The following is a 72,089-nucleotide window of genomic DNA, read 5'->3' on the forward strand; positions in this document are numbered from 1 at the left end:
ACTAATGACAGAATCAGATTTGTGTCTTTTGCACTCATTACGTATATGTATTTTTATATTATAGAGTTTAAATCTTATTTGGTGCCTTTAGAATTTAACACATTTAAAGTTATTAATTTTACCGATATAATTTTGAGATAATTTTGGATAAAATCAAGAACAGACTTTCAGAAACTGATAGAAGTTACATTACATCTTTTTGCATTCTAAAAATGTTACCTAAAAATAAGTATGTTGTCTGTTGGAGCTATGGATTTTTCTCATATTCTGCCTCACATTATTAGGGATGCATCTTTAATAATGCTTGAAATGGCAATGCCCTTCTATTTTCTATGATGCAGATACAATGTTTCACAAGATTCAAAAACCTTTATGTTAAGAACCAGGGTCTCATTTCTGCATGCACAGGCTGAACAAGAGAACACAGAAAACCTATAGAAAAGCTTAATCAAAATTACTGCAGTGGTTTGGTAAGTTTCTGAAATATCAACATTACACACCACCATAAAATACCATGCACATAACCATAAAAAAAAATCACTTGTCTTTCATTGCAATTTAAGCTCAAAACATTCTGTATTAAGAACAGAATTTTTTAAAATGGATATTAAACTGTATTAAAATCTCTGAAGTCACATTTGTACACAGATGGTAGCTAGCAATAAGAAAACTTGGATTAGACTGTTTTTTCTTTGCCAGGTCTGTGTCATGACCACCGCTCTTCAGATGAGAAGTAACTCTCAAGTCTGGCTCTCTGAAACTGTTCTCAAAACTCTGCTAGCTTGACATGTTCCTGCTGTGAATGTGTGTATCTCCAAGAGTTTCAAAGCTGAGAATAATTTGTCAGGTTGAATTCTTGCCCTCACATCTTCCTGTTTGACTTGTATTCAGCTCTGAAAAGCTATGTGTAATACAGATTAAAATAAGAAAAAGAAACTTAAAATGTCCAATATCTGTTAGCACTGTGCATTGTGTGTTAATAATTCTGCTTTCATAATTTATATTTTAAATATTATTCTGAAAACAGAAAATTACCTGAAAAATTTTTGATTAGGTGAACAGTGAATATTGATATATTGACAAAAGAGATTTTTTTTTCAAAAGTATTCCAATCTAGTATTTTATACTATATTTCATAATGCATTGAATTTATATTTTCCTATCATAAATTTCTAATACTAAGATACTTCAGTAATTTTTCTTGTTTGTGTAGCTATTACAAGAAAGAAAAAATTCTATTGTCTTGATGAATTTTACAGTCTAACAGATTTTTTATATATTTCAATGAATCAGAAGAATTTTGATTTTCAGATTTACAAAATTACTCAGAGGTTTGTATGACATGATTATATTACCTGTTCATTTTTTATATACTTATCTGGCGTAGTAGATCAAGTTGAGGCTTTAGTTTTAACAAGAAATGGATTACTGAGAGGATTTCTAATACTTATGTATCTGGAGATGAAATAGGGATTTCAAATGTGAATCTCAGATCAGACCAGTGCAGATTATAGTATTTTGACTTTTTGATTCCTGCACAAAGATTCACAAAGAAACAGTTATTCAAATTATTGATGTCCACAGATATAATTTTCCAGCTCAGCATGAATTCATTCAGGTCAGTTTTGAGTCTGAACCAAATTCAGAAGCAAAGATAGGATATAAATTCAACTGTTATTAAAATAAGTATCTGCATCACCTGATCAAGCTTCCTTGTTTATTAAGAAATCAAATGATTCTTACAAATTTTAGTGAATTAATTTTGACTGACTGTGGTAGAGAAATTTAAAATTCAATTACATAGTCATGGTTTTCACCTTTAATCTTTTAAATTCAGAATTTGGGTTGATTTTTGTGAAAGAAAGCAAACTTTTTTCCTTTCAATCTCAGGAAAAGAAGTTGTGCTTTTTGAAAACAAATTAAAAATCAAATTTGGTTTAAATTGAAGTTATTTTTATATATACATTGAACACAAGACACACTCCCATTTCTTGGAACAAGATAAAGGAAATCAGTGGTCAGCAAAGCCATGTGCCGCTTTTACCCAGAAGGCAAACATTTAGCACTTTCATCAGTTTCCTTTTATCTGCCTCTCTCTGTCGGTACCACTCAGCTCAGCCTTCGATCTGATGAGAGGGCACTGGTGTCATGGTAGAGAATGTGAGCTAATGAAAGTGTAAAGCTTTGGTTCAACAGAGTAGAAAATTCCCATCTAGTCAGCAGAAACTGCAATCTGATACTATTGAGTTTTTAGTAGGTGTTGCTGTTAAGTCCTTAGAGGTCCAGGATGGTAAAACTTGTGATCCTCTAAACATTAAATATTTGATTAGTTTTCTTTCTCTTTATTTTTGTTGTTGTTTGTTTGTTTGTTTGTTTGTTTGTTTGTTTTGTTTTGTCACCTTGGGATTTTGGGGGTGGTTTTGTTGGTTTGCTTGGCTCGTTTTTAGTTTTAAATTTATGAAAGCTTTTAACACCAAAATCCAACATGTTAATTTTATTAGGTAACATAGTTCACTAAATTACAAATGTTCTAATTAATGACGTCAGAGAAGTGCAACAAATCTCAGTCCAGACTAAGAAGTAATCAAAACCAGAATGAGAATTCCTGAGAGTTTAATATAAGGTTCAAGTCTATATATGAAATTTGTAACAAAATTCTATCAATACAATAAACATGCTCGTGGAATGTAAAATCTAGGCACACATAAAATTCAGATTCTCATTTTCCTAATATTAGATTATCTCGCTCACAACCTACTCTCCTACCTGATCACCTCACTAAATATTTCTGAGGACAATTTGATGATGTAACCATTGAGCTCCTTATCATCTGTGCAAAAATGTAGAAAATCTAAAGAAATTGAAGAAGCTGGGCCGCAAGAAATAGAGGAATTGCCTTACTGTTAATCATAGATTTTTCCTAAAATAATTTCTTCTGTGAACACCATGGGAAGAATTGATATGACTTGACTTAGCCCCATAAAATTTAGAATTCAGTTTAATTATTCAAAGCTACTTACTTAGATTCTTGCAGAGGTATTTCATTCCTTCATCTTAGACACTATAAGTTCACAAGAAAAGCCTTTCTCTACACTGACTACTGGAAGGAAGCTCAAGTTGCCAATTTTCACTAACACTCAGGTTATGCTAAAGATCAATTAAATTAATCAAGCATCTCTATTTCTTCAAGAATTGTTCTGACTGCTCATTTTTGCTACTCTGGCATTTTGCTGCCAGCTTGGAACTCAACTTACTTTGAACACCCTGAAGAAAGAGTGAGAAGTCTCCAGTGTTCAGACACCAATATGGAGAGAGTGGTATCTCTTGATGATATACATCAACCTGAGAAACACTCAGGAGCAAGGCTGGCATTTAAAGCACCTTCAGAAAGAGGAAAAAAAGAAAAAAACTCCTGGAGGCCTCAAAAAATAAAAATACAAATTATGGAAAATTTTATATTGGTCACTCATAGTTTTCTATTTTGCCAATAAAAAGGGAACACTTAGGATAAATTATTCTCTTGGGATGTCTGCCATTCCATGCATCATTACACAGGAAATGTGGGATTTCAAAAAACATTGATATTCTTGGCGAACTTGCTACGAATGCTGGTTTTGTGTGAACTTTTGACTGTCAGCATTCATTTTGTAGTTAGGAGGTACTTGGTGGTCTTTCAGCATACAAGATCTCTTCTGAATATTTATCTTGCACTCATATTTGACAGATGCCTTATTTATAGCAGAGCTATCTTTTAAAGAAAAAAAAAGTCATTGTAGACTGTGCAATACTATTTTGTTCCAGTTTTGCATGACAACTCTCATCATAGCACTAGATTATTATCAATTAGCCTTATGGTTTCTCTTTCATTTTGATGTTTACATTTCTTTAGCAACATTGCCCTAGAAACAAGTTACTAGCTTACAAAATTAAGATATATACTTTAGCAGTTCACAGGAATTATGAATATGAAGATATGTGTTTTTATGTATATTTAAAATACTATTAACAAACATGCTGCATTTTTTTTTCCCTAGGGAAACAAGCATTCAGATACTCAGAACCTGAAAATTATATTTTAACTCTGCCATCAGTGACAATTTGTAACCACTACATTTTCTGATAACCATTCTAAGAATAAAAAATACCTGAAAATTGTCTTGATTGAAAGAGTTTCAGATATTCAAAATAACCCATGATTAATCATTTAGCATTTAAGGCAGTTTCAAGATTCAGAGAAGATTAAAATGAATCAAACAAGTTGTAGCATCTCAGTTAGGAAGATTTTTGGTAATTGTTTCAAATACTCATTTTCCTTGGTAACACAAATCTGGCAATAGGTCCAACTATTTCAGTATAAAGCTCTCCTTTGAAATTTAAAAAAAAAAAACCCACCCAAATTATAAATATAAAATATCCAAATGTGAACAACGGCAAAAAAGCCACCAATGAATTCACGCTCTAGGTTATTGCGCATCATGTGATTCAAAGAATAATACATGCAATGCTGCAGTGTCAACAATGTTGCATCCATTAACACTGATGCAAATGTATTTTGACAAGTGATAGTGCACTTGAACTCTTTGACAACATTTCCACAAATGTGCAAAAGAACCAAGCAGACAAGCAAATTCTATCCTTTTTATATTACCTTAACCTTCCTATACATTGTTTTCAACACCATATTCTTCTGATCTTTTGCTGCTAACATGAGGGACCCAACAGGGCTACATTCTCAAAAAGAACATTTTTTTTTATTATTTATCTATTCTTCTACTCTTGGTAGCTGCTTGATGTATTGCAGCTTTCTGTTGGACGACAAAAAACATCCATCTGCGTTTTTATATTTTTTTTAGTTTATTTTTTTAATGGATTACAAAAAATAAAGGCAGATAAAGTTCATTTTATGCCAGTGAAAAACTAAGTGTTCATTTCCTTACCCCTCTAATAGTGTCAACAAACTTCTGTGGGTGGATAGTCTGGACACGGACATTATCTACTTACACATTTTTCACATAGTAGTTCAGTTACAAAAGAAATAAAAAATGTAAATAAAATTATCCAAACAAACCCCAAACCTCTGAAACAGCAGTGGACAGAACAGATTTGAGCTCCAAAGGACTAGAAAGGATTTTGTCTGAGACAAGCCACAGAGAGCAGAGTAAATATTTGATGCATTTCAATTCCAGCTTGACACAGGACAGTAGACAGAAAGGTATCTCTGAAAAACTGAAAGCAAAATGTTGGGAAGTGCAGTCGTCTTGGATTTTACTGAATATTTAAGCTCCTCCTTTCCAGCTTCAGCTCAGCTAAAAGCAAGTTAGCAACTGAGGTAAATCACTGCTATGTCTTTCACTGGTGTCCTTTGAATGGATTGGTTAGGAATGATGCATTTTAAAATGTGTTTCCTCAAAATGTCATACATTTCTGTGAGTACATGCATGACCTTTAGTCTGAGACACAACTGTAATATGTTAATTTGCAAATACTTGTTAGATATACTGATGACAGCTGTTCATCGCTTACTGCAAGAGGGAGTAATAACAAGGATGTAAATACTGGGAGTAGAGTTTGTATCATGAATCATATCCCTTATACAGCCTTGTTTCCAAAGCAACTCTTCTAAAATCTGTGTAGTCACATTTGGTACTGAGGTGTTTTACTGTCACTGTGTCAAATCAGTCAATAATAATTGTGCTTTCCTCCAATTATTCAAAACAGAATACATGGTGAAAAAAAGATGTGTAATATTGCATTTGTTATGCATTGAACACTTAACACTTTCCCAAGAAAGCCCAACTTCCAATTTTAAAAAGAAAAATTATTAACAAGATTTTTACTGGGGACACTGTTAACTCCTTGTAGTTTGTTTTTTAAAAACAGAGTAGTTTCATGAGTATCATCTTCAAAATGTGTATTCTGTTTCTTCCCTTCCTACACTGCACAATATCTTACCTTAGTCCTGCTGACACTGGTGAGGGTTTCATGCAAGTAAATATTATATAGGGCATGGTTGCAGAAAGTTGTTTAAGTGTGAAAAGTGTTGTGCGGTATAATGATATGTTTTAATAGGCATTTAAACCGTCAATGTCTTTTGTGGTGTGAAATTCTATTTTATCCAGCACAAAATCCAAAGACTATTGATTCTTATCAATAAGGTACAAGCTGTGTTGTTAATTCTCTCTTTGGTGTCTGTTTGTAGCTTGTTCTGTGATTAACAGATGCTTTTAAAGTACATTAAAACTGAAATTTGTACTTCTCTGTAAAGTGTATTCAGAAAGTATTGTGGACTCTTATTTCACCACCTGTGTAATTGCTACTTAATGTAGTGAACTGCTCCTAACTGCATAAAAAAGTATTTCCATGTTTAAAAGTGACAGAATTGTTCTTCAGAATGTAAAATAACTATTTGATGTCCTTGAACCCTAAATCGGAAATATTTTAAGGAAAATTTTGCATCATTTTTAAATGTCAAAAAAAAAAAAAAGAGGTTTTAATTCAAAGCATGCATTAGTTCAGACTGACTCTAACATTCCATTCACATCTGATTTTTCTCTCAGACTTATGTGGGCACACCATAATTACTATGGTCTTGCAAATTAAGTAGAAAATATTATATACTCCATTTATGGCTGTTCTTCAAAATAAAAACTTTGACATTTGCTAGATTCTGTATGTATCTATTCTCATAGAAACAAAAGTAAACCTCAATTGTAAAATATCATCTGTGGGTTTTGTCTCTGTTCTCTTCCCTGCAAAAGTTTCTTCTGGAGTTTGTACATAATTTCTGATTCAGAGTTAATGGTTTATTTTTCCAGAACTTAAATCAAAATGGTAGGATTTTCTTGTACCTGCCTTGAAATGAAAAAGCACCTGCTATTGTAGAATATTATTCACAGTAGGTATCCCACATATTTCCACAAAAATTGCTAGAAAGGAATATAGAAATAACCAGATTATTGCAGAAAAAAAAAAAAAATCCTAAACACTGTATTTGAACATGTAGGATTTTTCCAAACGCTATTTTATGTATGTTCTTATAGATGGTTAGTCATTGAAGTACCTAATAACATTCTTTACACTGCTGAACGGGTATAAACTCAAATGCATGTGTAATTAGTGAAGTGTAGGGGGGAGGCCCTCCTACTGCCTCAAAACTCTTATGACCTGCTGACTGGTTTTGATTTGAAATGTGTTTCCCCCGGTATATCAGCAAAATTAAGGCTATAAACTTACCACTCTTCTGCCTAATAGAGCAGAACAGTGGAGCAATTAGACAAAAAGACCAGTAATGTCTCTTCTATTTTTCCACCAACTCAATAGAACTGAAAATATTTAGGAAAACTTTATGACCTAGGGTTCAAGAAGCAATAGGAATGTTTTCATTATATTCCCCCAACCTCCCCCAGAAGCACTGCTCACAATTAATCTATTTAAAAATATGAGGGAATAAATATCAACATGATAAAAATCAGTCAGTTACCACCGAATTTTCTGAAGTCTTGTAAAAATACCAAAGCTTATTTTCTTGAATACAGACACTGATTTATTGGTCATTATTGAGGTGGTATTGAGCTGCTGCTCCCTATTTGTTCTGTTTTGTCACAAATATTGTCAGAGCATGGAGATACTGTATATATATATATATATTTTTGTTACAATTGCATCAGTAAGAAAACACAGATTTTTTTCACTTAATAAATATTTTAAACAAAGTTCTTAAATGAATATGAAGACGAGGGTGCTCTTAGGTAATTTTCAAAGTTTGAACTATTTTCATGTTTCTATTTTTTTTTTTTTTTTTTTTTAAAAAAGGAAGAAATCTGAGCTTCTGGAAAAAAAGATAATTATATTTTTTCAGGAAACAGTCAGAGGTAAAATGGTCAAGTCTTAACTCTGCCACTGAGAACTTACCCTGTGTTGTGAATTTCAAGGAGATGATGTATTAAAAAAAAAAAAAAAATAATCTGTAGTTGTTGGGTGCCTGATACTCTATTCCTCTTTGGTGAACATCTACTACTACACTTAGTAATCTCTGCATCCACGGAGGATATTGAGCCATATTTAGCAAAATGGGAAACACTCGCTCTAACAAGTTTATTATGTTAAAAACTTGCCCTTTGCATGATCCACGTAACAGGACAGAGGCATTGCAGACTTCCCACTCCCAGTTCACAGCTATGTAAGTGCCAGAGAAACAGTCTGCCTCTGAATAAGCACAGTCCCTCGTCTGTGAAAGTTTCATGCATGCCTTTTCATGTTACTTAGCATCTGACACACTATAACAAAGTTATACTTCTTGTTGCATTACACTACACACTGGCATGATGTAGCAGGCCACCACACACACTGATACATAGGACAAATTCACCACCAAAGCAAGGGCCGGGAGGGTATTTTTTCTTGTAATGACATTAGTAACAAATAAAAAATTTAAGACCCTTGGGAAGTATTAAGTTCATGTTGCAACACAGTAGCCTGAATTGTGTCAAAAGGCTCTTAGAACACCCCAGCCCTAAAAAGGAAAAATGTGTCTTGTTATCTGAGCTAACAGATGCAAGTGCATTTTATTATGTCTCTTTGCATTAGGAAGCAACCATTAAATAAAAGCAAAGCTTCCCAAAGTGCCCTAGAGGGAATACACATGGAAGTGTGCTTCAAATGCCCTCTGTGCTGTAAGTATTACTGCAAAGCTTGTTTCATACACAGTAACTTTTCTGCTTTCTCTTCTCTGCAAGTGACACTGCAGTTGAAATGATTTAACGCTGAATTATTTGCTTCCGAAATAATAGACACTATCCTTGTTCCCTAATGATAACATCATTGCTTGCAACAGATTCTTTATGACATATTAAACCGCAGAAGTACCCTACACAGCTGTCAGCTACTATTTTCTGGATAGGAAACATTTATGGATTCTTAAGGTACATACAGTAGAAATAAATAACAAAGCAAGGCACTAACTAACACACACACACACACACACACACAAAAAAAAAAAAAAAAAAAAAAAGAAAAAAAAAAGAAGAAAAAAAGAAAAAAAAAGAAAAAAAAAGAAAAAAAAAAGAGGGAAAAAAAAAAAGCTGAACCCTTCTTGTATTATCTTATTTTTCAGAGTAGGTCACTGAGCACTGAAAATAAAACCTAATTACTCCCAGTTGAAAAGTTCAATGTCACTATTATGGTATGACCTACTTTCTGAAGCTCTGAAATTTTTGGCTGGGTGGATAATAGCTGAATATATTTTTCACTATATGGGCAGCCCTTTGCATCATTTTCAATATACCAAAAAAATCTGAACATTCACTTAAAAAAATTGATGCTATAATTAGAGGAATTTATGGAAAATATAGGTGAAGCATGTCAAGCAACAAAGCAGTACAATTATGTAGGGCTAGAATATGTATTTAAGATTAGAATCAGATGTAAATTCCACTGTATAAATAGCATGAAAGAGAAATAATGTCTTTAAGGAATTATTATTAAAATGAAATAAATATAGCACCCACCATTAATTTCATAATAGGTATTTATGGACTCAGCATTTTGACTTTTTTTTTCTAATGATATTATTCATTTAAATTTTGATCTGTGCATTAATATTTCCACTGCCCATTAGTTGTGTCTAGAAGTGAAGACATGTCATTTTGTGAAAAATGGAAGTTATTAGGAGTTTGTTGGACTGCTTCTGTTAGAAACTATGAAATTAAATCAAGTAACTGGCTGCTTTTCAATTTATTTTCCCCAGTATCTTGACTGAAAAAAAAAAATCTAAGTATCTTTAGTGTTTTTACACAGAGCTAGTCTTTGACCTGCTAAACTTAGCACATTATCCTCAGTGTAGATATCCTAAAGAGCTGAAATATGAGCAAATGACAGTCTGAAATGTTTTAAAAAGATGGGCTTTTGACGTGTAAGATAAGTATGACAAACTCAGTACTTATGTAAATAAATGAATGCTGAGTTGTTAAAATAGAAATACTTAAATTTGTCTGCCTGCTGTGCTGTGGAAAATAAATTTAAACTATCATGATTTGTAGCTGTGTAGAAGGGTGTGTTAATTGCTTTCAAAATCTCAGGTATCAAAAAAAGTAATCATAAATATGGCTGAAGGAAACAATTGGATGGAAGAGGCTCAGAGTATATACAGGGTATTGTTAAAACATTTTTTTGTCATAAACTATATGAATACACCTTTTTTTTAATTTTTTTTTTTAAATTGTATTTATATAAGTGAATGTCCTTTCAAATTTGATCGAACCTCCTGCTTATGCCCATAGCAGAGACTGAACATGTTCAGGAGTAAGCAATTTGAAGGAAAAAAAAAAATCCAATTGATAACTTAAAAACTTGTTTATTAATTGAGACAAAGAATCACATGGATCATACTATAAAATATTTGTAATGAATATGTAACACTTGTGTTAAAAATGTGACAGAAATCATATTCATAAAGTAAAAAAATTAATTGTGGTGACAAAAGGCTTTACTTTTTAGGTAATTATATTCTGTGTTCAATATTTTATTTCCTTTCCTAGAGGAGAACAAAATGTGCACTTGCAGCTGAGAAAGTCAATTGTATCTTATGTTGCACAAAAAAAGCATGGCCAGCAGGTCAAGGGAGGTGATTCTGCCCCTCTACTCTGATTTTATGAGACCGTGTAGAGAACTTTGCCTGCCTCTGGGGTCCCCAGTGCAAGAAGGACATGGGCCTGTTCAGGTGGATCCAGAGGGGGCCATGACAATGATCAGATGGTTTGAACATCCCTCCTATGCAGTTAGGCTGAACACCAGAACAGGTTGCCCAGAGAAGCCATGGATGTCCGTTCCTGGAAGTGTTCAAAGTCAGGTTGGATGGGGCTTTGAAAACTTGGTCTAGTGAAAAGAATCCCTGTCCATTGTACAACCATTGAGTGTTTGTACTAGATGATCTTTAAAGTTCCTCCCAACTAAGCACATTTCATGATTCTATGTTTTTTCTGCTTATGACTTGCCAGTGTTTTTTTCAGAAAATAATAAAAACAATAAGGAAGCGACACAACCGCAAAGCTATGTAAAAATCTTATCACAGGTTTGTGCTTCTCTTTGCAGGAAATATTTATAAAGGAGAAAATGAAGAATAACCAAGAAGCGATGAAAAATGTACTCCTATATTTTCTGAAAATAAAAGTTAAAAAAAAATATTTTGAATGCTTTCCCAAATGAAACTTTATTGGAAAGACTCTATAATGAATGATATAAAATATAAAAAAATATAGTCCAACAAAATAAAGACTGTGCCAAGATGATTCACTGAATTCATAAGATCATAGAATGGTTTGGACTGGAAGAAACCTTCCTTTAAAGACCATCTATTCCAAACCCCCTGTCAAGGGCAAGGACACATTTTATTTGATCAGATTATTCAATGCCCATCCCATCCGACTTTGTGTATTTCCAGTGTTATGACAAACATACTTTCTATCATTAAAAAGTTTGTAATAATCTGGAAAATTCATTTTGTCCAGGTTGAAGGACAGGGGTCATTACAAATATGCAATGTAAGGGCAAATATTTCTACTGTGCAGAGAAAAAAAAAATAGGCCTCCAAAGGATGATTTCAGTCCTATCAATTGTCATTGGTTGTAACCTAAAATTTTATTATGATTCCTAGGCTGCTTCCCATGGTCATCCAAATTGATTGTTTTTTGAAGTTATATTAGAATCAAGTGAGTAAAGAGTGTAGAAAAAAATGTCACACTGAACAATTAAGTTTCATAAGTAGACAGATTTCGCCCTTCAGATCTTATTTATCCAGTAATTTTCAGGTAATAAAATAAAAAAAAAAATCAGATTCCACCTTTCTGTATCCAAGTCTTAATACATATATTACTATAGAAATGCTACAACTATAGCTATGTAACTATAATGTAACATGACTGTTCCAGGAATGGGATGGCAGCTTCTGTCCACTGAGACTAGTAAACAAACATTCACAAATTGACGTTTACAGAAAAAAAAATTACTTTGCATCTCATTTCTGACGTTTAAGATTTTCCTTTTTCTCTTTTTTTTTCTTTTTTTTTTTTTCTTTTTTTTTTTTTTTTCTTTTTTTTTTTTTTTTTTCTTTTTTACATGTAGGTACATATTCTGTTTAGGTTTTTTCCTAGATATGGGAGAAAAAAAAAAAAGACATTCTAGCCTAATATAGACTAGCCAGATTCTCAGCAGAATTTAACAAGTCTATACAACTAAACAAAAATCCATCAAGCATTAATTCTGTGATTTGAAAATACTGTGTTATTGTATAAAAGATGAAAATTCTATTGAATATCTAATTATCTGGGGGTCTTTTACTGTTTGAAGTGAATGTGTTTATGTGCGTTGTTCCCTTTAACTGTGTTATGAGTCATGATGTTTCAGCCTGGAGCTGAAACCTGTCTTTGAATCATCTGAAATGAATCTACAGACAATCCCTTTAAACCAGAGAAATAACCAAAATAACAGCTTGAAGCTGAACTACGAGACCTGAAATGCATTTTTCATTCTCTTTGTAGAGAAAGTTGTCAATATTGCCATAATCAATAAATGACAACTTTGTACAATCAACTTTATCACAGCTACCTCTGGTGTCAGAACAAGTTGGATATACCGTTAGAGGTAAAGGACACTATACATTTGACTACTTTCATTCAAAACTTTATTAATCCTTACTTCATCTGTGTCAATTAGGCACTAAATTTTTGAAATTAGATACCTTGATTACTACATATTTTTCAGTGAAATCTATTTTAATTCACATTTTGTGTGACATAATTACGTAGAGACCAGACACATTCTGGTACCAAAATGTCCTTGACGCAGCTGAGGAATGGCAATTTAGTACCTTCAGTTTAGCATCCTCATCCCCTTGCTCCTGCCCCCCTCCCTTTCCCCTGGCGCTGTCTCAAACCAGACCCTGATTACTCCCCCTCTTCTCACTCTGGGAATGGAGTTGAGAACTGAAGGCACAAAAAGGTGAAAATTGCAGGTTGAGATAAGAACAATTTTCTTGAAACAGTCATGAGATAAGAAAACGAACAGTAACAGCAACAATTTAAATAACAAAAGTGTTCAAAGAGAGGATGATTTTCATGCAAAATTGCTCACCCACAGAGCCCAACCCAACACAGCAGGACCCTGAGATAATGAACAATGGCCGATGTTTTCTCCTCTTCTCTTCTACTTTTTAGTAGATGTTAGGTTATTTTTATAGATGTTCGCATAGTCACATACTGCTCCTGTTGTTGCAATAAATAAGCGTATGTAATCTTGTATCTTTTTTTTTTATTTTAGTGCTTCCTCAGAAAAAAATTCATATCAGAGTAATCACAATACATCAAATCAGTTTTTCTGTGAAAATTTTTCATTTAAGTTTGACTTAAATTGATATTATGTTTTTTTTTTCTAAGATAAAGTATGGTTTTTAATAAAGAAGGTAACATTAGGAAAATTAAAAGAGTCTTTGAATTGATGTTTCGATTTAAAACATTTTGATGTTGTCTAGAAAAATATTGGCTTTTAGTAGCCAGCATTTGTTATTTTGAATGCAGAAAAATGGTAGGACTAAGTGGTTTAGCACAATTCTTACCATTTCCCCTTGGATTATAGGAGGTTTATTCCTCTCTTTGTCCCTGTCTTCCAGCTCAGAGGTCTGAGAACCTGAAGATCAACTATTCTTAGTCCAGAAAACTGAGGTAAAGATGGCAAAGTACCTCAGCCTTTTCCTCGTTCTTAGTCACTATTTTTCTCCTCTGCATCCAGTAAAGGATGAAGATTGTCCTTAGCCATCCTTTGGTTGCTAATGTATGTGCAGAAGTATTTTTGATAGTCTTATGCACCAGTAGCCAGACTAAATTATTTTTGACAATTTGTTGCTTATAAAATGATACATCAAGATTGCAAATTTTTTGGAAAAATAAAAAAGTTCATACATACACCAAGCGACTAGACTTGTTTCCTGAAAGTGATAGTAGGACAAGCTGGCATGTGCAAATTCTGACCTTTTTTTTATAAGATCAGAGTGACTGTGACGAGGCTGTAGACCTGGAAAAAAAAACCGAACCAAAACCTTATTTCTTGTGGTTATAATTATTAGCCTATTTGTGTTTCTTATCTCTTCAATTCAATAGTCATTGACATATAGATAAGAACTGACTTGTGTTTTATCACAATACATAAAAATTATTTATCAAAAAATTTAACCTAGATAATTCAGAATGAGTTTTCGTTATGACCTGCTTATTTGAATTACATCAGCAATTGACAGGCCAACCAGAGAATAAATTAACTGAGATGATTATTTACTGTATAATGAATGCTTTTATATGAATATGCATTTAAAGTTAATACTACTTATAAACATATTTTCCATTCATTTTAACACTAATTTGATACATCTCTGGTCCTGACTCACCTCCATCTTGACACAAGAATCATCATAATGTGCACTGATGCTTTTGTGCTGCTAGAAATTCTGAAATGCATTTGCCACCTGCCAGTCTAGTACTGTTAATCTGACATTTCTACTGTTCTTCTCTGTTTATTTATTCTCTGTTTTTCCATAAAGAATATATTATATAATTTAAACTGAGGCCAATGTCATCAACTGTAAAAATAAAAAGATTTGTATGTTGCTACATATATTTTAGATATTGTGGATTTGTTAGCCTTTCTTGTTCTTTCATCTGTTCTGTACTTTCTTATTTAAGAACTTTAGGAATTATAACACTAGGAGAGATCAGAGAAAATGATCCTAGAATACTACCCAAATTATTACCATCTGCAATTACTAATGGAAAAAATATTCTGGCACTTAGATGATACGCAGAAAGTAAGGATCTTCAAACCTGATTTTACTGTAATATGAATGCTTCCTAAAGTGAATCATTACTCAGTGTTCATAGTACTGGAAGATCCACTTATGCTAGAGAATTTTTAATAAGATGAAAAGCAGAGATAATTATTAAAACAAAACAAAATAAAACAAAACCAAACCAAAAAAAACCCACTTCATTTTCTTCTCTAAAGAAACTGAATTTCAGGGATACATACATATATGTAACTAATAAATATTTCCTTAAAAAGTTTATTTAGTGTTTCATGTTATAGGAGATTTGAAACAGCAGAAAAATCGGAATAGCATTGTAAAAACCAGTGGGTTTCTCACCTAGAGGAAGGAAAAGGTTGTGGAAGAAAATATTTTGAACTGGTTTCTCAAAAATATGTGAATTTAGGAAGTGTTCTAATTGTATTGTTTGGGGTTTTTTTAAATAAAATTCTTCATCCCTGTAATATAGAGTTCTGCCCTTCTTCTGGAAATATTCTTATTAGTCCAGGATTTTATTAGCCTTTGATTTTAAGAAAAGTTTATAATTTTAGGAGTAGTCCAGTGCAGAATTGAAAATGAAACTATACCCACATCTCTAACAAGTTATTGAGTATGCAGCGATTGGTGTTGCAATTCAACTATGAATTTTTTTTTTGGTGAGAAATTGAAATCATGTTTTCCACTTAAGGAAACCGGAATTCTTAAAGCTCTTCTATGGTTCTTGAACAAGACACCTCAAGTCTTAAGAGATAAAGCTCCTTAGGCATCATTGGCCTCATATGTACTCATCAGTGTGATAAAATGACATTAGGAACTGGTACTCACCTGTCTACAATTTTATTTGCTAAATATATTCCCAAAATGATTCTACCATTTCTAAATTATCAAGTTCTAGAATAATACCCTTGTACAATTTGAAAATTTGCATGAATCTGGAGCCATTTCCAACAGGCATACTTTACTATACTAAGCCATTCAATTTTGGATTAGAAAAATTTTTAAACATAAAGACCAAGTCGATTCTGTGCTAGGTGTCAAGTTTAATTCATGAAAACTAATGTAGCTACCTGGACTGTTCTATGAATTTTACTGCATTTTGTAGCTACTTTTGAGCCCCTTTTTCCTTGATTATTGCAGTTCTGCTAAAGCATGGATGTCAAAATAGGATATAATTATGCATTTTTCATTTCACTAATACTATTTTGGTTAGTATTTCTCAGTGAAATGGAAAGTCAAGCAGAGAGGTGGCTCCATCGTATAGCTTCCTGCAATTATTTCCAGCCAGTGCAGTATATTGGACTCAGGTCATGTAAAGCAGTTACTGCTTTCTCACTCCGTTAAGTTCAAACTTTGTTGGTTTCGTACCGGGTACTCCATGGATTTCACTTGTTTCTTAAGTTATCACAGCATATTCTAAATTCTTTTTTCCATCATCATTGTCCAATTCCTATCCTTATCCCTTCCAGTGTTGTTTAATGTCAGTGTAATCTGTGATTTGCTCTTTGTCTTACTTCAGGGTTGCAAAGATGTGTGGGCTACAGATGCAAAAATGAGGTAATGTTTTGAAGGACTAATGAGTTTTGAAGACAGATGAGAATGGGAACATTTACTAGAAAATTATGGGTAGAAAAAGAATTATAAAAGCTCACTCCCATAAATTGAAGTCCTGACTTGATCAAAGTAAATATTAGAGCTTCCTCTGCCTTTATCAGGGCCACGATCTCACTTACCTTGTCCATTTAACATTTTCTAAAACCAAAGAGCAACCTTGAGTTCAAGCCAGCAGGAAACATGCTGACATAAATACAAATGTGGTTTTAATTAAAGCCAAGAAAATAATGGACTTTTTTTTTGTGAATAGATGAGTTGAAAATTCAGGAAAGCTTTTTATTAATTTCATTCAATTTAATTTAATTTTATTTTGATTTTCACACTGACAGTAACAAATACTTTATTTACTCTCTCTTATCTTTTATATTTTGCCTTATAAAAATATGCTTTTTAACATCAAAAGCAGTAAAACCTCTCATAAGCTGTTGAATCAAAGTTCTAACCTTTCTCAAAAATAATAAGCTTGAAAATATGGAATAAGAGGTGCTTCTAAGTTTTTGTTCTTACTGTGTAGATGAAACCTTTTATTTAGCCTTTTGTGTGTGTCTCAATGGGACATAAAGATGAGCCTGAACCATTGTACAGTTTGTAAGAGTTTCATCTTCCTTTATTCTGAGTCATAAAGCTATAGGTAAGAGAAAGAAATACCATTAATTTTATTATAAGCAGAATGTTTATACTTTCTACTCCTACCGTTTTGGGACAGCTGGCATCTGTTTGTGTATTATTTTGCTCTTTCCTCTTAACCATGAGGCATCATTGTTTTCATTTGGTATTGATTTCTCCATTACACTGTTTAAATGTTTTTTTTCTAAGGGCCTTCAATGCTTCTCATCTGCTAGAGAAAAATGTTTCTGAGGAATGTCCTTATTTACCGTACAGTCTTGTGGATCTGACATTTAAAGGTTTAGGAAGTCATCCCACATGCCACGAGAAAATCATCATACTTTAAGGTAATGGAAGTATTTTGGCTAGCTTCTTGAGGGACTTTTGTATCCAATGAGCAATTCTAGATCTCCCACAGGGTGCTTGGAGTAGGGAGAACCCTGAAGGTGTGGGCAAGGACAGAGAGGTCTCATGGCATCCTCAGGGTCAGGCACAAGGTATGACATGGCTGTTCACACTGAGCTCAGTTTCACTGACGATATTTTTATTTCATGAGAAAGCATGTGAGATAAAACAATGTAAGACAGGCAAGAATCCAAAAAGAAGCACACTTGTTGAGGGAAAGCTGACCCAAAGATAGAAGAAGAAAAGCTCTGCATTGCAAAGTTATAAAAGTCCAAGGAAAACATCATTAAAGATGGTAAATCAGAAATACCAAGGGTCAGATACTCCAAGGATCAGTGGGGGCTGATCTGTCCCCACCAGACTGAAAAGTGTTTGGCTTGCAATGACTTTTCGTATCCTGGGTCTGCGTCAGGTATGGGGAACATGTAATGTTTAATTTAGTGTACCATTTGTCCTGGCTATTGTATATATTAATGAATAAAATATTGCTTTGTATACCTAAATGGTATAAATTTTAACCCAAACCATTCTATGATTCTATGATATCACATGCATGGGGTCTAGGTCTGCATGGTAGAAGAAACTGGAACAAAAACGTCCTGATATATTCTATGTACAAAACTCTTTGCATATCATGCATGAAACTTCATTAGGATGTGACAATAACTTCTGTCCCTATTTCACTCTGAGCAACTCTGAAGGCTTGTCTCTGACATAAGATGTTGTGTGCTCTCCTTGTCAGAGAATACTTTTGGAGGATTCTGACATCTACTTTTCTAGGTAGAACTTTAAAAGTAGGTAAATGTCAATAATAAGAAGTAAAATGCAGTGATAATCAGTTCTTCTTGGTAAAAAACTTTTTGAATGGAAGATGGTGATTTCTACATGAGCAACTTTTTTGTTTCTCTTTCCTTCTCTCCTTCTTACCTCAGTCTCTCAAATGACTCATTTACCTATCAAGAATATCAGAAAAATATCAGTTCCATATCAGTCCCATCATAGCCACTGTGAACACAATGAATGTATCATTAAATTTATATGCTCCTTTTGTCTTAGACAGAATTCACAGGAAGGATTTGTCACATTAATATGAGAGAACAGATGAGAGGGTCCCCTCCTTTTTGTAGTACACAGGAATTGAACATAAATTGGTGACATCACAGATTTCTGTTGACAGCACACCTGTCCTTGTAATCCAGCTATGTTTAGCCAAGTGTTTACTTTGCACATCCAATTATCCAGGACTGTGGGCAAATTGGTCATGTTTGAAAATAGCATCTCCCTTTTTATCATGTCTAGTAGCTAAACGGACCCCTTTTATATGTAGTATCTGCTGTTCCAGAAGTAAATTTAAACAATAAAATATAACAAAATGTAAATGTAAAATATAACAAAAATATAACAAGGTTTTTTTTTTTTTTTTTAGGATTTAGTGATTAATTTCTGAAAATAGACATCTGGATTCTATGAGAGAAAAAAGTATAGGTCTTATGTTTATTGCAGTTGCAGAAATTTGAAGACAAACTGTTAAAATGGTTTCTGGCTGATATTTATCAGAAAAATTAGGTAAGAAATGTAGTTTTGAACTGCAAAAATATATGGGTGCTGCAGCAAAGAATCTTTTTTTTTTTTTTCTCTCCTTTTCTTTCTTTTCATTTTTAATCTGGCTGTGTATTTTGAGGCCTTTGGAATGCCATTGTCACTGAAAAACAATTCACTTGCAATAAATGTGTTATCAGAAAAGTCAGTTTAGAAGGTGAGCACAATCTCTAGATATGTGATAGAGACTGAAAAGAAAGCATAAAAACAGCCAATGGTTTGCCTGGTGTATTTAGTTCTCCTGAAGCCACAGTGCAGAGCTGAATCCTGTGCTTGACAGACACTATAGTGACAGTACAGATCTGATCTCTATAATGCTAGGACACATTTAACTAAGAATGTTTTTATATGGAATCACTGTGAAGAAAATACAAAAAAAATTTAAAAATGCTTATTAAATAAAAATGTTTGCTCAAGCAAAATAGATAAAAAGGTTAAGCCTTTGCTATATTAAGGGTTAACATCACCTGATGTGGGTTAATCTACTAGGTTCCTTCTGTGGCCAATAAAAGATTTACAGCACCTAAACTTTTTGTTGGAATGTGCCTCAGCAGGAACCTCTACTGACATTAAAATTAAACTCGTACTAAGATTTGAAATACCACCTCGAGTGTGTGTTTCATCTATATTTTCACTAATGTCTTCTTTGCTGAAGAGAGTTTTGAGAAAATCTAGAACACAGCCTATTAGAAATCCATACAATAAGCTGAGCTCAGCTTTTGTTTTGGTTCTATTCCAGGTTGTACGCTTTTATTCTATTGATTTTTCTTAATTAGTTTTGGCTTTATCTTATGCACATTGAAGGCCGTGTCAGTATTACTACTGAACATCTTCCAGCACTGGTGGTAGTCATTCTGTTAGTGCAGACTGGGGAGGCATGGTTGCCAATGTTCTAATTGCAGTGCACCCAAGTCCCATCTTTTTTGAGTTCAACAATGTGAGTACAGAAGTACCATCACCTACCTGTATTGTTCCTTTTGGGATGGAAAGAGCACAATGAAATTGCTGTGTTAACTCTTGTTTAATGGCGATAAAATGTGCAACTCTAAGAGTAGTGTGAGAAAGAGACTAGTTGTATTTTACAAACAAAGTGGTCAAGAAGTTGCAAACATCAATATCCCAGACTCAGAAGGCAGAAAGTACCATTAATAATCTGAAAAAAAAAAGTAACTCAATCCAGTAGAAAAGATTTTTTCAAAGGAAAGCTATGAGGAATGGAGAGTAGTTAATAATTACTGGTAGTGTGTTCTTTAATGTAGCAGCAGAACAGATAAGGGGGGTTAGGATTTTTGGTTGGATTTCTTTTGTGGACTTCTTTTTCTTTTCTTTCTTTTCCTTTCCTTTTTTCCTTTGCTTCTGTTGGTGTTAGGAAGTTCTCAAGAAAAAATGTAAGTTCTCAGTGGAGTGGTTCAATGAATGAAAGGGCAATGAAAGGATTTCTCTGGCACTGTACCTGTCAGCTAAGGGGGAAAGTGGATACCAGCTCTCAGATTTTATATATATATATATGTATAAGTAGAAAAATTTTAAATACTGTACATGTCTCATGAATTGTACTACATATAATTAAACCATGGCCAGTAAAATTAATATATCCCCCAAGATATTATTATTGGTTTTAATAGTTTGCATGTTGATAACCATGGATTAATCATTTATCTTAAAGCATTAAAGATGGTTTTACAGAAAAGTAGACCAAAATTTTCCAGTAGATTAGTATTATATGACGTGTTGAAGAAATCACTAACAGTTACAACAAAGTTATCAAAACACAATGGTAAATACATTGTAAGGTAAATTTGGTTTTCAAAATGTCTCAGGTTTTATCTGCTTATTTTATTTAAAGTACCATGAAACCACTTAATGGAAATTGTGTGGTTTGATGAAACTCCCCGGAGGTTTTTTTCCTCAGAATAATTTTAGACAAATAAAAATAGTTTAGGGAACATTGCAAGTAACATTAGAGGGCATTACTAGTATAAAAATATTTTCTTTTTGAAGCAGACCAGAACAAGATATTTTTATTGCATGTTAATTCCTGTCTCTGATTTTCTAATATTGATAAATTGTATGTAAAGCTACAGAAATGTTCATTTTACAAACATCACTACATGCTAAGCAGAATGGAAAGGATATATACAGAGATATCCCCTGAGCAAAGGATAAAGTTGGCAAGTTCAGATAAAACAAAATATTTTCGTAACTGGAAATAAAATTAGTTGTTTCTTTATAGGGGTAAGTAGCAAATTCAAAGCTATATTCCATTGCATAGCAACATGACAGTATACGGCTTTTGGATATAGAAAAATGTATAGGGATTCCGGAAAGCTTAAGAAGCAAATACCTTTATTTGCATTGCTGATAACTGTAGTGGTTCAGTAAATACTATGGATGCCATGAGCTTTACGCTGAACGAAGACAGAGGCTGTTTAGAAATGGAAACTCAGCTTTTCTGAAAGATCCAAAACTGCTGAAAAATTAGACCTGCATCTGCATATCATAAATCCTGAAGACACTTCAGAACAGTACATTTTACACATTTTTCCCTATACTCTCTGTTTACATTAAATGTACCATGGTTCCAAAGAAAAGAGAATTTATGGAATTCCATGTTAAAATAGCAAATTTCTATAAAACATATGAGAAATTAATTGCTAAAGGTTGCTGTTTAAAACACAGGTATTAATACTCTTTTACATGAAAGTCAGTGACAAGACACTGCTGACAGAGACAATACAGGCTTTATAATCCTCCTTTCCCAAATGCCATCTGGCACATGGGAGTGCTCGAGTCAGCTGTGAATGGAGACCAGCAGGGCACCGAGTTGGTTGCTGCAGAATCAGGCAGCACTGGTGCTTCACCCTGGGGGTTGGGGATGGTGTGTCCTTATGGGGGCTTGGAGTCCCCGGGAAGGTTGCTGCTGGGGAAGTTATGTTCAGTGTATGAACTTCTGTACTATGGAAAGTGAGATAGGAGCACATGGTAAACATGTTGACTCTCCAGTCAAGTAAGGCACCTGTTGGGTAGCAGAATTTATGATTTGCTTATATAAAGTAATTAGTCCTGCACTGGTATGTTACTAGATAACTTTATCTAATTGCTTTGGAGGGCAAATGTCAACATGCTAGTGGTTTCTGCTGCATGTATTTTTGGCCACCATGAGGAAGGCAAATGGCTTCTTGCTTTATACTTTTAGAAGTTTCTAAAGTGCTGTAAAATGGTGAAATCCCAAAATCACTAGTGATACTTACGTCGTCCAAATGAAAAGGAACATTTCCTTGTCACTCCCACAGAAACAATGTGCTTGCATGTGTTTAAATAAGGGCTTTGAAATGTTGACTTAACTTTTTTTCTTTTGATTTTGGTTACTTGTTATTCCTCATTGCAGTCTGAAAGAATAGAAATCATTCTTTTAAAAAATATAATTTACAAGTCAGAGAAAAGAAACTGAAGAAAAGTGTCACATAATTACCTGTGCGTAATTGGAGAATACAATAGACATACTGGTTGCAGGTGGCTGACAGTAAGATAGCTAAGACGAAGTAAACACTATTAGCAAAGTTTCAATTATTAAGTGTTGCATGCAAAATTAGTATGTGACAAAAGAATCACAAACTAAGGAATTAATATGAAGAAAAATAAAGAAAGTAACCAAGTTCTTGCTGTGTTTTATATTATCAGGGTCTACTTTGTGACAAGGCCTTCTCACGTTTGACTTGGCTGTGTAACTGATCCAGTGTAAGAGACTGTTCACCAGCCTCAGAGAGAGGCTTGCAGAGTCCAGAAGAGTCCTCTTGAGATCCAGGAAAAGCACAAAGCGGGTCAGCGTTGTTGAAATCTCACTTACACCCACCTGGAGAGTAGACATATGGTGATAGACTGTAATCTAAAATTAATGTTTTGTCTTAATGGTTCTTGAACACAGAATTGCACAAAGATGTTGACTTTGCTTTAGAATCACTTGGTGCCTTGCCCTGCTGTAATAGTCACATTATAGAGATTTACATCTTATGGAGCCTACATCTTATTCTATGGAGTTCATGAGCCTTTTGGTATCAAATAGGTCACACAGAAACCAATATTGGGAGCACCAAATTTTCAGCTGTTTGGAACAAATTTTGGCTACCAAGATTGGTTTTTTTTTTTTTTTTCTCTCTTCCAGCTGACAGACCAAGGTGGATATTTGCAAAATTCATGGCATTACGTCTTTGAGCCTGGCTAAAACACACCGTAACATAGAACCACCTCAGCTAGTTCATCTCACACTGAGATAGGAAAGGAGTAAACAGAAATCAGAGCTTAAAGACAGGAAGCTAGCAGTGGCATACAGCAACACAGCCTCCTCTGGCAGCACTTTTGCATGGACTTTGTGCCCATTACCCTGCTACGAGACCTGACCTGGAAAAGCTGAAAAGTACAGTGCCTTCCAGGATTTCTGTGTGGCCTTCTTAGAATGAGAAGGACTTACTCTGTGTTAGTCTGAGTGTTAAGTACTTCTGATCTGCACTACAGAGGACAAATGTGCCTCACAGTACCTGTCGTTTTTCAGGACCACCGTAGACATTTTCACAGTATTTGCTCTACTTGTTGATACAATGTCAGGCTGTTAGAAGAACTCACTTGACAGTCCCAGGTAAGTCACAGGGACCATTAGAAACAGACTTGTGAGACTGCAGGAGAATGTGAAGCTGACACACTGCTCTCACACCACAGTCTTGGTAACTTTCATTAATTATCGTGAGATAACACAATTCTTAGGTGCTATTGAAAGCCTCAAATTTTCTATAGAACATTATGATAGAAAAAAAGGAATTGGAATGTGCTTTCTTTTTACCACTGAGCTTATTTTCAATATCTTATTCTTTCTCCTATTAGAAGATTTTAAACAGCTATGTGATACAATTTGAATCAGCTGAAACATAACATTTGACCTAATCTCATTAAAAGCGATTATAAAAATAAATTAAAATCTCTTTCCATTATTTAGAAGGTGAAGGCTAATACCCAAAATATTTGAAAAAAGAGATAGATACCCTTACTGTGTGTATATTGTCTGACATGAGACCTACATTTGTAATTTATTTGTCTGCTTCAGGGTTTACATAAAATAGAATAGATTTTGCATAACTTATTTTAAGGTCTTCATGCATAGTGGAACATTGACAATCGCATTTGAAATTGCTATCTGCTTAGTTTGTTGTTGGGTATTTTTCAGCTAAGTTTGCAACTTTATCAGTGAAGCAATATTAAGGAAAAAGAATATTTTGAGATGAGGTATGATCGAACCTTCGGTGTCCTTGATCCTTTTTTTTCAGATTTGAGTCCTCCAAAACTTACTTTGTAGAAAAAGCTTTGAGTAAATCAAGGTATGGTCAGGCGACTGCTGAGTAAATGCTAAACTTGTTGATATTTGAGTTACTATGTAGAGAGAGCGAAGTTAACACACTTCATCCATTGGATAACATAAACCTTAAAGTGTAATAAAGAGCAACTAAAATTTTCATGTATCAGGAATGGTAGATCTCAAAGTTTTATTTTGTATGAAAAAAGGATAAAAAACCCTTTTTTTTTTCCTACAGAACAGATTTTGTCTCTTGTACTGTGAATTTAATGGGGATAATGATTAAAAAACAAGTAATATTGACCACAGAATATTCATGTTCCTAAGTGTGATACATACATTCAAGTTCCTCAATAACTTAGGAAGGTGTTTGTGGTGGTCGCGGTGTCGCAGGATCCCTCTCCTGCTCTGCCAGGCCAGCCCTGACACCAGCCACAGTACAAGGTACAGCTTGGTACCCTGGGGAACCTCACCGATCCTGTGGAGCCTTTTCCACCAGCGAGGTGTGGGCAGTGACGAGAAGGAAGGGCGGACTCCGATAAGGCGACAGCAACTGAAGTTTATTGGTACCCCCAGAGGGCAGGCCACACCTCCAGAGCGCCTGCCTCAGCAGGGCACTGAACACTCTGACACAGTAGCTTATACTGGGCGGTGGAACAAGGGGATGGTTCATTACCAGACCAGTCAGGGTTATCCAGGGACTGGCTCAGCAGGTAACAGACAGGCATGACAACAAACCCAACGGAAGTAGGAGGGGAGAGTTGGGATTCTGTCCAATCACTCGGTGCTCTCCCTGGAACTTTCTGGACACAGGGAAAGGCCCCGGAGGGATGGACAGGTTCCGGGGGATGACATAATATGTGATTGACATAGAACTGTAACTCGGGGGAAACCAAATGGGAAGGCAGGAGGGGGAACATGGAACAAACCATTTTAACAGCACAAGATCAGAAAACATTTAGAACAGGAAATCAAAACCGCACCACTACAGGTGTTGTTGGAAGAAGGCCTGAAGAAATATGTAGTCCACTCAGGGATTTACATGGAATGGCAGTTTCTGAGAACACTATTAGAATTCTTATATTTTGCTCAGTCTAAATGCAGAAATCATTGAACACTTTCATGGGGCTTTTACTGTTTTAGAAATATTAATTATTTGATTTTGTGGCTTATGTTGTCCAGTAATTACTAGTGAACACAGAAAATATTTTTCTGAAATTACTTCCACTTTATAACTTGCTTTGAATTATCACTGAGTATTTCAGCTACACTTCTTTTGTGTACCATCTCAGTACCTTGTTTGGGAGATGCTTTACCTCAAAGGGAACAGAATAGAAAAGTAATCTTCAATTCATGCACAGACTACTTATAGCTTTTTCATTTGAAGAAAATGTTCATTATTTTGATGCATCTCATTTAGTCTTCTTCTCTGGGAACTTGGATGCTAAAACACAAAGTGTTCTTAGAGGGAAAATTATTTTGAGTATGTGCTGTGACAGTTTTACATTCTGCATTTTGTGTTGGAGAGGTGGACAGCGACCTTTCCCTGCTATAAAAAGCATCCTCCAAAACTGATGGTGAGAAACAAAGGATTAGGTCCTTATGGTAGAGGATGCATCCTCCTTGTTTTAGTCCCAGGATTAATATAAGAATATATTTGTGAAACTAAGAGTTATGACTAATCTAGTGCTCATGTCTCCTGCTTATCAGCCCTCAGTACTCTTATTAGATTTTGATGAATACACTCACAGTTGCATCATACAAATACAGAAAAAGTAAAATTATATATATACACACACACACAGTATTGCAAGAAATATATGCATGTGTAGTCCTGTATATCCCTATAGATATAGAGATATTCCTTTTCTCAAAGGAATATCTGCAAAGTTCCACTTCATCTTTCTCATAGGCTCCCTCCAGGTACTAGAAGGCTGCTATTAGCTCACTCCAGACCCTTCTCCTCTCCAGGCTGAACAAACATGATTTTCGATGCCTCTCCTCATAGGAGAGGTCCTCCAGTCCTTTGATCATCTTGGTGGCCCTCCTCTGGTGTTTCTCCAACAAGTTGATGTCATTCCTGTACTGGGGAACACCAGAGCTGGATGCAACACTGCATGTGGGTCCCAGCAGAGCAGAGCAGAGGGGCAGAATCCCCTGCTGCCCACACTGCTTTGGATGCAGCCCAGGACATGTTTGGCTTTCTGGACTGTGAGTGCACATGGCCAGTTCATGTCCAGCCTCTCATTCACCAGCACCCAAAGACCTTCTTAGCAGGGCTGCTCTTGATCTGTTCATCCCCAGTGTTGCTACAGGGGAAAGCCCCAACCTAGGTACAGAACGTTGTACTTGGTCTTGTTAAATCTCATGGGATTCCCAAAGGCCCATTCCTTGAGTTTGTCCATCCAGGCCCCTCTGGATGGCATTATGTTCTTCAGGTGTGTCAACTGCACCACTCAGCTTTAGTATCATCTGCAAATTTACTGAGGGTGTTCCCAATCCCTTCATCTATATCATTAATGAAAGCAACAAATAATACTGGTCCCTGAGGGACACCACTTGCCACTGATGTCCATCAGGACTCTGAGCCATTGACCACTACCCTCTGGAGTGTAGCTGTCCAACCGCTTTCTTATTCATCTAACAGTCCCCTCATCAAATCTATCTCTCTCTAGTTTAGAGAGAAGGATGTAGGATGTAGATAACAGGAAAATATTTGGATAAGAGTCAATGAAATAAATAAAACCCAAGACTGAAAATAAGATGAGAGGAGAGAGAGATCACAGATAGAATCACAAGGGATATGGCCACTGCAGGTCTGTAGCTTATGCCCATATTAGCAGGTAGCACAGGGGATTACTTGTCAATCTGTAGAGAGAAATAAGTAGTGCTGAGGACATGACAAATACCTATCAATATGTGTTTTGTTTTGGTGTTGTTTTTTTTTTTTTTTTTTTTACTTCAGAGTACTTCTGGGCTGATGGTCAAAATTTCCTTTAGCAATTGATTTGAGCATGCTAGGCAAGGTCCCAAAATACACTTTCCAGAAGGCTTGTTGTTGAAAGGCCTCCAGGTCATATCCTCTAAGACCACACCATAATGTGAATCAAAACCCTACAGATCACACCTACATCTTCCTTCAGAGAAGGTATAAATTTGGAAAAATATTCCTCAGTTGTTTTCCCTCATTGCTCTTTGCTTCTTATTGCAGGGAAATCTTAGAAAGCAGAAAATGTATCCTTTAAGATGAAGCTAAATTGAAAAGTCCTTACAGATAGGAATTTCAGAACAGACTAGAGCTATTTCAAGGTCACTTTTTCCTGTGTTGGGTCCTCAGCAACCTATTTCACTTCATAGAATGGGTCCTGTTCCACTGTGCTCCTTGCTCTGTGTGGATGTGTAGAAGACTTGCTTTTGGCATCCACTCCTGGCTCAGGCTGAGCTGCTAATGTCAATGTATCCATAGAAAACAAAGTCTGTTTGGTTTGAATTGCAATAAATACCAACAAAATATTTTTAAAGTAACTAAAACAATCCTAGAAAAAGAAGACAGAACAGATTTTGATTCCAATACTGTCTTTGAGTTTATAGGCAGAAAATCCCACTTCTGCTGTTTGTCATCATGTCTTTTATGATTACAATAAGTCATCAAGCGTTGCTGACAGTATTACTTGCACTGGTTCTAAATATGAACTGGTTTGTAATTAGTTCAAGGACAGAATTTGACCTTGGGCTGTAGAAGAGTTGTGACTGAAGGAAATATGTCAGCAGTATGCCTAAAAATAAGAAAGAAAATAGAATACAGAATTTTCAAGTGACAATGATTGATATGTATAGATCTCTATGAAAATGAATGAGCAAGAGTTTTCTAAACACTGGCAAAACTGAATTAATAATAAATAATGAGAAAAAATAATTGATTAAATATTTGATAATGAGAAAATTTGATGTAATAATTATTTTTCAAAGGGAGGAATGTGAGACAAAAACAAAATAGCTTTGAATGGAGTCCAGAATTTGATCCAAAGCCTTTGAAGTCAGCAGGAAGCCACTGGCTTCCACACGCTTTTTGGCAGCCTCATACTATACTCTCTGTGGGAGAAATCTGGCACATCTCTCCATAACTCAGTCCCAGCCTGATAGTACTGCTTCATCAGTTCGTTCCTTTACCCATCTTCCTAAATTAATCTTATGACAATCTATTTTATAGACTCTTTCTGACCTCTCTAATCATGATGGCTCTTGTAACCTAAATGACGATTTGAATAAGATTCCCCTGTATTTGTCTTTCCACCCCAGAATAGAGAACATTTGCCAGAGTTAGCAATAAAAAAGAAAAAATTACTGGGCAAAGTGATTTTTATAATACCACAAGTGTATCAATGAATCAATTAACTTTTTTAACTAAATCTTTTGGTTATAGATTGTTGCATTTCAGTCCATCTTTCTGCTTCACACCCTCTCTGACAAGCTAAACATTTATCTGCCTTGTATTCCTACCCTTAACTAAATCATGCCCTTTGTTTTTTCCTAGGAATGTCAGGTCCTCAAGGAATACACAAACCAAAGGGAGTACTAATATCTTCAGGTCATCAGAGAATAAGCTGGAGCTGTTCAGCAGAAGTGGCAGAAGAGCCATGAGTGTTGCCACACTGTGAGATCCACAGCTGAGAGATCACGGCTCTCTGTAGCAGGATGTCCTGACAGCGCCCTCAGTTCTGCAGCCATCCTGCCAGGTGTAGCTTGTGCTCCCACAGGATCTGGGAAAAGCTGGACAGCTCTTCAGCTGGCTGGGCCTCCATCCACATTGTCATTTCTGGCTGAGACAACTATACAACCGCACAGCAATCCACATGATTTTAAAAATTCGATAATTTTAGAGCAATGGTGGCTTTGCTAAAACTGGCAGTACCAGTCTGGTGCTGGTCCATTCGTAAAACAGCAAACCTGAGTAATGTAAGAGATTCAAACCAAACCAAACAAAAATAACCCACAGAAAAACAAAACCAAAACAAAGCTACACTAAAAAAAAACTCACAAAAGAAAACGACCCCCAAATTTTTAGCCATTTTTTATCTAATATTGTTTGAAATGTTTAAGGTAAAGGAAGCTTTTCACAGTAACTCATTTGTCCCCACTATTTTTTTTAATGAAATGTTTTTATCATAAATCTTATAAAAGGAGAAACGTATATTAGAACAAAAAATGTGATTTGGATGGAAATAAGATTAATTTAATTTGCAAAAGAGGATATATTATTTTTTCATAGAATTTCAAGTGTGCAAGTTCAGTACTTCATTGGGGGGTTGCCTCCACCTGATGGTATTGTTTTTCTCTGTTCTGACTGACTTTTAGGATTAAAATAATTTTTTTCTGTTTCTTGTATTATCTTGGGATGTAACTAGTTCAATTTAAAAAAAAAGGAAAAAGAAATGACCAAAAAGAGAAAAATTGCTAGGTCTGTTAGAGGAGTTTTGGTATGTGGGGTGTTGTGTTTTTTTTGGTTTGGTTTGGTTTGGTTTTTCTGGTTGGTTTTTTTTTTTTTTTTTGACATTCATATGACAGCTCTGTATGGTTCTGTGTTCTTATAGAGTATCCTGAACACATACAAATTTAGATGTGCAAATCAATGGCTGCTAAGGGAATCATCCCATTCAAATAAGTAGTACTGGTGGACAAACACCCTAACAAAAAAAATTAGGTGAAGGGATTAGCGGATTGGATTACAAAAATGCAACTGTCACTGTTGTTAAAAATTAATTAGATACAGAGATTTCAAATTCGATAGGTGAACACATGAGCAAAATACAAGCAATCAAAATTAGAGAACAAAAGAAGTTGCAGGTACATGGCTGCATACAGGTAAAAAATCCATATGTATATCACAGAGGAGCAGTCATAAACTAATACAAACATATATGACACATAGGTAATATAAAATTTTGAAAAAAAAATTTCTTTTTAGGCTTTCCTTTTAGAGGACTGTGACATCACTACTTATATTATAATGAATATAATTTGAGATACTTTACCCTTCTTTCTCCCATTGTTCTGATTCACTCTTAACAGAAATCATACAAAACCTTAGTATTTCTTGCTTATATAAAACAAATAAAATTACATGAGTTTTCTAAATTTCTTGAAAATATAACCTCATCTTACCTTAAAATATAGTTTATACATAGAGGCAAAGTAAATAACCTTTTTTTTAAAAAAAATTTTTTTCTGTCATTTGAAAAGGAAAATCTGAATGGACTTGTGGTTTGTTGCTCACAGAGATAAATTTATTTGGACTTTCAATTGTCAGATTATTCCAAAACCAGATTTGTATTAGTTCATGTTTAGAAGCAGTCAGGCTTATAAAAACAATAAAAACTCCCTGCAGAGCTCACTGAGAATGCAAACACAAGTTATTCTAGAACTGCTCCTCTTAATTGTCTTACATGTCTTTATAACCCACAGTACAGTAAAAGAAGAACTATTTCTGAAATTTATGTTAAATTGAAACAGTTACTTGTTTTCTTTGTCAGAGCCAAAAATAAAAAACTGAGACAGGAGAAAAATGCAGTAAGATCCTGAAAACCCGTATTTCTCTTTTCTTCTAGCTGGTTCCAAGAAAGTTCCCTAAATTAATATCTGCACAGGTGATATCTAAGGTAAAATAAGCACAGAAATACAATCCCTTCCCATCCCAGCACCATCATCCCACCCCTCCCGAAAAAAAAAGGATAATATCAGTTCAATTATTGATAATTCCTCTCAATTTTTGTTACTTCGTTCTTGTAAAAAAACATGGGAGAAAGAGAACAGAATTCTAGTGTTTCAGAGGTAAAACTAGATGCACTTTGAAGCATCCTTTCTGGGAAACCGTTACCTCTCAGTGAAAAGGTGGAAAAAGCAGACTTCTGGAAACCCTACAGATCCTGAATACGATAATGGAGGAAGTTGTTTTTAAGTAAGTTTTCACTAGAAAATAGATAGTCTGGTAGCATCTAGCTGTTTAAAGAGCTAGATGAGTAATAAAGAAAATACTAATTGGAGACATTCTGCCAAATAAATGCATCAAATATATTTCAGTCTGTTTTGGGCTAAACAGTCATATGACTTGTTTGGTCAGTTACAAGTTAATTGTAGGAATGGGACATGCTATCAAATAAAATTAGTACTGGTCTGTTACCCACACCCTAATCAAAACAAAAGGACTCAATTAGTTGTCACTGTGATTTCCAACAGCATTTTTGGTCTATTTAGTATATTCTTGGGATGAAAATCAGAATTCTGATTAGATATATCCTTTAGCACATCATCAAATAATAAGACTTTTTCATATTAATATATTAAAAACTTAAAATTTTGTTTCAGGTTTTGCTCCGCTAATTGATAGTAATGGATTTTAACAAGACTTCAATAAATGAGGGATTTTCAGCATGCAGAAAAGAAAGAACTAATTCCCTGAACAAGTCCTGAAATAGACATAAAACTTGTGGAAAGGTACACAGAGTGTGAACACCATCTTACATTATTACGTATAATACTTGAATTTGATGATTTGGAAGCATTTATTATATGTTTATCATATTTGAATTTATCTCCATTTGAATTGTTCCTGCCATTGTCCTTTGCACATTTCTGGATAACATCTCTGACGAGGTTTTTCTGAGTCTGCCATTTCCATCTGCAGTTGCTGGTGCAGGTTTTGTATGTTCATTCCTTTTTTTGCCCACATGTGGGAAAAAGAAGAAGGTGGTCATACATGAAGAATGTATATAAAAGAGAATACAAGCAGACTCGTGGCTTGTGGAGTCCAAAGACTCTGTCTTATCAACACTTATGGCCTCAGTAGTAAATAGATTTAAGTAATCCTGCATGTAAATATTGGTTCACATACGTTTTGCATCTGGTAAATTGAGTGGTGAAAACCAAAAAGCATCAGAGAATTATGTATATATATTTGTACAGATAAATAATAGAAAAAATTGCTGTTCATTTTATTATTCACAATAAAATGCCCATCACTGCTTTTCTAGTTATAAAAGAGCACATGTAGAGGATCTTGTTAAAAGACTCAATTTACTAAAGATGTTGAAATCTTTCTGGGACCCAGGGCTTCCATGGATGTTCAAGATTGCTTGCCCTTGCAATTGAGATAATAATTTCCTTTCTCTTGAGTGAAGTACATTAAAGCTCTTAGCACATTTGAACTTGGGGTGTGAGTCTATGTTTTAGGTGAACAGAGAGGAACAGAGAGCTTAAAAGGAAGCAATGACCAGAAAAGTTTATGCTGAACTGCCTGAATAATTTCTTTCTCTTTTATTATTTCAGCCACACAGTTGCCACACTCCCCCATCCCCCCCCCACAAAAACAAACAAACAAACAAACAAACAAAACAAACAAAAAACCCACCAAAAAAACAACACAGAAATCCTGACATATCAAAACTAGTCCATCAAAACCAAATTCCATTTAGCTACAGAATGTACAGTGCACTGGATTGTATTTCAAATGAATAAATGACTGACAACTCACTTCAGTTTTTCATTTAATGCATGAGACTGCAATCTATGCTGGTACCTTACACTGAAGAAGTATCACTGAATTAATAGAATTGCCTGAGTGAATGCTATTCACAGCATGAATGAGGATTGTAAAATAATTTTAATCTTGTTGGAATAACCAAGTACTTCAGTCCCATCACTGAAAAACTTTCCTATATATTAATTCCTTGCTGTTTCCAACATAATTTTTTTGTATCTTACCCTTCTCTCATGTCCCCTTCTTTAAATCAGTAAGTAATACATGTAAAGGTTTAAAATAATAATGAAATTCTCATGCATAAATAGCATTTTGAATAGTTACATGATGCAGTAAATCCTTGGTCAATGACTCCTAATTATTATTTTCAATTAAATACAAGATTATTATCTTTGACAGATTTAAAATTTTGATAGTAAGATTTGGCAACTTCTCATCCTTCTGTTGATTCATTCTCCTAATTCAAAGGCCAGAAGTAACTTAATGACTCTTTTTCAAAGTCTAATAAGATACACTTTGAAGTTAATTTAATTTACTCAGTCTATAAGCAACATATCATTGCAGCTAAGCATTTTCATCAATGTACACTTAATGATTGAATGGATCACCATAGGAAATTTTATTAACTTGACTGCTGACTCCAACTCTAATCTAGTTCCTTTGTCGATTTCATCATCATTTGCATAAAATAAACCTGAAATTATTTTAAAGATAATGATGTCTGGTTAGTACAATAAGACCCCAAAAGGCAAATTCTAGATTGTTTTTTCCCTTTATTTGTTTTATTTTACCTTTTCTTACCTATTTTATAAGACTCATATAGTAGTTGGATCTTGTATTGCGTGGAGTAGCCACCACAGAGAAAAAATTTTGATAAAGACATCTTATTCAACTCTGAATACCCTCTCTGATGATATTCTCCTTGTTTTTATTTTGATGATAAGCAAAAACAAATTCACAATTATTGCTCGTCTATATTCTCATGGGAAACTTCAAAAAAAGATAAATGTTTACAAGTAATATTACCTTGTATAAATTTTATGTATTCCAAAAGTTTTGCTGTTGCTGCTGAAAATAAGTACCAACCCTCCAGAGGAAAAGGGAATAATATTTCAAAAATATATCAGTGTATGCATTTACCACACAAAGGATATCTATTTGACATTTGATAACATATTTTGATTCAAAATAGAAAAAAATATTATTCTTGATTATAAAGTTATTGTTTAGTTGTAGTTATTTACAGCCATCACAGAATCACATCATGGATGAGGTTGGAAGGGACCACAGGAAGTCAGATGGTTCGGCCTCTCTGCTCCAGCACGGTCATCCCAGAGCACAATACAAGGATGGTATCCAGACAGCTCCTGAATATCACCGGTGAGGGATACTCTCCAAAACCTCTTTGGGCAATTTGTTCCAGTGCACAGTCACACAATATAGAAGTTTTTTCTCTAATTTAGTCATATTAAGTTTGGAGATTTGTGGGGACAGTGTCATAACTGGCTGTACACACTGGAACACTGTGAAAGTTCCTTCAAACATTTTTCATGGTGTAAAGCACCTGAGTTCACAACAGTTCTTGTTCTGTTACTCTCAATCTTTTTCTGTCGATCTTCTCTATATTGAAATATATCTGTCTAAGAGAAAGTTGTAAGCAGGACACAAAAGGGAAAAAGAACAAAAGAAGTCATTTGATGTATTTGTGTCTGTCCCTTTTAATGAACAGGTATCAGTTTACTAAATATTTGGTGAAACAAACTTGAAATCGTTGTTATTCTGATCTTTCAAACTTGTCCAGTGAAAATATCAAATAGCAATATGCATTTGTAAGATCTGAGACAATATTACGTTTACAAAAAAGGCTGGGTGGAATTTTTAGCACTGTCCCTGGCTGTCCTCTCTTGAGGGTAGTAAACTCCAAAAAAAAAAAAAAAAAAAAAAGAGAGAAAAAAAAAAGTGTAACATGTGACAGCCTATAGTAGCAACCTCTAAAAATTAGTCCATTGTATGAAGTCATTAACATGTCTTTAATAAAGTTCAGGGGCCAGTGTACAGAAGGATTTAAAATGAGACGTACATATTGTTTTACTAGGCAGGAAAGTGCACTCTGCTGTTATTGGATATTGCATCACCAGCATGGAAGTGGCACTCACTTGGTCTGCCAATATTAATTTTTTTTTTTCTAAATGTCAATATTTAGTAGATCTGAAGGAGACGAAAATGGTGAAAATGCCTGCCATTGTCAAAGAAAAGTAAAGAACAGTTAAAAAAAAACCCCAAAAACAAGCAGGAAAGAAGTTGGCTGTGAGGATGAAAAAGTGAAAAGGAGAAGTAGAAAGGATAAGTTATTGGTATACTGATATCCCAAAATGGGAATAAACCTTTGTGACTTGTTCCTGAATGAGAAGAAAACAGAAAGTTTGTCTATGCCTAGAAGTGAGTGAAATTGAACCACATCAACAGGAGTACAGGACATAATGATGTCACATACACAGACTGAGGGTCCTTAATAGTTTTGTAGACATCTCTCAGTGCAGTTCCATCCTGAAATACTGGGATCACAGCTGAATGAGACAGCTCCAAAGCAAGAAGAAATCTTGCTACTTTGAACAACATCATATTTGGGCTAACTAGCAGTACTGGAAAATACTAACCCTACTCTTTTCTTGTTTTGTACATCCCTCTCCCATCTTTGCATTTCCTCTACCTCACAATAAAAAAAAAAAGGTCACAGACTTGTACCTACTCTTTGCCAGAGAAAAACTGATCTGTTAAAAAAAATAAAGGGGACAAAAAAAGAGACCAAAAGGCACTTTGTTCCTTCTCCCATTTATAACCACTCATACACTCTCACACTCACACATAGAGGCTGCCAGACTCAAAATTTTTGCAAATGTTGCAAGTCTCTTTTCTGTGGTCAAAGCTGTGAACAGATGCACAAAAGGAGAGACAGACATTGAAAGGAGTCACAAGGAAGGAATAGATACAAGGAAATTTTTAAACCTGAGATACTCCTACTGTGCAGCCAAACTCACTGCCAATAATCCACAGATGTACAGCACATGGGTGTGCAAAGCTGCGACTGTTAGAGGTGTGAAAGGAGTTCTTAGTATGTTTATTGAACAGCAAACGTACCCATCTGTTCTGCTGAAATAAGTAAGATCTGCATCTAAAATCTCATACATTTGGAAAGTTAACATTTCTGGGGAGTGACACAACAGAGGTAACAAGGTGTGCTCCCTGATACTGACGTGAGTAAACTCATTCAGTATCCATCAGTAAATATTCAGGGCTTATAAGAAGCAGTTGCACATTTTTTCTGACTTGTGTTTCTGTCATGATATTTCCTGTCTCTTCATTTTCAGCCTGTGATATCTTTATGGGGCAGAGCAGCAACATACCTGGCCAAAAACCCCTTTTAGGTATTATGGACAGTGGCAAGGAAATTGAACAACAGTCCCCATTGGAGATATTTATGGAATGGGAAGTCCAAAATGGAAAGTTCTTTAACAACTATTGGATATCCTGAGGTTTGAAGAAATAGCAAGAAATATTATGAACACACCTGTTTGGTTTAAGACCCTGAAATTTCCAATTTCCTTCACAAAACAAGATGGCACTGCAGACCACAAAAAAAAAAAAACAACAAAAAACAAAAAAACCCAAACAGACAAAAAAACCCAACCCAAAACCAAACAACCATAAAACAAAACAAAACCAAAACAACAAAATAAAAAACAAAAAACAACAACAACAACAACAAAAAAAAAAAATTGCTCTGGGCCAGGTGAAGCTGGGACTCAAAATGTTTCCATAGAGCAGCTACCTCAGTTGGCTACATCTCTGAGTATGAATCTGAGCAGGTGCATAGCTCTTATCTAAGTCTCATTGTTATCAATAAGGAAGGGAACAGATAAGTTCCCTCAAGCTCAATCACACAGATATTTCTTGAGCACAGCTCATATAGATGTATATATACATTTTATATTAAACTCTATTATAACCACAGATCTTTAATAAGATCGTAATTGTTAGAGCACTCACCAAAACCATGGATAACAGCATTAATTTGTCTCCATCATTCAACTGGAACTCTGCCCTTTCAGAAGAGGAGGCTTCAGCTGTGAAAAAACTATAACCCACATGTTTTCTAGAAGGGCTATATTTTGCTCTCCTTTTATGGTCTTAAAGTTGTCCTAGAGAACCGAAAAGAATGTATAGTATCTTCAGGGAGACCAACATGCAAAAATTATCACGGTACTAGATGAATTGGGAAGAAGCAGAGTTCTTAATCTTTCATGTCTGTGACTAGTTTCATTTATGCATTTAAAATTATTCAGTTAATTGAATTTATTAACAATAATAAGAACAAAAAACCAACAACAACAACAAATAAAAATAAAAATATCAATAATTTTTTTAAAAAATCATTTTCCCCATGTATAAATATAATTTTGGGAGAAGAATTCCCATATTTCAGTTGAATTTCCAAATCACCAGGTTAGCAAGTTGCATCTCCTGTCAGATTAATACTGTAGAGTGTACTTTCATCTCTTAGATATAACTTTCCATTTTAAAAGTGATTTTTTTTCTTTTCATTTACAATGACAAAATGAAATTAAGAAATAAGAATTCTGGAACATTTTTGAAGCCTGAATGGACCTAATCAATATATAACTGAGAAGTGCTTTCTTTCTCTATGCTTTAGGGTTATAAGCTCCCATCCCCATCCTCTTCCCCACCCCAGAATCTTTATCTTTCTCACAAAAGACTGATATCAGATGCAAAACAATATCTAGTGATTTTATCTCATAGTGATTGTAGTAATTGCACTTAGAAAAAAATCTTGACTCAGGATTTGTTTGTGCTCGTACTGATTTTCCTTACCATGTGAATTGTTCTCATTTGACAAAGTGATAGGAAATTATTTTTGTGGGTTTTTGAGGCTGCACAAAGATATCAGGCTCCTTTAAAAAGAAATAATAGAACAATAGGATCAACGTTGTGCTGTTTATCATTTTGTTAGCAATACTGAAAGGTCACAAAACAATGGGAGTTATGAACACTGTGCTCAAACCAGACATCTGGAAAATGTGGCATGAACCGGCTCTGCACAGTCTTTATTTATTCAGTGTACGGCCAGTCAAATCAGAACTTTTGATACTGCCAGGTCTCATGATTTTTTCCCAAGAAATCTTCCCCCCACATTGCAAGACTAAATCTTTGTGCTAAAGATGAGTGACTACCAGAGTTTACTTTAAAAAGTACTTGATCAAACTGAAATTATAGAGCCTGAAAGGGAAAATCAAGCATAGTTAAAACAGGGAGATTAGCAATTTGCTGCTGGGAAAAATATTTTAATCTATAAAATCAGTAAAGGGGGCCTGAAGGCAAAAGAAAGATGTAAATATTGGAACTGCACATAATCTCACCAACCAGTGGCCAGTGTCACAGTGTAGGTGTTTGCAAAATGGAAATACATTTGCAGCCTTGGGCACAGAAAACAGTGTATTCATACTGACCTGAAGGTTGCACTAAAAATCACCGTGGTTACCTGTAACTCATTCTTACAGCAGAGACATAAAAATGTTGCAACTCAAATCAAGGAGCAGTAAGTAATTCATTTGAACTTTGTGATATTCATATTTCACATAATTTGTTTTATAATATTCAGACTATCAATAGAAAACACTGAAGGGAGACATTTGTTTCGGAAATATCTCTTCATTAAAGTATAGTGGTCCCTTACGTTCATTGCTACTATAGTTTTCTTCATTATTCAATAGCGCTTTCAATCCCCATGTGTGTGACTTTCATTATTATGGATCATTTTTCCTTAGGATATGTGATTTTATTTTAATTCAGTAATCTAAATCAAAATCCATTGCTATTTTGTGGCTCTCTGGTGCAATAAAAGAGAGTAAGGCTTAGCCTTCTGCTTTTGTGCTCAGAAGCATTTTGCCATGTATTTGAATTATGATAAAATCAATTGGAAGAGCCTGACAGCGAAAACTAGGAAAAAAGTTTCTCTATATAAAGCTGAAGAATAATTATGGCCTTTTTTTTCTTCCAGAAAAAAAAAATGCTGCAGGCAAATAGTTTGTTAATTCAGCATCTATCACCATTTAACCTTGTTTGTCCTCTCGTTGTTAAAATAACACAATTAAAAGCCTTTCCCTTTGAATTACCAGTGTCTGAAGTTAAAATGGTCTGTGTTTTATGAAAGCTATGTTCTCTGTTAGTTTCATAAAGACATGTCTGAATTGTTCTCTGAGGCTTGTTCACTCTTCGCGTCTCTGGGACTGCTGCACCAATGAAAGCTTTTCTCTTTCTGGCACATAGCCAAGGCGAGCTATGATCTAATACTGCAAATTATTTTTTCTCTTTTGCACTGGGGAACTACTGTGTTAAAAGCCAGCTTCCTTTCCTAGCTCCAGGAGAGTGAGGCACAGACAGGTGTAGCCCCTTTGATTGCACTGAATCCAGTCTCAAGGACCTCCACAGTTGATGCTTCGATGCACAACCGTGAAGGAGAATGAGCACATTTTTTCCTTACTCTCCATTTTTAAACCATGGCCTAATCAGCAGCTTCACAAAAGTGTCTTGGTTTGTGAATATTTTTTTTCTCTATCTGAATACAGAGCTGAATACATGGGAAATTACAGCACTGAAAGAATCACAGCATTCTTACCTGGGTGCTGTCTGTCAGTCCTGGCATGATCTTGAGCCTGAAATTCAAGAAATGCAAGTGATGTTAAAAAAAAAAAATCACACTTCAATACAGGTAATATTAAGCATAAAATACTTGATCTAGGGCTTTGTGCCATAGGAGATGAATATGCTCTCTGGTTTTTTGCTGCCAATCCCCACCACAGCCAAAGAAGAGGGAAGGGATGTGGAAAAAAGATCCACCTTTTGAAAATACTTTGGGAATTGCAAGAAACATGAAAAAAGTGTTATCTAAAATGTGGAAAAATAGATTTTCTATTTTATTATATTTGTCCCAGGTGTTTCTGCTGTCTTCATTCCAGTTTTCCTTCAGCAGGTGAATACAGCTGAGCAGCTGAAAATACCCCATTTCTAAAGGTATTCCTGCTGCTAGTCCAGTTGCTGCTCCAAATGATGGTCAGCATTTTCACTGTAAAGAGTTTTCCAGATTGTAACTTAATACCTGATATTTGTTAGAGGCTTTTTCCTGTCTATAAGCTTAAATGATCCTCTGAGAACTGCAACACACACTACTCTATGCTAGAAGCCTGTCATTTCTCAGGAGAAAAGCAAGGTTGACTGGATTCAGAAGGTGGTTGAGTGCTGTAATTTGTTCAGTTTTGTGTCAGGGGGGACCTTGCTCTTGGGTAGTGGAGTCTGTTCTTTTAACTGTGTCCCTGACAGCCTTCCCTGGTGTGATGCAATATTGGAGGTAATACACATTCCTGCAGGGTGATGACAAAAGCCATCACTGATGATTTGATTCCGGTTTTGTGATGGAATTAATGACATCATGCAAAAAATGCTATAAAGACTCAGTTCCTGCTATATCAAAAAATAATTGCATACCTGAGCCTTTTCCCAGCTGAAGTTCTTCTGTCTGAGAGTAGGGTTGAAAATCAGCTTTGATGTGCTGTTCTGTGCTTTCTGCTCTCCCCCGCAGTATGCTGCTGCTCTCTACTTTTGATGTCTGTCACTTTCTCACTGTCATGAGTGTGTTTCTGTGAGGATGAATTAAACTGAAACCACAGGTTGTCTCACTGTGCCCTTCCCACCAAACTCATCATCAAACTCTCATTGACCTCCAATCAGACAAGATGAAGAGCTATACTTGTGTTTCAGAAGCCAGCTTTTGTCCCTGCTTTGACCTCTAAAGCTGTCTATCACTTCTGTCCCTTATTCTGAACATTAGAAATGTGGTTTAGACTATTAAGTTCTTTGGCTTCATGTCTTGCTTTCACCTAAGTTGACTCAATACATCACTTTACATTCAATTTTGAGAGTCATGAGTTTGTCTTTTCCCTGTGTTGTCCGACAGCTGTCTCAGCACTCATGGATGCAAATGTATTAAATATAGATTTTATAGCTAATATTGATATTGGGTCAATGCTGTGCCAAAGAAACACCCTGATGAAAATAAATCAAAATTGTTTCAAGAAAAGTCTTCCTTTTCTCCTAGGGAAAAGGACTGACTGTTTCACAGCTTCAACCCTTCCTGTTCATCTGACAGAATGGTCATGGACCAGACATTTCTTGGATGTGTGAGTCACAGATAGAATTCTCAGTATCTCCAAGCTGAGAAATATTTAGTTCAAATTGTTACTGCTTTATAGCCTGTCATAGGCACTCATTCAGTTATTAGGAATGACATGAATGCTTGATAAAAATATCAGAGTTGCCTACAACAGAATATCTGTTTTTCTGAGGATGGTTGTGGTTTGTTGGTTTTTGGTTGGTCGGTTGATTTGGTTTGTTGGTTGATTTGTTGGTTGATTTGTTGGTTGATTGCTTGGTTTGTTGGTTGGTTGGTTTCTTGGTTGGTCAGTTCATTTGGGCATTTTTTTTTTTTTTGTTTTTGTTTTGTTTTGTTTTGTTTTGTTTTACTGAAGAATTTCAAATCAGGAATAATACATGTTTGTCTTCAGAAAGAAAAATTTAAAAATTCTCATTCTTTGTTACTTAGACAGGAAACCAACCATGGAGTGCCATCTCCCTCTTCAAATAAGAAAACATGGTGTAATGTGGAAAATATCATGATTTCTATGGTATGATCCTGCTGATTGGTTCTCTGAGAAAAAAGACACTTTGGTCAAATTATAAATAAAAATAAACATAGCATTATGATATACAGTGTAAATATTTTTGTTTATCTCTATTTCAGAAGGAAACAGATGCTTTTCAATTAAAAAAAAGTTCGAGATCTAATTTTCTGTCAGATAGTAAAGTCAATGGAAAATACATTATTCCCATTTTTAATTTATTCCTACCTTGCAGTAGGAATTCCATTTAATTTTTTATCCTTCTAGGTCAGTTCTGGAGCAGGATTAAAATGCTTTTAAGAAATGTAGTCTTAGCAGCTCACAAAAATGTGGATTCTCTCTTAACGTAGTATTATCCCTTCTTGCCTGTATCACTTAAACATCTTGGAAATGGCGTCAAAGTTGACATATTTATGGATGTTGACAGGTGATACATGCTAGGGCATTAAATATGTCCTCCAGGATATATCTACTACAGAACACTCTTCAAGCCACTGAGGCAATGATACAATCCATGGTGCCATGTATAAGAACCAGCCAGTAAAAGAATAATTCATATCCAGGGTCTGTTGTTCCTAAGAATGAATGTTCGTATCTAGATTTTTATGAAGTCTAGTAGTTACCAGCCTGGATGCCCTTTGAAGATAAGTAAACTTTAATAAATCATGTGAACAGTTCAGAATAAGGGCATTCTTCAGTCCTCATACAATATCTCTATTCTCTTTAGGTTAAAAAAAATAATAATAAAAAAGATACCTCTTCTCTTTCATTTTCCCAAGCTTTTGTCAGTGCTTTCAGAATGCATCAGCACTCTAAGACAACACCCTGTCCTCATTTCTACACATTGTTTATGTACCAGGCTCAGAACTGCCATTTCAAATCACAGTACATTGATCTTTAATGTTCTTTTAATTCAGGCTAAAGATGCAGAAATCTTAGCTCAGTTAGGCTGTGTGCTGACCTGCATCTGAACTTCTTACCAGCTGCTCTTAGGTCTCTGACAATGATTCCTTTATAAAACCACAATTAAAATTAAAAAAAAAATACATTCTAGGCTGGTTTTTATTATGTTTTAACATTATTATTATTCAGTCACTTAAAAATATGTGCTTTCAAAATGGTTGTAAGGGACACAGGATTTAAACAGATGCAATAATCTCACTTACTTCTCTCTCATTCGCTCTTTAGATCTATTGCTGTTATCTGATTTACTAAGACATGGCAGCTGGTATGGCCTTTTTGAGCTCGCTTTGCAAGATTAAATTCTACCACCTTGACCTAGTATAAATATTGAGAAGTGGCACAGGGCAGGTTCATCATGGGATCTGGTGCATGAAATTAATGCTGGAAAGTAGGATAACAGAGTGACAGTGACATGGATGTGTCAGTCTGGATAATCCTGGAGTTCTGGAAGAGGGGAAAAGTTCACTAAGATGGCATTACCTTACTGAGTATTGCAAAAGGAAATAAAGTGTTCCCACATAAGCTGTTTGGGGCGGAGAAGAGTACTAGGAGTAGGATATTACCATGTTTAAAAATGATTGATACGCTCTCAAAAATGAGCTTCTACATTTCTCCTCTTAGCCTGACATTACAGTTTGCACTTAGTTCAGGTAGAAAAAGAATAGAAATTCTCTTGAAAATGTTGGAGCAGTGAAACTGGAAGCTGGTCCTGTGATATCAATAAATGAAGCTCCCTTCGCTGGATATTTTAAGCAAGCATAGACTACAGAAATAACTTTTCTTTTTTTTTTTTCTTTTTCTTTTTTTTTTTTTTTTTTTAACAGTAAGTATGACTAAAAATGAGGGTATTTTTAGTATACTTCTATTATTTCTGCAGAGCCAATTTTAGCTTAACCTTCTCTTTCTGAGGCATGATGGAAAGCCACAAAAACTGTTGTGTTCTTGGTTTCATTCCCAACGGCATACTGGCATACTACTTTCACAAGACTGCCTTGAGCAGTATTCTGTAAACTAAATGATGATTATGCGTATATGAGCAGTGGGCCAATAAAGCACAGAATTTGCTATTCACTTTTATGACTGTAGTGTGGCATCTCTTTCTACTAAGGCAAATAAGCATGTTTTTATATTAACATGCTGAAGAAAATAAAAAATCAACTTGAAAATCTCTGTGTATGAATATGCACACAAACAGAGTTTAAATTAATCACATATTCTTTGGTGGATGAGAGTAAAACGGAATGATTTGGCTGGTTTAGTACTATACATTTTAAGGTACTAATTTATTTCCAAACTGGAATTTTGCTGTTTGTTCAAACTAAACACTGTAACTCCTAATAAAATAATAATTTGGTCTGCAGTAAATGTCATTCTGTACTACTGCTCAGAACGTAGGCTCCTAAAGGGCAAAATCGACTCAAATTTAAAAAAGAAAATTTACAAAAATCCCTACCTATAACAGATGCTCTAGCATATGGCTGGGTTTTAAGTGAGTGCATAGTTGAGCACAGAAAATAAATAAGGGCATGACAAGACCCCTCCTCCTTCTCCTTTTGCCCCATAGATACACTAATCACATGGTCACCAGATGGCATATACAGAACTTTGAATGCAGTACAATATTTTTAGCCACCAATTTGCGGTCTTAAGTCAGAATATTAAACTGTTTATTTCATATGGCTGCAAAGAGGCACTTTAAATGCTGTTTATTTTTGTTGTCATTACTTTTGAGAGCCCAGGAAAGAACTGGTTTGTGCAACTGAAGTGGGCAACTATGCCTTGAAATTGCCTCAGTGATCTTGCAGCCTTGGTGAAGAAAGCAAAGTGGGTTGTAAACCCAGTTGTAAATTAGTCTGGGAACCTCTCCCACCTAATTTTTTCCCTATCTTACACTAGACATTCCATTTAATTTTTAACCTTCTAGGTCAGTTCTACGACAGGATCAAGGTGCTACCAAGAAATGTCCTACCAGCTCACAAGAATGTGGATTCTCTCTTCTCATAACCTTATCCCTAGTTGAAAATCTTGGTTCAAAAGCACTGGACATAATTTTGTTGCAGAGCTGAGGAAAGTTGACCAGTTCCCCACTGTGTCACAGGGTCCCCAAGGGCAAGTATCACAAAGATGGCTTTGCTCTCGACTCTGCCTTCATCGTTATCCCCGTGCCCCTCTCAGGTGGAGTGCATCACACTGCACAGAAGCCCCCCCCCCCCCCCCCCCCCCCCCTTCAGTGCTGAGGTAGCATTTGGATCCTATGGCACTTTCCCCGAAGTCTGGTTTTCTCCCCAATTATTACAGGAGCAACAGCCGGGCTGGATGCCAAAATGTCTTATTTGCTCTTACTACTGGAGGCCACAAGAGGGAGAAGAAGATAAGGAAGCCACAGCGTGAGCAGTTGCGTGCTCAAAATCCTCTTTGAGCTGCATAAAGTCTGTCTGCTCCTCCAGCTTCCTGGGTTCAAGTAAACAATCATTAAGCTTTCAAAATCTGAACATCAGAAAATCACAACTGAAAGCTAAATGAAAATGACATTGGAGCAGTGTTTGCCTTTATGTTGTACCATCCCCTAACTGACAGGGACGGAATATTTCTTCCCGAAATTATACTAAATGCCTCATAGAAAAGAAGAAAAATTAAATATTTTAATAGAAATAGAAATCCAATTAAACAGAACACATTTCTGCTTGGAATACATTTACAAAATAAACCCTAAAATTTTCCTTGATAGAAGATACTGCAGATTCTTGCATAGACTTTGGGGGTTTTGCACCTTTATGAATTGAATGAAAAATATTCATTTTCTTTCATGGATGTTATTTTATATCTGAAGAAACTGATAATGCATACTCTGACTATTTTAAGGAAATCAGTTTGCATTGCAGCACAATTTTCACAGATGCAGTTGTATTAAAACAATTGCAATATCATTGTTTGTACACTTGCTAAAGAAAAATGTAGGAAATATATAGTGTTTCTACTAGACACTACATCAACCCAACTAGTATTAAAAAGCCCAGAATTATATAGGTGTACTATCATCTTTTAGAGTGTTTATGTAACCTTTTTCATGAGTTTACACTGTCAACTAGAAACCCTTAGTGATCTCACAGTTTGACAACATTGCTGAAGAAACTGTGTAAAGATGATGTATAAAACATATTATTCTGGGCTATAAAATACTCTTTCACTTTCTTTCTTTTGCTTTATTATTTGAATGCTGTGTTTTTAACATTGTTTGAAGACCACCAGGGGACTGTGGCAATTCATAATGTTGCAACACTGAAAATAATGTGTTTGATTTATTTTTAATATGAATACAGTGGTGATTTTGTTTGTCAGAAGCCATGGGGAACAAAATTGGATATTAGACACTATCAGCTTCCATTTAATATAATAGGAAATGTAACTAGATCATAAACAGATATATGATTTAAAAATGCACTCTTTTATGTTTAAGGAAATGATATTAAAATATTTTGCTGCTGCAAAGAGAATACGTGCATTTCTAGCCATATTGTAAAGCTTCTATTGCAAAATACAGAATAAAAAGGAGTATGGAGAGGAGAGAGAGATAAAAAGAATTAGAAGAAACTGTATTTTTTCATAGTATTTTTTCAGTAAATTTTAATCTGTTTCTGAACTGATTTTTGGGTTTAGATTAATTTATTCTTTTTATTGTTCTGATCTAAAAAGAATAGGCAGCAAGAACGAAGATGTAAAAAAAAATAGGCAGAACAGCCAAATGATTTAGAAGATTTTGTCTAATTTTGTGCAACTACCCATGAAAGACCAATTAAATTATATATACAGATCTTTCTAACAGGAATCCAAATCAGTTTAGTATTTTGTGGGGAATGACAGCATGATCCCAAACTTCTTTTTTTTCCCCCTCTCCTCTTTTTGTGTTTTGTTTTATTTTCTCTTTGAAAATTTAATTTTAAATTGTATATTCTGCTTAAGTCTTATAGAAGATAAAAAAATATATTTTCATCATAAAACTGTAGAGGGTTTTTTTTCCCATTTCATTGTGTCAGTTCCATAAGTTTTCTGTCATGTCTCCAATGCAGATTGCTTAAAAGTTAGACAATCAACCTCAAAAAAAACAAGATGAAAATAACTTTTCCTTAATGCAACAAGGGCAGTAATTTTGTTTAAATTTGCATGGAACTCAGGGTTTTTTTTTTCCAAGTACACTTCTGCTTTTTCCTTTCTAGATGGAGACATCTTTTATAGATCTAGGAATTAAAGCTTTTTAAATCCAACATTGTATTCCATATTAAACCATTAAGATTAAAGTTCTATTTCTTTCAGTTTTCTCATTCCTAATCTGTTCAGTTCATAGTAAAGATCACAATTTTTCCATAGCTGTTATTTCAGGTTTCTTATTTAGCATGTTAGCATGCTTGACCATGGTTAGATTTACTCAAAAATTATACAGAGCAGCTGTACAGAAATGTGATTTTTTTGTTGTTGTTTTGCTTTGTTTAGTAATTTTTCTTTTACTGAAGAGGGTTACAAAATGTGCTGGAAACTCTAAACCAGTTCTCAGGCTGCAACAAACATTAAGTGTCACTGCTTACCAAATGACAGATGTGTCCCTGTTGTGACAGCAGTAGTTGTGTGGGCCACCTGGAAGCCTAGAGACCACCACTTACATGCATGCCTCTGTCATGAAATACTCCTTGATTTACCATCTGATTTTATGAAACTCCCATGAAATTAATATCTTAATGGAAGCACGGAATGGGATGGTATGGGATAGTTCAGTGTGAAACTTTGTGACTTCAGAGAAGGAGTAAACCACAGCTGCTCTTGTCTATGTTGTGCTGTTATCGTTTCGAAAACCTGTACTCTTCTTCTTCGCCTGTAATAAATCCAATTAACAGTGGATCTCAGATTTTATTGCAAAATGCCACATTTTTATGCACTATTCTTATTTTTTCCTAACAAAATAATTTTCAACTCTTAGAAATTGCAAATGTATTACTCAAATTAGTAGTGTTTATTTAATGTCAAATACCACAATATTTATGATACAAATTTGCAAGCAAATGAGCTATTTATTTGAGTACAGACATGTGTGTTTCCTAGACCAAATTTATCTCACTGTAATAGGTTTAATTATATAGACCTTGCTTTCATATCAGTTTATATAGAGAGTTATTTAGATGCAAGTATTCTTCTGTAAAGAAGAGTTATGTAGGAAAGGCTTAAATTAATAAAATGTATTTCCAGAGAATACTTAAATGAAGAAAAAAGGACACAGGAGGAATACTTTTATGTATATAGTATTACTAAAAGGAAATATTCACTTTTTTATTGCATCTTATAACTATTAGTCTCCATGGATTCACTCTACAACCACTAAAAAATATGTTTGATTCATAATACAGATCATAGGATTTTCCTGAGTACTCACGTGAAAAAAGATTTGAAAGACAGCATGGAAGAGATTTGCTAAGTACTAAGGGCAACAAGAGAGGCAAACATTTTAGCATTAGTAACTGCAACTTGTGCAGGTGAAGTCTATTTTTATACATCATCTGTGCTTGTCACTTGTCTTTACAGACACAGATAATGGAAAAAAATTATTCTCTTTTCATTGTTAAAATCATTCTATTCTACTTGTTTGTTGTTGTTTGTTTGTTTTGTTGTGGGTTTGGATTGTTTTTGGATTGGATTGATTGATTTTTTTTTGGAGTGGTGGTTGTTTTTTTCCTTCTTTTTTTCTATTGCAAATCAATGCAAATAAAAAATCCTACTCTTTAGCATAAAACATCCAAAGTTTTGTACATATATGTGTGTGAGCATTAGTAGAGAATTTCTACACACAATGCATGAAGCACTATTTGCAGGGAGAAACAGCTGGTGATCAAAAAAATCATTTGCAAACGATACTGGTTGGAAGTAATTCCTGGTCAGATGTGCTTGAGCTGGCTGGATGTTGGAAGGGCAGAGATGATCTTGCAGGAGTACAGCAGTCAACACAGAGCCATATCCAAGAGGCATATACAGGAGTTGAAAAGTTCAGGGTAGGCCTTAAGTATTCCAGCATTTTAAGAGAGGAACGATTTCTAGTTTATTTCAAGTCAAAGAGTTACTGTAAAAGACACAACTGTTATGGACTATGAAATGATAAAGGATACCAGTTTTTCTTGCTAAGTTTTTGGCTTTTTTGCTTCTCAGATTTTTTTCATATGCTTTAATTCTATTCCAGGTACTGTCATTTAATATAGACAAGGAAAGATAAGCATTTTTTAAAGCCACAGTTGTGCTTGGGTTGTGGAAACTGGGGCAAAAGGTATAGCTTTGAGATATGTGTGGGATGGAAGACTGTTTCTTGTGCAAGCATAGAATGAGAACTAGGGTAAAAATATCTTTTTTCTTTGCATAATAGTTTATTTGTGGAAACTGACTATCGCATGGAATGTCACACAGAAATAGCCCTTTGAATATTAAATAAAAGTTTTTATAGAATTAGATGCAAAATCTTTCAATACTCTCTATTTTATCTCAATACTTATGAGGTGACAACAGCTATGCTTTTTTCCTATTGCAGTTTATGAGAGAATATTAAACTCATGACATGACTACCTAGCTTTATGTGGGATTTTTTTTCCTTTTGCATCAAATAATTTATCTTATAATTACCTTATAATTATCACACTTTGTAGAAAGATTTTTCCATAAATGTTCATTTATGCAGGTAAAAATTCTTCATATCTGTATCCTCAATAACATTTTATTAAAGAATAGATGGAGAGTGGTGTTTATGAGTGTATCAGAACTTGGCCCGTACCTGACATTACTTCTAAAGGCCATTCAGTGTAATTTTAAAACAACATTTTACAAGTATGATAAAATGAGATTATATGGCTGAATATGAATGAAAAGAAAACCAATAAAAACTTGTAATTGCCAGCAAAAAGGGAAAAAACCTTCCTTTTGCTTATGTTTTCAACAAAACAAAACTATCAAACTTAAGTTGCTCACAGTTCCATCCCTGATTCCCGTGAAAAAGGAAATCATTCTGTGGGGTATAAAACACCTGCTATTACGCACATACTGACAGACACAAATATATACATTTAAAAAAACCTTGCTGCAGACCTCCCTTCCTTCAAATTAACCCAATTTAAAAATACTGTTCTGTCTTAAGACCAAAAACAATTAACCAAGTTAAACACAGTAATGGTATAAATGATAAGAAGTTATATATTTAGTCCTGCCATGGAGACTGACCTCCAGTTTAAACAGGAGGGGTAAAAGCAGTGTGTCCCTTTGCCAACAGTTGGTGTAGCAAAGTTTTATATGAAAAGTTCCATATAAGACTAAGCAATCTTTCCCTACATGTATAAACAGCCTATACTATTTCACAAAGATACACTTTCCTATGACACCGCTGCTGCCACAAAGAGTACAATAAGGGCTATAGGGACCATGAATTTATAAAGGGAATGACAAAGATCCTTGGTCTTCCTTTATCCTGAGGAAAGCAAGGTTTGCAGTCCCATGTCATGTAGCATAGACCCACATGCACATCTAATTAGATATCTATACAGAGCAATCTTTGGGCTTGGCTCTTTAACCCCAAAGAACACAAGAAGTCTTTTTTTGCAGCTCACTCTTTGGCTCTCACTGACAGTGCTTTTTTAGAGTCAGTCACCAGCCCCTAAACAGCCATCTGAATGATGCACAGGTGGAATATTGATGAGATGAAGTGCACACATCTGATGTAGAAATTAGATGGACCATTTCTCATTTCTAAAGTGCTCTGCAAATATTAAAGGTCATTAAAGTGAAATAAAAATAAATTTGTCTTTATGGATTGCTGCTCCTTTATGTCCCAGTCTTGCAAATAGCTTCATGTAGGCAGGCAATTGTGTTTAAGTACAGATTGTTTGCTGACTTCTTGCAAGATTATAGATTTCAACAATGTGAAAATGTCAATACATACGTCCCGCTTTTGCCTTAGAAATGATTTTTTTTCAGTCAAAGCAATTATTTACTTTAACAGAAGTGTAAGACTGACTTTTTCTGCTCATGAGTGAAGCTGTCAAATTATAAGCTACTTACTTGGGTAAAACATCTCCATGAAAAAAAAAAAAAAATTAAGAACTCCTCAATAGAAGGATAGTTTCTTTCTGGTGAGTGCATAGTAGCCGACAAAGGACACTTTACCAGACCACTTGTATCTCTACTCGTGTTGTCAGTGCAAAATGAAATACAGCAACAGAAATATTGCAGTATTGACTCTTTTTTTTTTCAACAAAATATTTATTTAAGGAAGACGAGGGAATTTTGTTACATTCCTCCTTGAACCTTTTATGATTTGATCTTATTTGCAGCTATACAGCTTATAAAAAAATTATGTCTTCAAAGTCCGTGATCTAAGCAAAAAGTCCCATAAATAAGATAGAGACCCATAATAATGCTTCATACATCTCCAATTTCAGTATTTCCAGGGCCAACACTACTATTTGTTTTATATAGGTTTGGTAGATATACAGGGCTGAAATTCTCTTACTCGCTGTCAACTGTAAATAATAATTTTTAATAGTGTCATAATTTTATTTTTACATATTTATTCTGTTATGAATAAGAAACAGAATATATACAGTCTGTAAATATAATGGGGGGGGATAAAGTTCACTGTCTGCATATAATTAAAGTCAATGTTGTTTTTTTACTCAAGTATTTCCGTCCCAAGGAAAGAAAAATTTTTTTGTTGGTTGGTACTAAAAAATTGGAGTTGCTGTTTGAGGAGTATAGAAGGAGGGAGAAGGAGACAGAGGAGATATATTTTTTGGTAGGAAGCATCACTTTGCCTAAACTCTGACTGTTATTTGAAACAGGAAACATGGAGTTTTTTTGTACAGCAGATGAATTTACTGATCTGAATGGCAGGCACTCAAATAAGTACAAAATGTTTGAGACAAACACTTGTTTTTCCTCCCTTAGTGAATGCTGACTTTTTAATGGCAATTTCCTGCCATCTCTGTTGGACAGGGAAAATTTCTGTACCTCCTCTCCAGCACTGGCAGCCCTCAGCAGCTGCTCACTTCCCGTGTGCTGTGCTGCTCTCGGCCCTCTTCCCATGAGCAGAAGGAAAAGCACAGAAACGGAACCTTAGAAATCATCCACTGATTAGCCTATTATCACCCATGATGGAGTAATCCTATATGTTAATTACATATAGTGAATTATATTTAATATCTGTTCACCAGATCTTTTGGAGAATTTGTAGTAGTTTTTATGACAGACCCTCCCTTGTCAGGAAGCCCTTAGGTTTTACCCATATAATTTCCTTGCCTTCCCAAGAGTACTGTTCAACATCTTTCTTTTGTTTCACTTCTTCATGTTTTACAGAGCTGGCAGAGCATACAAGTAGTTCAGATTAATCAAAGAAACTTAATGCATCTCTATGGCTTAAAAGAATGTTTAAGGCTCCAGCACTTTCCCTCTTAAATTTAGGAAATGAAGCTTTATATTTATTTTTCTTTAAAAGTTAGATGAAGTTCTTCTGTTTCTGACTCATTTTTTCACAGAGGGTTTTCTGTTTGTTTTTTACCTTTTTTAGTCATCATGAAATCTAGCCCATAGGAGATTACCCTCTTTCTCACAGTTTCTGAAATACACAGTGTATTTTGTTTTAAAGATCTGACTTTAATATTACTCCAGTAACTAGAGATTTATCTCCACATTTTCAATTGAATAAAATGAGTTCAAAAAGTAACTCACTTCAACAGTTCTACTCCTGGAAGAGGTATAGAAAACATTTTTGGCAATTTGTATTACATATGTTCAATGGGACTATGATAAAATTATTGCATGTCTGAGAAAGTACAGTAGTGTGTGTAAGTCTTTAAAAAACTACTTTAATCCAATATGCACTGTTCACAAAATGGATTCTCTTTAAATTTTAACTCTTAACTCGTTAAAAATGAAAAAAGCCTGTTGTTGACACACTTTTTCCCAAACTTTCCAAAATGGAAATTTTTTATAGCTTTCATTCATTAGCTCTTTGTAGATATGAATGAGTCTTTGGGGAAATAAATGCATACCATTCCTGGGACTCATCAAGTATTTTTCTTCTCCTTCACCATTTCAAGTTCAAAAAACATTTTTGAATCATGCATCACATAGTTCCCACTTTTGATCACGTAGTACTTTTGTTTCCAATGTTTGCTATTTCTGAGATTACCATAAGAATAAAAGGTTTCAATCCAGCCAGAAGACTGATCTAAAATCTGTTAAAACAGGAGAAAATCTTCCAGTTTCTGCAGACAGTTTTGAAATAAACCAGGACTGAATGTTTTTGTCTTTTCGAGTTTAAGTACAGGTACTTCCTGTCTCCTTTCCATTTAATTTCAAGTTGTCTACACAGGTTTTATATGAAAAAGAGAGACAGAAATTTCTGGAGCAATATTCAGCAGCTGTTGGCTTTTGAGTGAGTGAGCCTTTTACAAAAACATTCTTCAGAATAAAATATTGCTATTTAAAGTTAATGTTTAGACTTGAAATGGTATATTGCTGATAGTGAAGGAAGTCGGGGAATGCTATTGCACTCACTCCCATAGTTATTTAGAATGATACAGATACTACCACTGAGTAAAAGGACAGCGATCCAAGTTATTTTCTTCTCTGCTTTTCCTCTGGATGTAAGTGATTCTTGAACTCTGTAACAGATTTAAACTGCTTCTACATAAAGCTGCTATATTAACTCTTGTACTTCATATTTTTATTACATCTCATTCAAATGATCTTTTGCACCTTGATTTTTAATTTGATAAGCCTTGACTAGCAGGAAGATTTTTCTCTGTGTTTAACGACATTTTCCTCCTCTTAACATGATTAAGCATAAGATATTTTGCCTTTGCCCTCTCCAAGTTGTGCTGGAAGCAGATGTTAATATTTTATACACAATTTTCCTTAACCCATAATTGGCAATAAAGACAAAATAATGTAATGTTTCAAGATTCCTCAGTATTAACTAATTAAACCAGCAGCAGGCCTCGAGCATGGGACAATGGCAAACTTTCAGATGAATTAATTTTATGGAAGACCAGCTGAGTAATTGGACTCCAATTACAGGCTGTTTAGCTCCCTCATCACCTTCACATATAATTAAATTCAATTGGTTCATACAGCTTCTATTTTTATGAGGGCACTTACAAGCTTTTTGCACCCCACTGTGACTTTGGATCTAGGCCAATCAATTATTACTCATTTCTCTTTCAAATGGAAATTCTCTAGATTAGTCATATCTTCTATAATGCACTGCTGGCATTTAAAAGATCTGTCTATAGCACATCGCAGCTGAGAAATGGACAAAGATAAATGTTTATGGGTATTTTTGTTCTACAAACAATATATAGGATGCAACTGTACATTTGTCGTTGATTTTGATGAACGAAGGCCAAGTGTTTTTATGAACTGTCTTGAGAGATATGATGGTACATCTCTTGAGAGATATGATGATACACAGTGCATCATTATATTTGCAAATGCCATGCTTATTCATGTTACAAATAATTACTGAAATAGCTCATTAGATCTAAAATTGTCTTTATTGGCATATAAAAAGTAAGTCATTATGTATAGCTAGCTGTGAATCCCTTCGTAGTCCTGTTTTCCTTCTTTAATTCCTTTTCAAATTAAATGAAAACATTTTTACTAATTAAAATGAAAACCTAAAACTTAAAAACCCTAAATTACTGCTTATCTAGAGAAAAAATTAACAGCCCCTGATCCATAAGTTGTTAAATGGTTTGTCTAAAAAACAGAAAAAAATATTTCTATTTTGAGAATGCTAGAACTGTTTTTATCTTAAAGCACTTGGCCTTAAATTAGTCCATATTTTCAACTACAAACAGAACATTAATTAATAAGTATGCTTGTAGCATTTCACCCATAACTAGTCTATAAAGAGATTAAAATATGACTAGAACTGATATGGCACTTTTGCCTGTTCTTAGCATATTGCTTCCAGTGTATTTATTTCCAAAGAGAGCAATACATCATCGTTAATAAAACAGGAAGCAGGGAAGCAATAGTGACATCAGTGATCTTTCCCAGCTCTACCAAGTGATCAATAAAGAAAAAGGCAGTGTCAAATATGAAATATTACTTTTCTTTAGACCTTTCAGTTAGGGAAATATCAAACCTATTTCTTCAATCCTTAAACTCTTGAATTTGAATACAAGCCATTGATTAGCTATGTAAAAAAATGATGTTGAGACATGTCAAATTACAGCAAAGTCTCTATGAAACTCTGTTACTACTGATTGACTAACAAAATAGAACATTAATGATTAATGGGCTTGTAATAAATACCAGAGAAGTAGTGTTCACTACCTTCTCTTTTGGGGTTTCATTTCCCACAAGAGCAGAAAACTCACCTTTAGAAACAGCAAGGAGTTCTCCTCTTGGGCTTTTGTTTTTTCCTATTCCTCCCACAGAATTCAGATAGTATACATTAGAAAGTGGCTGATTCATATCTTCACTGCTTAATTTTGATTTTTTTCCTGATTATTCAGTAACTGAAAAAAGAAACCCATATACTGAAAAAAAACCCTTCACCTTTTGTACAGACATACAATACATAGGGGGAAAAATACAATAAAAAGATTCCTGAGGAAAATATTTTCCACTGTTTTAAATAAGTTAAACATCATATTAGATGTTATCAAAATATGTTATTAATGATAGTTGACTTTATTATTTTAGAATCAAGCAAAGGTGTTTGTTAAAACCATATTAAAACCATGTAGAGTCCAGGTTTGTCTTTTGTTCGTTTTGTTCTTGCTTGCTTGCTTTGCTTTCTGAATATCTAAGGATCCACCTTAAAAGGAACTAAGGAGTTCATGTATCAAATCAGTATGTTGATTTTTCCTGCAAGAATAAATGTTTAATTGCTACCACTATTAATGTTGTAAATAAAGGTAGAAAACAAATGTTTCATATATGCCTCCTATTTCAGGAGCATTACAGATGCTGCCATTCAGATTAAACAGGCTCTGATGATGTGTTTAGTGCCCCCTGTCTAACATGTCTATCATCCATTAATCCAGTTGGTCCCTTTGATGTCACCACAAGTTCATTAATACTTTATTTCTGCTAAGAAGACGCAGCATTTATGCAATAAGAAGCATAGCTAATGAGACAGTATGGACCATTGCACTTCTAGGAGAGAGAAGAAAATTAGTAGTGCTGTCACAAACCTAATATCAACTCACTTGAGGTGGCAGTCAGGAAAGAAAACTCTCTAGATATTTTTTTTCCAAAGGCTAGATTCTTTAGATCACAGTGTTCATTAAACTTAGTCATCATTTCATCGTTTTGCTTCATCAAGCCTCTTGCTCCACATGTGTTTTGAAACACTTTTTTCTCCCTAGGTGGGTTAACTCAGATCAGAATGCACAATTGGCATTTCTTGCAGAGACGAAGTCAGAATCAATTAAGTTTAGGAGACAAACTACACAGAGGGAAGGAAAGGAAAGACCTCATTCAGGGTCTAATTTTACAGGATTTGTTATTCATAAGTGAACAGCCACCTTTTCATGGATTTCTTTCTGAATAATGACAAGAATTAAAAAGAGAGTAAAAAAGTTGGTTCACCAGTACATTTATTCAGGAAATATAAGCAGGTATTAGAGGGTTAGTGAAAACACCACCAGTTCCACGAGGAGAAAAAAAAAAAAAAAAAAAGCCCAGGAGGAGCATTTCCCACTATTTTTAGAGGTGAATTTTCTGCCCTTTTGGGAAATGAAACCCAAAATGTTCATGATCTCTCTCTGGCATGTATTGACCAAACCATAACCTCATTAATTGTCTTCCTGCTAACCAGAGTTTTTTTGCACACTGTTTTCCCCCCTTTCTTTCCTTAACTCATGATTGAGAACATACTCTCCATTTTGGGAAACACTTATAAATATAAGACCAAAAAAAGAATCAAATAGAAAAGGCAAATTGCTTGCCTCCACATGTGGTTTCTTTGGAGGTTAATAGACAGGCACATTGTTCCTTTAATAGTGTTGCTGATCTTAAATATTGACTGCCATTCTGCACAGCTGTGAAAAATGCTAAATGAAGAAAACTTAAACAATAAGAGAAGAGAATCAAAAAGTGACAGAAACACTGTGTATTTAGAAGTACATAGCTTTCTGTTATGTAAATGGAAGGCACTTAGGTATGAGGAGAACCTCAAAATTGAATAGCTTTTAAGTTTAATCCCTGCAATACAGTGTGTTGGCAATACAGTGTGTTGCTTCTGTGGCTTCGAAGACACTTTAACTCCTAATGGTTGATACCATCAGTGCTCCCCTCCAAAAACATTCCTCATATACAGTACAACAAAGAACAGTGTGTGCCCATGGCCTGAGCTTAACAAAGTGCATTGAGAAGGACGGCTTCCTGGGCAGAAAAGCACATCAATAACACAGTGGGAAGTGGCACCAACAGAAGGTAAACACGGGTCAGTCAGGGAAAGCTTAGTAGGTGGTGGGGCACAGATCTTCACATACAATGAAGGGAATGACATCAGAGAGATTCATCTTTCTCTGTGCTTGAGTTCTCAGTTATTAACTAAGGCATAACATCATACAGGACAACAAAGGCACAGAATCTGCCAGTTTTTGACTGCCTCACAGATGGCACTTAAATGTAGATTTCAGTTCTGCTGAGAAAATGACTGTGGCAATTGTGTTAGCTGAACCGTTCAGCCCAGGGAAAACCAAACAAAACAAAAAAAGTGATGCATTAATGTTCTGGTTATGTAAATATTATTCAGACATGTAAGCCACTAGGCTTACCCAATTCTCTGTCATTATTTATTAGGTACATGTGAATGGTGTATAAGAGTTTCAAATTACCAAGCATAATTTTTCTGTCAAGAACTGGCAAAAAATAAAAAAAAAAAATAGTTGCTCCATGTACGTAGCTGCTTATATTTTATAGCTGAGCAGGAAATATATATTTTTTACTTTATTTTAGCTAGATTTAACAAGAGATGAGTCTTTTTTACAAAAAAAAGGCTTTTCTTTTCCATGCCACATTAAAGTGTATTCATCTGTGACTCTTTTTATCTCTGACCTTTTTCCTAATAGGGAAATTGTTAAGGAATAGGGAAGAATTTAAATGCCACTTGTATCAGATAGGAAGATGATTTTTACAAGCTGCTTTGATTATGAAGAGTGTTTATTTATGGAACTGTTCACAGATTTTTAATGCACTGTCTTGATTTTGATTAGTGTTTTATGCTGCAATTTTTAATTTTGCTCACAAAATTTAGGCAAGACACTTCTTTACATGAAACTTTTTGTACTTTTAAAAAGGTTTTGTAAATGTCGTTGATTCTTCATTGTAGTCATGTCTAAACATTTTTGACTGTGCAACCATATCAAAAGAGTTATGAGCTTTCACTGCCAATATATGCACATTTGTGTTTTTCTTTATATTTTGTATACATGTACTACTATAATAGCATATTATAGACATTATAAAACATGCATAAAATGAGATATTACAAATAATGAGACAAAGATGAAATTGTCTATTTTTAAAAAATATATATTATTTAATAATTATAAAAAAAATTCCTCCTGCACCCCAGTGGATTGTCTTGTGCACTCCACTGGGTGCATGCACACCACATTGGAGAAAATTTCCTTATTAACAATTTGCCATCTAATCATTATTAGATTATAAAAATCTAAAATTCACTGCAGAAGGAATACATTAGAAGAAAATATATAGCAGCTTTATTCATTTTATCCAAAATTAAGTAGTCTTTCTCAATTTTTGAAGTACTAATTTCGTGGAACTTCCTGCAAACCCTAACTGGCTTCCCAACGAGACCTTTTTCCAAATTAGATATCCATAAATGCAAAGGGCTATGATTTTGCAGGAATGGAAGACTAACATGGAAGAAACTGTGAGGTGCATGCTGGAAAATGTGTTACTTAATTCTCAGCTTTGTTATAGCTCCAGTAGCATAGTTAAAAGAGAAGTCAATTTCCAGGCCTAGGTTGTAAATCTGAAATTAGGCCACCTGCATAAGAAATCTTAGCTATCTAGAAAGTCAGTGAGTCAGTCTTTTGCTCAGACCAGCAGCATATGCTTTTCCAAGTGCTTTCACTGATCAGAATAAATGAGTTTGTTTATCCAAAGAGTTCAGGAAATTAACTAATTTATTTGATATGGATTTTCAGATGACCACAACCCAGTACTGACACGGGGCATCTGAGATATTTAATGAAGCAGACCAAACGGTAGAAACCTACTTCATGGAGGCTGTTACATTTTAGTCATGGCTTTTGCCAAATGAGCAAAGTCCATGACTGAGTGTGTTTGAAAAAGCTTCATTTATCAAAAGTAATCTTTAAAAATGAGAATTCAATCCTCTTGTTATTTATATTTCTTTTGTATATCTATTAAATATGTGTGGCTATTTGAATAAACAAGCTGTACTGAGAAGGTGCAATGAGGAACCACCACAGAGAGAGCTCCTTGCTGAATTCATGGGCCTATGAGAACTGAGTTTTGTAGTTCAGAGCCCCGTAAGATGGATGTGCCAATGTGCTAGCCTCTAGAAATATTTTGTTACATTGATTTTTTTTCATATTTTTATTTTAAATATTCACAACTGAAAGAAATGAAAACACTTAGAAGAAAAAAAGAACACAAAGAGGTCAGGAGGAGGAAAGAATGTCAACACCTACTAGGAATTTCTGAATTTGGAGATCCATGATGTTTATATAGTCAGTGGAATTTTCCTATAGTGATTCAGAGTATCTAAAGGTTAGAAATCAATCTCTGGAGACTACAAATAAAGAACCTAATAAAGGCACCCACACTGATAGTGTTATCTCATATTACTCTTGCTCCTCTTTTAGGCTGATCATTATAAGTACCTTTACAGAACCATTGATTTCTCATTTCTAAATAGTAGGTTGCTTTGAATATTTCATGGTTTGTGGATGTTAAGAAAAGGCAGCCAAGGGTAAGGAAGATCTGGGATTAAAAACGCAATTCATTGCTTAAGGAAAGTTAATTCAACTAAAATGGTAATACCTTTCTTGAAGATATCTTTTTTCTGACAACCTCCTCCAGAGTTTTATGAAAATATCTTGTCAGTCATTACATTTCCATGCCTTCAAATCCAGAGGAAGATTCAAAATTAGTTTACCTTGGAAGTATTTTCTGTTATCTATTGGTTTAGAAATAATTTGTGATGTGAAAACTAAGCAAAAAAAAAGGCATTTTGCTGCATCTTAGAAGAAAAGAATCCTACAAAATTCAAGAAAAGATGAAAAGTTTTTATCTCAATGAGGTTCAGTAATACAAAAACTGATGGCTATTTAAACATACCAATGTCTGCAATTTTTTACTTGAAATGTCTAAGGCAGCAGCAAGTAGGATAAATTGATTTAGCAAGGACATAAAATGGACACATGGAATTACCATCTCCATGAGATTCTGCATGAACTGCAATCAATCAGCAACAACAGGTCAAAACTGCAGCATGTTCTCTTTATCTATGCAAATATATACTTCATCTAGTCATTATCAGCATAAGATTTCTGCAGAATGGAGACTGCATTTTTTTAAACTATAAATCTGGATGCAGCCCTGAGGGCTGAATAGGGCCCCTGGTTGTTCTTGTGATACGTGCAAAAAAAGGAGAAAAGTACAACATGCTTTCTTCGAGGTTAACCTGCAAGTTTCCATAGACATAATTTCACATATAGGTGGAGACATTTTGGAATCTAATGATTTTACAAGACACAGAACTGACTGTGGGAAACCCAGATGCCATGTCCAGTTTCCATGCAGAAGATCAGCCACTGTTACTAGCCTGACCACATTTCTGTCTTCTCAGTGAAGCTCCTGGCATCAATGGTATGAGGTGAATCCTGTTTTTCAAGAAAACCATACAGTGTTCATGCAAAGGCACAAAAAAGTCCCATTTGGCTACATAAAATTCTATTAAATAATTTAATATTTTATTTGTAGTAAGTCGAAAGTATGAATTTGTGGGCTATCTAGCAACTTTGCCAAAGAAAAGAATATGAGTGACTGAGAATTTTTTTTTCATTTATCAACAAAAGAATAAGAAGGTTGTCCAGAAAAGTGTAAGCCAGTTGAAGGAAAATATTGAATTTTTCAATTTTATTTCCCCTTCCTTTTTTCCTCTTTTCCTTTCCCACCCCCACCACAGGAACTTGCTCATGATTGCTCAGACACTTTTCTAAAAAAGATTTTTTTATTCATCAGTTTTGATAGAACATTGCAAAAAGTCGATTTAAAAACATCAAATACCCTTTTTTAATCTAATCTCAACTCTTATTTGGCTGCAAAGCTTTCATTTTAACTTGTGGAAACAGGTAGAAATGTCTGCTTAATGACAGGAAATTATTGAGAATAGTCAAGTCTAAATGTGCAAATATCAGACCGTAATGAATGAGGTCATCAGATGAAGAGCTGACAAATTTTTAAACAAAATTACTCTCATCTGAAGTTATAAATAAAAATAATACTAACAACATCTGTAGAATAGGAGACTCTAAATTACTTCTAATTGCAAAGAAGTTCTGTGAGTCATTTCAGATCTCTGAAACTGTCAGCAATGGTCAGAGAAAGACCTTTTAGAAATGCCAGAAGAATGGCAAGTATGATCAGCTCTTTGAGGGAAGACTAAATAGATTAAAAGTTTTTGTTTAGACAAGAACAACAGAGAAAAAGAAGTAAAGCATTAATAGTTTCTTTTAAAGAAAATATTCCAGACATTGGTGATTTGATAAAGAATTGAAATCTGGAACTTGCTAGCACAAAGTGACACAAGGGATGTTATGTATAGGCAGGTGTGGGCAGCGCAGCACGAGTAGATAGAGCCACTCATCTGTACATTAAAATGGTGTGATCTATATTTAATATTCAGTCAAATATCCAAGCACACTACTTACCTGGGGCTGAAAGAGTTAGAAATTCTCTTATTTCCCTCTCTGTTTTTCTTTCTTTCTTAATAGTGTGCTTTGGGGTTTTTTGTTTGTTTGTTTTTGTTTTTTTTGTTTGTTTGTTTTATAATTCTCGCCTTAGGTATCTCTTACTGATCATTAACATCAGAGATATGATGCTTTCATAGGGGGATCCTTGCTTTGATCAATCATGTCTGTTCTTATCCTATTTAGATTTTTGTGAATAATATTTTTAATTTCTAAAGAAAATATAAAATAAAAAAAATCAGAAAGAAATCAGAAGAACATATGTAAACATTTTTTCTACACCATTTCAGCCCTGTCTCTGCTATGCTTACAAAAATACTTAAGTTTAGATCGACTCTCAGCATTTTCTATTTTTTGTTCAATTTTCTACTCAGACTAATTTCATAATCACTTTGATGTATAAATACAGATGCATGCACTTTGTACATAACGTGTATGCGTATGAATGTGTATTTATGGAATATATGAACGTGTGCATGCAAAATAGGATTGATTTTACTGTTAGTGAATTATCTTTTAAATTGATAGATATGGAAGAAAAAAACTCCATAGATATCATGGTTAGTCAAAATAAACATTTAACATTTCTAAAGAAACTCAATTTGAAAGGTATTTGACAGAAAATTAGGCTCATGTTTATGAATAAGAATTAAGCAGAATCTATAAATTCATATTTAATGTTAAAAAAATTAAAAATCCATGTGCCATTAATTGCATTACATTTTCTGGTTAGACTTGCCGATAGTTTGCATTAAAAATTTCTAAAACTCCTTTTCTGTGAAGCTCGAAAAACAAGCCAGAAATCCTCTGGATTCATCACGGCTTATCATATCACAATTCCTTTCTGGAAACTGAAGCGTGGTTTGACTCTAGTATTTGGTGTTAACATTTCAAATTTAGTGTTTTGGAAAAATCCAGACTAGTTTTATCTTGCAGTACAACAATATATTTTCCTCTGAATCTTTCAGAATTACCACCCTCTCCAACACTGGTTCATTTCAAAGAGTGTAATTTTCAAAATGCTAATATATTAATATTGCAGCTTTTCAGGAAGTTCCTTCCTTTTAGAATTATGTTTCTGGGACTCCTACAGTATTTTATTGCAGTAATTGCAGGTTAAGGCTGTGAGAGGAGGAGGGGTGTACCCTATAGAGAGATAACATTTCACTAATAAAGAAAAATACTACAATATCATTTCACAAAATAACTTTACCACAGGTGCATTTTCTGTAAGAGAACAAATATTCCCAAATTAGAACCATACTATTTTCTTGCATCCATGAAATTATACTTGTTAGTCTTGGCATCTACGACCTTAAAGAAAATATGCTTCTCAGAAGTACCATAGAGTAGCTAGTGGTTCTGGAAAAAGTAAAACATCAAGGGAACTTCCAACTTAATATATATTGGCACCTCATGACATTTTAGGCAGTGGTGCTTATTCAAGGAGGTAAAGAGATTTTGAAAGATCATTTAGCAAAAAACAGACTGATGGTGGATTTATAAACACAGTAGATTATAACTGTCTGACAGAAAGATAGAAATAATATCCCATTTTCCATCAAAGCTGCTCCAAGAAAGAGAAAAAGTACAATTCTTTCTGGGCATGGTCAGTTTAATTTTGACAAATTCTTAGAGCTCATCAGATTGCCAAATGACACTGAGAAAGAGCAGATACACCCCCTTCCTACCCCTCCTTTCCCTTCTTGGTTTCTTAACATATTGGACATTTTCCATCAGTCAATTACACTGAAAAACATTGTTGTCATTGGCAATACTCTCAAAGGGAAGGATTAAACAATTTGGGTTCAGAAGCGCATTGCACTGTAAAAATCAGACTTCCATGAAGCTTTTGCCTTTCAATATTTAGGGTGCTCACACACCACAGGAGATTGGGCTCAATCATTTAATTCACTAATAAGAGGATATGGAATCAGACCTAACTGGACAGACATCTGTTGCAACACCAATTTGGAATTCTTTTTACATATTAAACAGCTCAGGGGGAAATAAAACTAATGGGTGTTGGGCTCTAAAAGCTGAAATAACTACAAATGGGCTATGTCTTTTCTTTACTAGCTAAGTTTATCTCATGTGTTACTTTTTACTTTCTATACTTTGCATTTTGATTGTCATGGAGGTAGGAAAATTATCAGCTGAAATGAAGAAGCAGTATTAACATTTTACCAGATATTGAATTATTAGTTAGTAAATCAAAATGCATTTTCATTAGTAGAGATATTTCACCAAAGCAATATCATTTAGAGAAAAGCCCAATGTTCATGTTATTTTTATTTTCAATTCCTTTTTCCTGGAAGAAAAGGCAAATTGTTTCAGTTCATTTTATTTTGTTTTGTAAGCATTATCCTCCCACTGCTTTTACAGAAATGGGCAAAGAATTCTCTTCAAAACATATTTGGAGTAGAGACAGATATGATAATATATTTTGCTGCAGTTTTGTTTTTCAGTTTTACATAACTATAAATAGCAATTGTATGTAACAGTATTAGAAAATTAATGCATTAAGAGTTACATTTCCACGACATTGTCACATGATTGATTTTATGCCTTGTGTTAATAATTTTGCAACAATTTTACTACAATCAATTTGAAATCAGTGTTTTCCAGAACTCTTATTCATAAGACCCCTCAAAGTTTCAGTTTATGACTTTTAATCACAAGAACTCAAAGACACAAAGAATTTAGGTCAGAGTTGAAACCTGGAAGGATCTGTAAGTTCAGAGCAGATTTTCAAGAGACAGTCTCCTCTAGTTATGCCAAAATTCCTCTCCCAGCAGTGGATTGATTATGCCCTGCTGAATAAAAGTGTCTCTTTTTATTGTCAGGTCCATGAAAAGGAGCAGCATTTCAAAACCAGGGGAAAAAAAAAAAAAAAACAGAGGGGAAAAAGAAGGAAAAATCTGAGTTGGACTTCATATCCAATATTTCAAATACTTTTGCTTTTTTTTCATCATGAATTAATAATTATTTTTAGTTACTCTTCTGGATTATTTTTAAAGAATAAATGTGAAGGCATAATGGGAATTGCTGCTACTAATTAAAAATCCAGGCTAAAATGCATTAACCCCTAGAATGGTAACACTAAGTGAAACACATCTTCATTTTGCTTTGATAACATAAGAAACAAGTTCATGTAAAGGAAGCTTTCCAAACTATGATCAAGAAAAATAATAAAATAAAGAATTTTAAGAGGATCACTGAAAGTACTTCTCTGTTGAGGCATACTTGTAGGCAATGGCGTACTTTGAGACATTTAAATATTGCTCTTTATTTAGTTATATTGTACTGTGTGGTTTTTTTGTCGGTTATTTTGGTCTGGTTGTCAGTTTGGGAGGTTTTGTTTGTTTGATTTCATTACAAGGGAGCAGAATATCTTTTCAAATTATGCATTCATTTATATTCAGAGCCTTTTTTTTTCTGGATGGTTTGTCCAAAATTATTCAGTGTCTCTTTAAAGAAGTTTGATCTGGAAACTTCTTCTAAAACTTTGTCTTGTATGAAAGACAATAAAGAAGATAAACAGGGAGAAATTTGGTAAGGTGGTATTGGTAAAAATTTTTACAATAATGTGTAGAATACTGCTAAATTTTTGCCTTAAATAGATGAGTACAAATAAGTGTCATATTCCTGTTTTTGGTTCTTTAAACCAAAACAGCTGCTATAATTAGAAAAAGTACAAGTATATTAGGCAATTGAACAAAAAAGATAATCTCATTCTCTGAAGGATAGTCAGAGAGCATATTTTGTACCTGACTACAAAACATCAGTCCTGTAAATCAGGATCAATGTCCCATGTGATGTGATCTCCATTTAATATATATTTTTAATGTCATGCCTGTGCTATTACACTGAGCAAGCCATGTTGGCCTGGAGATCAACAGTTGTATTGGCCAAAAATCCTAGGAAGGCAAGATTGTGGTAAATATTACAGTGCAGTTACATTTCTGAAAAAGGATTTTTTTCTTTTGATTTTCCCAACGATTTGATTCCACTTCTTTAGGTTACAGTAATTTTGACTGGAATATTGCCACTTAAGAAAAGATTCTTTACTCCAATCTATGTTAGAACACAGCTGAAAAGGTTGGATCAAATTCACTCCTGAGGCAACTCTGCTAATTTCAAAGAAGGTAAATTGCAAGTGGGTTGGTCTAATGAATATTTGCTCAACATCAGTAAACAAAAATAAAATCTTTCCACAGTTATAGGTCCTGTTGTCTTTGAAAAACTATTTGAATGATATAGAAAAATCATATTTGAAAGAATAAAACACATATAGGTAACAGATGCACATATCCTTTCCAATGCCCTTATATTTTTTAATTTTTACTTATGCTAATTGACATCAGACTTTAGGATTACTCTTGAAGCTTGAAGCTATGTTTCTCATTAATCAGGGTAAGAGCACTGGTCCGTGAACTTCTCTACTTCTTAGCTCCTCCTTGCTTTTTTTCTGTTTTGGCCTGTGCTATCCAGGCACAGTATGGGAGAATGAAAGGTCAGGCATTGTCCATCACAGCCTGTGTGGGCCAGACCACCCCACTCTGAGAGGAGAAGAGAGACTGCCTTCAGGACTAGAGAAAAGACACCCTTGTCCATTTTTTGTACTAGTACACATGTGATGTTTATGGCCGTGGAGAACCACCAGGTAGAAACCTGTTCATCATTGACAAATGTCTGTTTAGTGCTGCCATGATACCTAAAATTATTTTTGAAAGGTACTCTCTCATGTTCAGTGATGGAGGATGTGAAAACTCCCTTAGGCTCTCCAATTTGCCTACTTTTTTCTTTCTTTTACAGAATTTTGATGGGCTAATAGCAAAGTTTGAGCTCACAGCCGCTTATTTAGCTTTTTGAGAGTGATTGCCCTTTGTTTAAAAAAGAATCTTAATTGATGATAGAATATATACCTACAATACGTTTTCAGTCTGTTCACACATAACAGTGTATGTCCTGGAGAAATGTAAATGACAGAACCTCTGTTTCAATAAAGTACTTACTGTTTTCACAGACATTGGTAAATGTGAAACTCAGTACAAATGATAATTGTTATTGCTACTATTATTTGCTTCCAAAGCACATGGTATATGTACTCAGGTGCTCAGAGAGAAAGTTGTACTGCGTGTTCAGATTAAGAAGAAAGAAGCAAATTTTTCTTTTACCTCTCTCTTGAGTATCCTAAATTCAGACCTCCATTAGTAGATATTTGCCGGTTGTTCATGTGTTGAATAAAAGGGGAAGATGGACAAAAACATGGGTGGAATTAAGATTCTACTTCTTGACTGATGTAACTGAGGTAGTTTTGATCAATGAATCCTTGATTCACTTTAAAATAAATGAGAGGAACAAAATATTGTCTCAGAAAAGTACCTTCTCTCAGTTGATCAGATATTTAGTTTGTTTATAAACTTTTCCTAAGAAATTTTCCTAAGAAAAGTTTGCTGTTTAAAAAAAAAAGGATGAGCTTTGGTAAACACCTGTTATCCTTTATCTTTTCTTCTGTACAATTTTGTAGTTATTTTGATCATCTAACAGTTTGTCTAAATAAATTATATAGTGGTGAATGGAAATGCAGCTAGGTAATGTATTTCAGGATTATATTTCTATTGTAGTGACGGAAACAAATGATCCCTCTCAGGTCTGGTCAATGAGGTACAAAGCTTTATTAAAAATTACTGCCATTACATACCAGCAGGCTTTCCCTGTCTTTATTAAGTTGTTGCCTCTAATTTTGTGACATTGGTTTCAGAAATGCATGGACCTTTTCACAGAATCATACAACCACAAGCTGGAAAAGGTCCTTAAGATCATCAAATCCAAGTGTGAACATTACATTGCCAAGTTCAGCACTGAACCATGTCCCTAATTTTAATTTCATTTGTCTGGTTACCCTTCCTTGAGAGGCATACCTCCTAGAACAGTTGTCACAGAATCATGGAATAAGCTGAGTTGGAAGGGACCCACAAGGATCACTGAGTCCAACCCCTGCTCAGAACACCCCCAAGATTAACACCACACACCCAAGAATATTGTCCAATAGTTTCTTGAATTCTGTCAGGCTGCTGTTGTGACCACTTCACTGGGGACCCTCTTCCAGTGCACAGCCATCCTCTGGGTGAAGTACCTTTCTCTAATTTCTAAACTGAACCTCCCCTGACACAACTTCAGGACATTCCCTCATTAGTCCTGTCACTGGTCTTTCACCAGAAAGAAGAGATCAGGGCCTGCCCCTCCTGTGCCCCTTTCAAGAAAGCTGTAGACTGCAATGAGGTATGACCTCAGACTCCTCTACTCCGGGCAGAGCAGACCAAGTGGCCTCAGCCACTCCTTCACTGTCACTGTTGTCCTCCACTGGACACTTCCTGGTAGGTTATGTCTTTCTGATATTGTGGCACCCAAAACTGCACACAATACTCAAGGTGAGGCTGCGCCAGTACAGAGCAGGGCGAGACAATCCCACTGGTGCTGCTGTGCCTGATGCTCCGAGGACACACCTGGCCCTCCTGGCTGCCAGGACACTGCTGACTCAAAACTTGTGCACTGCTGTCATGCGCACAAATCAATGATATCAACGCTGCTGTTAAAGTTGTAGCTTTATAGGAATAAAACTAGCAATATTTTCCTAATAAAATATGCTTAACTTTTTAATCTTATATATAATCTATGAACTAATATTTTAAGTGCCTCACTGGAGAAAGTATTGCAGTAGTTTTATATTGATAGCACTGGCAACCTCTCTCTCTTCTTTTAGCAATAAATATGGTTAAAGATATATATAACAACTGCTATAGAAATTCTGTAAAATTTGATCAGATTTGACACAAAACCCTATTGCTCTACTGAATGAAATGAAAATACAGATATGATGGTTTCAACATGATAATGACATGGAGTTTTATACCTTTATCTCACCCCAAATAAAAAGCTGTCAAATGTTCTCCTGTGTCTGGGTAAGTGTCAGGCACAGATGAGAGCAAGCTGGCCAAGTCTCATACAATTCAGATTTAAATGACCAGTGTGGGATGTGGAAAGCAACAGGAGGCTTTGGATGAGGTTATATCATCTCCTCTGCTTTGAGTGTATGTGCCTGGTTTTTGTTCGTGAAGTTCCCAACATAGGGATCTGATTATATTTGCAGTTTCTTCTAGATGGTCAAACAGTACAATAGTACTAAGCCTTCTTGCTCCACCTGCATCTGGTTAAGAGCTTGTGTGATTTCCTCTCCGAGCAGAGTCCTTCTCTGGTGACTTAAAATTTTATTACCATAATGGTGGAATACAGCAAAAATAAAAGGACACCTTAAATTCATGCTGAGGATATAAGTGACAGAACACAGCTGTCCATTGGATAGAAAGGAGCAATTTATAGTGAGCAAAATGATGTTTGTATGGAAGGATATATACATTGATGGTCATTTGATTTTGTTGAATTCTGAGGTCAGTTTTTACTTAAAAATGTCCAGCTAACCTGGCAATGTTCCATATGGGACACATTCTCTCACAGTTAAATGTACAATCAAATAAAAGACAGAAGTATAGTCTGGAGTTCAAGGATATTTATATCTTGATTGCCCTGAAATAATCAGATATTTTACTTTCCAGTTTTGCAATGTAAGCATTGCAATACATATTTATAATCTAATGCACGTGTACTGATTTGGGGTGGGATAGAGTTAATTTTCCTCCTAGGAATTTGTATGCTGTTATATTTTGAATTTGTGATGAAAAGAATGTTGATAACACAGGGATGTTTTATCTGCTGCTGAATGGCACTAACACAGATTCAAGATCTTTTCTGTCTCTCACTCCATCCCACCAGTGAGCAGGCTGGGAGTGCACAAGGAGTTGGGAAGGGCCACAGCTGGAACAGCCAATGCCAAATGGCCAAAGGATGCTGTTCTTCAGCCCATACCACATGGCGTCACGCTCAGCATGTAATACATGGGAAAGAGGAGGTAAGAGAGGACATTTGGATTGAAGACATTTGCCTTCCCAAGTCATCACTACTTGTGGTGGATCCCTTATTTCCTGGAGGTTCCTGAACACCCGCTTCTCCATAGGAAGTGACAAAGGAATTCCTTTTTTTTGCTTTGCCTGTAGTTGTCCACAAAAGCAGTTTTTGCTTTACCTATTAAACTCTATTTCAACCTGCGAGTTTTCTCTCTTAGGCACTTCTGATTCTCTTCCCATCCCAGCAATGAGGAGTGAGTGAGAAGTTCTGTGGGGCTGAGCTGCTGTCTGGGGTTAAAAACTGACAGTACTCTATGTGTGATAATAAATGTGTCATTTCTCTGGCTTTTAAAGTATATTCACACTGTATTTTTTAACCCGTACTAACTTATTAGTAGTAAGTAGAGCAGAATAAAATAAGGTCACTTATTTCTAATTTAATTTGATTTTAGATCTGAGTGAAATTATTCTAAGTTTCCACATTATTGTCTTCCTCCAGTTCCCTGTGTCTGCTTATTATTCCTTATTTGCTTAATATGGGAAAATAATAAAGTTTTTAATAATATCTACACATCTGATATCAACAGATGAATCTCCCCTTGAGTCAGGGGGACAGGGCAGAGGTAGGTCCTTCAAATGGTGCAAAACATGGCAAATTTAGGCAAATCTTGCCTCAGCATCATGAGTTTTACATTATATAAACAGAAGCATAAGAAAATAGATGATCTTTAAAGTAGAGTTAATTGAATTCAGAAATATGCCTCAGAAGATGACCCATGTAGGCAGAGTAGTGCTTGTTTTATACTTACTCTTTGCACTCGTAGATGTTGATTTTATTTCTGTGAAGTTTCCCTGTCTCAGGTAAGTAATATGTCTACTTTTGCATAGTCTGAAGTCTATTGTGTCCTTTGACTGAGGATTAACTAAAATATAGATTGTTTTAAACATGTAGTCTCTGTATCATAGCTAAATCGTGGATCTAATATTTTGTCCATTTCTAAAATGTAAAACCTGCTCCAGTTTCAGAGCATCCCAACTCCTGAAGTTTGCTGTGTACTTTTTGAAAATTATGTTACCTCATGTGCTTACTCTGTGTTGTTCATTCATTGTACAGGAAGCAAGGATGGATCTTCTATACCTGAGACAGCTCAGCAAGGAAAATGCAGACACATAGAGAAATTTCAACCACCTGGAAATATACAATATGGGGCCAACCTGTACCTTATGTCTCATTCTTTTGGATATGGCCTTAAATAAATGGTACTTACTTTACTCACCAGTTCAATACAATTTCAAGCTCATCATATTTCATGTTGATGGTTTCGGTTCTGCATTCTTCTTATTAACAGCTGTGATGCTAAAATTATGTTGCTGTTATATAATTTCATATTTTTAAGGTATAATTTAGGACTTTTCAGGTTCGTTATTTTTTTTTTAATTGATCATTTCATAGAGAAAGCAAAACAAACTTTTATGCTTGGTAGGGCATTAAAATTGGGTCATTCTGCCGTTTAACACACTGGTTATCAGCTCTGCAGCCACTAAATTACTTGGAGGATGCTACCCTAGCACTAAAAATTGCAATTTGAGAAAAAAATAAATAAATAAATAAAAAATTGAAGGCTTTTGTGGAAATTGCCTTGGATAACAAAGCACTTTTGGAAGTTTTGACCAGCTAAGCAGCAATATAATTATGTGATTCTTACAGAAACTATCAGAAGCAAATGAATACAGTACTTTTACGGCTTTGTTTTGTTTTGCTTAGTTTTTATCGTTTTATTTTTCACGCAGAGAACAGACATCTGAGAACTGGCTGCAGATTTATTTGATTTGAGGAATAATGAGCATCGTGTATCAGGTACTGGAAACAAGAAATGTGTTGCAGCTGGAAATATGAGCCTGTTAATTCACAGAAGCATTGCTACTTAGACGGAGGGTTTTCTTTATGTTGGATAGAAAATGTTTTTGCTCTCATAATTTCTTGGCAAGGAGTCTAATTGTAATTGTTGCCAGATGGGTGGTCTCATGTGAGTTTAAAATAGACAGCCTTCAAGCAACACTTTAATAATCTGACCTTCTCATTGGGAAAATTTCATTTATAGGCCCTGTAAGAAGTTTGTTTCCACAAATAATATATTGGTGATAGAAGGAAACTCCTCCCTCAGATTCTAGTAAGTTAGTAAGGCTAGAATTTCTCAGCTTGCCTTAAAAGAACTAAACTTCATTCATGTCTGATACACTGAATCATTTAGGGTCATTTGCAAAACCAAATTTGTAATTGCAATCTTCCTGTAATCTTCCTGTCTAGCATAGCTGCAGAGAAGGAATTGCAGTGATCTCCTTAATTCCTTCTGCAGTGGATTGATGCCAGTCAAAAACATCACATCCTTTGAATTTTACGAGCATAGGCAAGCTTGCTTGTTAGACTTGTGTAATAGCTACACTTTCACATGAAAATGGTCAAT

This window comes from Chamaea fasciata, unplaced genomic scaffold (assembly GCF_029207755.1).
Source record: "Chamaea fasciata isolate MVZ Bird 193981 ecotype frontalis unplaced genomic scaffold, bChaFas1.0.hap1 SCAF_2, whole genome shotgun sequence".
NCBI classification, from domain to species: domain Eukaryota; kingdom Metazoa; phylum Chordata; class Aves; order Passeriformes; family Sylviidae; genus Chamaea; species Chamaea fasciata.